The following is a 71,224-nucleotide window of genomic DNA, read 5'->3' as shown; positions in this document are numbered from 1 at the left end:
TCCAGCCTGAACCTCCCCTGGCACAACTTGAGGCCACTCAGCCCCAGCAGCAGGATGGACCCCACAACCACAGACCCCACAGCTACACACCATGCAAGACCACCTTCCCCAGCTCCAGCAGGCTCCGAAGCAAATATGCAACAATTATTATCCCATTTAATCCTGGTTTTATGCCATATTTTTGCATCCCAGCATCAGACCTACACAGTTTATGAGTGATGCACCTGCGCTTAGTTTTCATGTGTCCCAAAGGGGAGTGAACTGTATAGTCTCAATAGTGCAGAATTTCAGGGAAAGCGTGGTTTTGCTTTTCCTACTTTGCTGTTTAATATAATTTCCACCTCCTAACAGGACCACATGACCAACGCATTCAGTACCATGCCCGAAAGACCAAATTACCAGCTATGCAAAAAGAGCAGCAGGCTACTAACCAGTAGGCGTAAAATTATTCATTAAAAGTAGCTGGCAGTTGCTTTCAAATAACAAATGAGCACAGACAAATTATCAAACCTATGAGGCAGCTATTTCCAAATAACCATGTAGAAGTTTGCTAATCAGAGAGGACCCTGGGAAACCATTGCAATAAGTCATTCAAAGACATACAAATACATAAAAAGTTGCTCACCGGGCTATTAAACGTGTATATTATGGTAGCATATGCAGTCAGTAACCAGAGGTGGAGTCAGAATCAACCAGGTTGGAAGAGCCCTCTGGGATCATTGAGTCCAACCATTGCCCTGACACCACCATGTCAACTAGACCATGGCACTAAGTGCCATGTCCGGGCCTTTTTTAAACACCTCCAGAGATGGTGACTCCACCACCTCCCTGGGCAGCCCCTTCCAATGGCTAATGACCCTTGCTGAGAAGAAATGCTTCCTAATGTCCAACCTGAACCTCCCCTGGCACAGCTTGAGGCTGTGTCCTCTTGTCCTATCACTAGTTGCCCGGGAGAAGAGGCCGACTCCCACTTCATTACAACCTCCCTTCAGGTAGAGTCTATGTGTACTACAATGTTCCAACATCACCGCCACACTACAGGTAATTTTAAGACTTTGCACAGTTTCAAGCTTATTGCAAAGGTTCGGAGTCCCTGCTTTTGTGCTCTTAAGCCAGACTCGTTTGGTGGTGTGTGATTTACTGAGCACAACCTGACACACAAACGCAAGATCTCAGCCCTCAGTGACAGCGCACGTTGCATCATGTTTTGTGGTCAGGAATGCAAGCATGGAGCCAAGGAGGGTTGCAAAGCTCAGGTGTCTGCATCTCATTTTGGATAGGATTCGCATTCAGCCACCTCAGTCTAAAACACTGGGTCCTCAGGTGCCAAAGACATTGTTTTAAAATTGCTTAGTATGAGCACTGCAAGGCAGAAAGAAATAAAACCCTTTTGGGGGGACTTTAAAGAATATACTGAAGATTAGTCCAACCTTTTTTTTAAGAGAGAAGGGAAGTGGATTCCCTGGACCTGAAGATTCAGCTTTGTTCCCAAGTACCCAGCCAAAGTTTTATTTAAGCAATAAAACATGGCAAGCGTTCATGCCTTTAGCACTTCATCCATCAGTCATGGGAGAGCACGAGAACCTCTTCCCTGGAAAGCCAAGCCCTGAACTTCCCCCAGAAAGCAGCATTGCGTGAGCAACATCCTCTCCTTAGAAGGTTTCATCTCCAGGCAGTGAGAATGCATCAGCCACTGAGAGTTAATGGAGGTGTTATTTAGGAAGTATAGATTACTAATGTGCCAAAAAATGGCCTTTCTGTAGGGCTTCTCTTTTGCTCTGATGTAAAACCCGAGCTGGCATTCCTGCTGCAGCCACAGTCACGCGATGGGAGCTGAAGGACATGCTGACAAGGCCAGGCAACAGCAACAGGGTGACCACAAGCCACAGGTCCACAGCAATGCACTCTGTGCTCCTACCCTGCTCCTCGGGGGACCTAAATAAAGCTTTCAGTCAAATGCAATCCTCAAGCCCAAAAACTAGCTGGAAAGATTAAAAGACAGAAATAACATGGATAAAGGTTTTAAAAAATGCAAATTACTCCAGCTTTGCCACCATGCCATGCTGGCAAAATTAACTGGTGCCCACCTGGAAGCCGTCGCTTCTGGGAGCAGCACCAAGGTGTCTGGCTGAGTCGGGGACTGGCAGCTCTTCTCTTCCAGGTCATCAGTTCTTCCATAGTTCCTCTTCTACAGCTCCCCTCGGGGCAACCCGGATGCAGAAGGCAGCTGGTTGCACACCTTCCCAGTTCACTTCTGCCATGCGTAGCTGGGGCTGCTGTGGGCAAGCACAGGAGCTGCCCCCAGAGCTGGAGTTTAAGGGGAACAAGGACCCCCAATCCTTGGTGAGGACTGATGTCCAGGACTGTGGATCATGGGGCCGTGGGTACTGGAGCTCTCCTAATCAAGGGCAGTGATGGAGTCCCAAATCTCCTTCCTCACTTTCAGCAACCTGGTCTGGTGGGCTTGGAGCAACCTGGTCTGGTGGAAGGTGTCCCTGCCTGTGGCAGGGGGGTTGGAACTGGATGATCTTTAAGGTGCCTTCCAACCCAAACCATTCTGTGATTCTATGATTCTAAATTACCCTATTTCTGCTGCGTTAGAGACCAGGACCTCTGAATTGTCCTACAGCAGAGGAACAATTAGCTAAACCAACATAGGCAGCAGGAGGCTTCTCACATCCCAAACATGACTCCAAAAGCTAATGAAATGATTGTAAAGGCAAAATTATTCCATTATTTTAAAACTACAGCTGTGTCACCCTATATTAAAAGAAGCCATGTATAAAGAGTCTGAAGCAAATCAATAACACAAGAATTTGCCTACTAAAAGAGCAAAGACAACTAATATAAAAGCATTGAAGCATACACCCCGAGACCACTCTCAGAGAGCTGCTAAAGGGGTAAAGATCTCCTCCAGCCCCATTTCTGATCTTCCTTCCCTGCCCATCAGCCAGAGGAAGGTGCGCAGCCATCCAGGAAAACGCTGTTAAAAACAAGGGCTTGTCTATCCAAGGAAGTCATCCCAAAACAGCGAGGATATGAATCTAAAGCACAAAATTATTGCAGCTGATTTTGCCAAGCAACAGGTTAACGTCTCACCGCCAGCCCCTTCGGCCGGCTCGGCACGTAGATGTGTTATGCATTGCCTGGGATTAGTCATTGCAAGCGGTGTACGAGCTCTTAGTCTGGGAAATGTGCTCGGATATAGTACGTTACCCAAGACTGATTGAAGACAATTCCCTGTCCTGAGTGTGTTGATGGCCTAATATGTCACACAAGCTCTCCTTTCGAGCAGCCTCGTGGACTTCCCCTTATCCAAGCTGACACATCCATAATGGCACTGTTCTGCTAGGAAAGTCATCCGAGGAAGGAAATTTAGGCTGGGATGTTTTACAGCCGGCAGAACGTGAAGCCATTTCTCAGTCAGGCCAGGCGCGATGAGCTATCGCCTCTCCCCGCCTCCTCTGCCCCTGCTCACGCTAGAAAGACCCAGAAAACTGAAGGGGACAAACGAGAAACAGCACATGTTTGTGAAACCCATTTGCAACCAGAAGCACTGCAGGGAAACGATGGCGTAGCCATGTTTATCCACTGCCTCCTGCAACGTAATCAGGATTTGTGCATCATTAACGGCTTCCTGTAATCAGGGCATGGGGAATCAGATCTGTATTTAATTTACTAAAAATTGTAGTTGTTGTAATGTACTATGATACTGTCCCACTGTACTGGCTCGTCCACTCCCCCAGCAGCCTGCTATTGCAATTGCCTTTAGGTCCATGTTGCTGCTTCATAACCAAGAAGTCCAAAAAATGAAGTTTTTCCTTAGACATAAGTAGCACTGAAGGACTGCAAGACTGCTGTTAGGAATGTGGGATCTCCATCACTGAAAGTTTTCCTGAACCAGTCAGACATCAGTGAGGGTCAGTCCATGATCTTTTCTGGGACAGGGTGATGGGTCAGAGACCTCTCTTCTTTCTGCCAGGGGCACAATGGGTTTCACTGTGTTCTGCACCATATACTGTATTTTATGTGCTTCACAGAATCAATGAGGTTGGAAGAGACCTCTGGGATCATCGAGTCCTACCATTGCCCTGACACCATCATGTCAACTAGACCACGGCACTTCTACAACACTGTCTTATCAATCCAGCTCAGGAGGTTCCTTCCTCTACAGTTAATGGCAATTTAGCTGTTGTGGCTGTGTTTTTACTCCAAATCTGTAAGTTTGGCAGTTTAAAAGAAGTACTTTTTATGAGTTTTTTATTATTATTGACTAACAGCAAAGCTCTGGTTAGTACACGGCCACGAAAAGGTTGAATAGTCCCAGGGGAAGAAGTAGGAACTTCTAGCTGGGAGGCTGAAGGGGTCCAGCTCCCCCAGTGCATGCACTCACTAATAGCACACACCAACAGATGGACTGGTTTCCAGTATGTATCCCAGCAAGTCAGCTAGGATAAAGCTTAAGGGAGAAGCTGAGACTGAGGGCAAACAGGAAGCTCGAAGAGATGAGGAGATTATTTGATTCATCCGTAAATCCTCACCCATCTCCAGAGAGAAAATGCCGTGTTGCCAAATAATAGCAGCTCCTTTGTGCAAAGGTATTTTTTTTTTCACTGTTTTGGGATATAGTTGTTAAGCTGACAAAATATCCTCTTAAATATGATACTGGGATACATTTCCAGAAATATTCCTCAGCAAAGAGAGCAGCAGGGGAGAGCAGGACCTGCAGGCAGCCATCCCTGATGCCCAGCCCCTGTATTTCCCTTTTTCCATCCCTGCACCCTCCAGTTTGGGCAGTGGAGAAAGGAATAAGGATCAGCAGTTTGCTCCTTGGTGCTATTTTTCTCACTCAGTCTGTGCTTCCTCTGTGAGACATCTAACCATTCCTTAAAACGCTCCCACTATGGAGATTCCTCTCCTGCCTTGGGCAATCTGTCCTGGTATTGAACCTCGCTAAAGTAACTCCAGGTAAGTCTAGAGTAACTCAAAACTGCACCCCTCTTTAAGCCTACTACTTCTTGTCCCATCTACAGTGGACATGGAAGATGCACCATTCCTTTCCCCTCTGCTGCTGCCTCACATGTTGAGTGCATTGATGTCCCTTCGGTCTTTGCTTCTTTAGGTTAAGCCATCCCAGGTCTTTCAGGACCTCTGTTTTCTCTATGTTGATCATATTAGTCATCCCTTTCTGCTCTTCATCCCTTTGGTCCATGACTCTTCTGAACCCAGCGCCCAAAACTGGGTAAAAGACTTCATCCAAAACCCCAGAGCTGAGCAGCATGGGAGGACTTGACTGCACACCTTGCAGGGGAGACCCTTGCTTACTCATCCCAGGACATGGTTTGCCTTTTTCATGGCACTGTGGCATTACTAATTTGTGTCACTCCCTCGCACCGAGTCTTTTCTCCAAAACTGTGACTTTGCTGGCTGGCCCAGCCCTTTTGCAGGACCTGGCATTTCTCCTTATGGAATTGCCCTTTTTTCAAACCATTTCTCTGGTTTGTCCTATCCGTATGGTCTATCCCTATTCAGCCTCCGGCAGCATAGTCTCAACTCCAAATATTATAGTCCTTTCTACTCCATTATCCAGCTTGTTCTTCAAAATCTCTGAATGCTACAGAAACCAAGAGTAACTTCCATTTACTATGTTCATCCTGTTTGACAGTGAAACATCACTAATGAATCCAAGGACATTCTTTGAGTCAGTCTCCACCCATCTCATAACTAGTTTCACCCCATTGTCTACACCACCTCTGTATGAAAATGTCAGTCAAGACCTGATGTAAACTCCAACCATGATAAGTGTCCTCATTCATGTAACATCTCAGTGCTTAAAGGACAAGTTTAAGATGTTGCTGGGCTTCTCAAATGACCACTGGGAAATAAGTGGAGATCCAGCTCAGCTTTAATGACCGCCCAGAAGCACTAATGCAGCAGCAGAAAGTTGGGTGAGGGAAAATTCACCCTACAGAAAGGCATGCCACAGAGGTGACACTGAGCAACAGAGCCCAGTGGTCCCAGGGCTGAGCACAGCTCCCATCCAGCCTCAAGCAGTTCAAGGTGTTTTACATCTCCTCTACAAGCAACCCTTGACCCAGGGTTGTGGGAGGCTGCTTCAATCTTCCTGAATATCACATCGTCTTTGTCTAATATCTCCAGAATAAGACATAGAAGGAAAAAGCTGCTCTGCTGCCCTCGACAGTCTAGTTTTCTTTCAGCATAAAAATGATCTGTTGTTATTTAAAATTACTTTGACCTAAAATGTTTATTTTCTCTCAGTGTGCTGCAGCCAAAAGCCTTAAAAACACAATTTCCACTTTTATTACATTACCTCCTTTCATGATTCCCATAGAGATGGAAAATACTCTGGATTAGCAGTTTTCCGATGTGAAACCTCCTTGGCAGCAGGATGAGGAGGTCACATTTGAGTGCACTTGAACTGGAGACCACAAAAGGAGGAAAATCACAGAACTGAAGGATTGTTCTTGGGAATTGACTCCATCCATCCCTCAAGTACTGCAGTCCTGTGCAGGTGTCCTGGCTGATACCAGCTGCAGAGATAAGAAATCAAAAAAAAGATGCTCAGGTGCTTCTGAAGATGAAATAAACAACAGCTCTAAGTTTTCCCAAGAGTCAATCAAAACCACCATGTCCTGCTGAGCAGAGGCCACTTCTCTCCTGGGAGCTTAGGATATTCACTGTGCTCCCCCATCCCAAACAGTCCCGGCCACATCCTGAGCCAGGTGAGCTGGAGGGGAAATGCAAAAGAAGAGGAGGAGCCCAAGACAGATGATGATTTGTCCTTTCCTCACTTTCTCCTCCACTCTTCTTCATGTTGATTTTACCCATCTGCTCTCTTTTGTCTGTGACATGGTCTCACAGCACAGAGAACAAATTTAGTGCCACAACAGAAAATGTTTTTTATTAATTTCCACCAGGCACAACATCTGTGCTGCTTTCTTGTTGAGTTACTTATTTTTAGTACACTTCTGTTACTCTTACAGGACAGGTAGATAATTGTTATCTATCTCTATATAATTGCAGCAAATGCTCATTAATCAATACAGCACTGGACAGAAATTTCCTGATGAAATCCTGTTTTAGTTGACACTTGGGCTTCTGAATGACTACGAAACAAACCTAATTACTTCCTTGGCTAACAGAAACCACACAGTGAAAATTAAAATCTCCTTTTTAGATGAGACCATTTTAACGATGGAAGCTGCCAAGCTGATGAAAGATCCAGACACAACACTTTAGACCACATCTTGATGCCTTTGTAGGAAGCAAAGCATGGCTTAACCATTTAACATTTTTAAGCCAAAGAATTGCCCAGCACTGCTAGAAAATACCAGATGGGGAAGGTTTGTATTCGAGATGTTTGATGATATTGATAATACGCAGGAGAGTCTTTTATATTTCTTTTAGAGGCATGGGGTGCCTGGAAGAACTGTGTGGGCGTGTGTCACACGTTAAGCTGGAGATTTGGGGGCCGCTGCAGTGAAAGGGCAGAATCACAGAATCAATGAGGTTGGAAGAGACCTCTGGGATCATCGAGTCCAACCATTGCCCTGACACCACCGTGGCAACACGACCACGGCACTAAGTGCCATGTCCAGTCTTTTCCTAAACACCTCCAGAGATGGGGACTCCACCATCTCCCTGGGTAGCCCCTTCCAATGGCTAATGACCCTTGCTCAGAAGAAATGCTGAAGTCCCTCCAGCAGTCACAAGTGTGCTTTTTCTCCTTCTCCCCCTTTGTTCCTACGTTGGTGCTGGCTCTTGCTGCTTGTCCTCCCGGCACACAGGCTGGTCCCTGGTTCACATCCTGGACCTTGACTGATGCTCCTGCCCAGGGCTCGGTCTGATGCATGCACCTGCCAGGCTCCTACTTCTAAAGTATCCCGGAGATATCCCAGGGCACTTAGTGCCATGATCTAGTTGACATGGTGGTGTCAGGGCAATGGTTGGACTCGATGATCCCAGAGGGCTCTTCCAACCTGATTGAACATACTAAGTCCAATTGGGTTTATGGCCAGAGAGTCATAGCCAAAGCCATTGGTGTAGGCAGTGTTTTCACCCCAGCCCATATTGTAGAACAAGACAAGAGAGCAAGAAAGCTTTTCTGCATCCGTTTTGCAGACCAAAGGCAGGTACCTCTGCCCACCTGTGCAAGCTCACACAAGAAGTCTGTGACAACCGGGAACCATACTTAGCCCTGAGAGCTAGCTCCTGCTTTTACCATGAGATGGCCCACCCTCTCCAGGGGAAAGCTTGCAATAAACACAGGTTTCTTTCAGAACTGAAGACCTTTTGCCTCAGTCATTTAACAAACTGGCAGCTAAATGCAGTCACACACACTGGGATGTAAGTGGTTTGCTGCTGTTCCAGCTTATTTTCAGCAAACAAATAAAGTGCACTTCATTATAGCCAAAAATCACAATGAAGCTGGGTTAGAAAAGCAACCAAATGTTTGCTTGATTTTCTTTAAAGAACAGTCATCGTGGCCCAGCAGTAATTTCTTAGCAGCTAATGATTCCTTTTTTTGGCTGCGAGTTTGCCTGTCTCATTTCTGATAGAGACAGGATTTAATTCGCAGTACAGCGAAGTCCAATTGCCACTTTTAAAATTGCTATTAATAAGGGATATATATTCCAGCACGGTGTCAGCCAGTTAGTTAAATTGTGCTGCATTTTGTATGAGCAGAAGACAGTTTCATAATGCTTCTTATTCAGAAGTATTACAGGCAGAGTTCAGATATTTGGGCTGTACAGAGACTCAAATCACATCTATAGAAGGGGTAAATCACTTGCAAATAAGGCAGAAAAGCTGTAAGTTTTAGGGAAAATATTTAGGAATCGGTAACAGAAGCCAACAGGCTCATAGATTTGAGGAATTTTTTGAGAATTTGATCATTTTACAATAATAAGGGGTAGGGTGGGACGTAGGGAAGAAAGGGAAGAGTCATGGGGAGAAAATGTCTGTGAGGGAAGAAAGTGCCAGCGCAGGACCCTGAGGCATCTCCCCCCGGGGCAGAGATGAAACTTTCAGAAACCTTGTCCCCAGCTGGACACTTACAGAGCTGCTGGTTTGTGATGGTGAAGGCATGAGCACAGGTTTGGAGGACAGAGAGCAACAGTGCTGCAAAGCAGAGATGAGCCTGTGAATTCACCCATGTGACATAACCAAGTCCGAGTTCAAGGCAGACGCATCAGTTCCCAGCAGGAGCAGTAGGAACTGGAGTTTTATGCAGTTTGCTCTTTCGACACAATCATACGATGATTCATTTAGTGACATTACCTAATGCAGATTGCTGCAAAGCCTTGATTCATTGATCTAGACAAAGAAATGAAAGACCTGAGCCATAGGAAGAGATATGCAGTTATTTGTCCTCTGCAGAGCAACAACATGTGAGGACCTGTTAGATATGGATATAGGAAATAGGAGTGCTGGAAGGAAGAGGGTGAGGAGAGACGGCCAAAAAACATATTAATTAGAAACCCTAGCAAAATATAGGTCATCGTTAGCGCACATAAACTATCAGTCTGTAGAAGCAGGTATAAATCAATATTGTGCCATTGATTTCAACAGTGGACAGCTGATTGATAGCTGAGTGAGGAGAGTATGGAGAGCCTGCACCTTCCAGAGGTCATCTTCAGCTGACGAAATGGGAAAAGCAGAGAAGAAATGAAAGCGCTTTGCCCACTTCTCAAACTCAGCTCCAAGCTCGAATCCCAGCAACAGCAAATCTTCACTGAGGGAAGTCTTCAAGACCGGAGCAACAGAAGACTGGGTGATCCAGAGGAGCAGGGGAGAGTAGTCAGTGCCTAAGGCTGGACCTCTAAAATGCCCCCATCCAGACCTCACAAAAGAAAAGCAGTGGAGGTAGGAAAGACACCAGAAAGAGCATGCTGTTCCTCATTCTGCAGGATAAGGGCTCTCCCTGCCTCAGCTCTGCAGAAGGTGTGGTTTGGGGGCAGGATGCAGACCCCGTCTTCATGCTCTCTTGTATTTCTAAAAACATATTCTCCTGATGCAGCCTTTACAATTATAGGCACAGTGGAAATTTCATATAGACCATCCCAAGGGCTGCATAAACCTTAAGGCTTTAACAAAGGTAGGAAAGGACAATATCTGGTGCTGAGACCACCTAGACTCCCCCGTCAAAGGGCCTGGCAGTTTTCTCGTGCTTTCCTTCAAGATACATGTAGCTGTCAGCACCATGACCTTCTCAAGAGACTGGCGATTCCTAATGACTGTGGTGCGAGCAGCAAAGCTGAAGGTGTGATGGATAAGCCATGTCACAGATTTTAAAGCATCCTCCACTTTTATTGGAGGACAGGGGTCAGATCAATACGCCTCTGTAGTACGCTCTTCTACTGATTTCAAAGGGTTTCAAATGAAACTTAGAACAGACAACTGTAAAAGGACAGGCTAAATGCACTTGGAGACCCGGGTTACTTACCCATACACCCATGGAAGCCAAGTCCCAAAATAAGGTGTCACAGTGATGGAGTGTGTGCAAGACAGAGCTGCCATTCGCCATGAAGAACGTCCTTCAGAAAATCACTAATACTCCTATGGTCACTGAAGTTAAGCACTTCTGTTCATCTTGGCCTTCTTTCTGTGTTAGGAAATAACTATGAAAAACAACCTGAGCAAGCCAGCTAATAATTATACCATCACAGTGCATCGATTCTTCACATCCATAGGAAAAACCGCAGTAGGCTGCAGTAGCTCTCGGAATTAGGTACTGCTTAGGTCTTAGGACCTGGGGCTTCCACGTCCTTTTCCATGCTCTCAGCAAATTATGCAGCAGAAGCTAGTGAAACACTAGGTAATAACAGGGTCTTCTCCCCACCCCAGAACTGTCTCATTACACTCAATAAAGAGAAAAAAGCAGAAAAGACAAGGACAAAACAGCAGCTGTCAGGTGTTCCTGAGGCACTGTAATTATGAAAATACTATTTCATGTTTTGCAATAGTATTTTCCACGAGACAGACACTTGCTCAGAGCTTTAAAATCTCATCTTATTACAAGAATTTGTGATCGTGATGCACTCCAGGAGGCAGATGAATAAATAAGACCCTCCATAACTTAACATCTTAAATATCTTTCTCACTCCTCTCTCATGTAGCTATGGAACATTAGAAGGGGAGCATCATTACACACAGAAAAGCACCTACACAACGTAGCCATTTGTGCTCTGCCTCTTCCTTATCATTTCTCTTTTGTGACATCTAGAGATGTCTATTAGGCACAGAAAACAGTATTCTCCATTACCCAACAAATGAAAACACCCATGACTTTTAAATTACAATCAGATCATAGTAAAGAGTCAGAAAGAGCTTATTTAGGCTAGCTGACAGCCCATTTGTCCTTTTCCAAGCCTGACACATTGTCTGCGTGGAGCACAAGAAAGCTGATAGCAGTCTAATGACACCTAATGTGCACACTTAACTGTTGCACACAATGGATTTGATGCTCCAAGGAAGAGATCTAAAATACTGTGTGTATCAGCATCCTCTGCCTCCACCCAACCCAATGGCCAGGCAACATGGTCTGCACACCAATACCAAACCATAGCATCCGAGCACCGCAGGTGTGCAACAGGGAAGCCCCCTCCATATAGGACCTGAATAAACAAACCTTGGTCCAACTAGAGCAAGAGAGGGATTTACAGGCTCTGGTGCTCAGCAGGAAAAACAGCCCCAAAGAGGCCAGTTCAGGTTGGGAAGACAACTGCAGGACTGAGGTCACGGCTACTTGTGTGCTGGCCGCAAATCCTCCCAGCTAGACCAGTATCTTGACTCGGGGTCCAGCAAAGCTCCAACTTCCACCAAACCCACCTAAGCCAGCAGAAGATCCCAGATAGGAAGCGAAGACTCTCAACTTACCTCCAAAGCAGGCAAGGCCAGAAAGGGAGACTGATGGAAGAAGAAATTGAGATACTTGGACAAGGACCATCTACATAGTCAGGGACTGATAGTCCACAAGCAGGTGGGATGCAAACAAAAATATTTCTAAAGACCAGTCCCAGATCCTGCTGAGGTTAACATGCCTGGGGAAGAGCTGGGAGGTCAGCTTGGGCTCAGACACATTGTACAAGGGCTGCACCCCAGCAGAGAAGTGCCACGCACAAGGTAGCATTACAGGTGCTTCCCAGCCCATCGACAACTCCTCCAACAGCAGATCCAAAACTGATATTCCACAAGAAACTGTCCAGCGACATTTTAGCATACACATCATATCATAGACTTTGTTTTCTGCTGCCTGTGAGAGGCTCCCCAAATGATTATATTGCAAATTCAAGCGTGGATGGAGGAGATGAAAAAGGTTCAAGCAAAAAGGACAACTGTAGTCTGCAAATACCTCCCAGAAAGAAATATCCTGGTCATCACACACCATGCTCTCCCTATTTCTTGACAGGGTCACCTGACCATAAGGTCAGCCTAGGTAGACAAGAGCACAAGCAAGCAGCCTAGGTGGGACCCCTCCATATGGTCATCAAGGGAAAAGGTGCACCCTGGGGCCAGCTGCCTGTCTTGATTGTGGCTGCACCCACAGATGGAGCCCAGGTGGAAGGTCTTCTCATCAGCCATATGAGGCCTGGCTGTGGCAAGAGGCAAAAAGGCAAGATAATGAGTGACACAATTAGACATAATTAGCCAAGTGGGCAATCCGTTCCCAGCCAATTAATGGTAAGAGGCAAGGACTGAGCGATAACAAGTTGAGACCATGTTCTCAGTGCATCCTGCTTCCAGTAACAAGGCAAAGGAACAAGTTGTTTTTTCATTAAAAATAATTGGATAATAAGTATCCTACCAGTCGTGGGAACCTGAGAGGGGAACTGGACTCACATTCCTCTGGACAGCACAAAAAGCGCCTTGAAATGTACTTTCCACGGTACAGGGAAGAGGTGTTTGGAGCAGGGGGCTGCCTTCAGCTGCCTGCAACTACCCCTGCCTACAGCTACTTGCAGAGGAAGGGCACAGATCCCACCACAGCCCAAGTCAGGAATAAGATTTTGACTCTCCTGACTTGTATTATAAAGCTGTAAAAAGATGGCCAGCCTGGTGGCAAACCACTCACATCAGTCACATCCCCAGTAACGTTTGGTGAAAGATACCTGAAACACAGACATTCCTTCAGGCCTTTTTATGGGAGTTACATCCAACCGTTCAGAGCCTAGCACAGCCTCACGAGTCTTCGGGTGTCTGATTGCCACAAACAGACCTCTGGGATCATCAGCTAAAGCAAGAAGTGCTGCCTCAGAATTGCTTGACATTGGTACCTTCATGGCGTTCATCATCACAACTGAAGGAATAAATGTTTTGGTCAAAATACCCAAGTATCTTGCCGTATAGTTCACACAAGGAAAAAGAGACTAAATTCATCAAATAAATTGTCTCCAGGGGACAGTTTCTCCTGAGCATGGGTAGAAAAAGCTGCTGGAAACAGAGAACAAAAGTGTCAGCATCTCACTTTGAGATGTGAAACTGTAGCTGACAACACTGTGATTTATGGAGAACCAAGGCCTGATTGGGGAGAGAGCAGTTTACAGGAGTTGTGCCAGCAGAGGTGAAAACACAGGACTCAGCTCTGCTCATCATCCAGCTGCAAGAGCTAATATTTTATAAGTGTAAGAGATAGGCTATGACCTTCCCCTTCAGAGTCTGAAATTGTTTCTGGGTTGAGCCTTTTAAAAACAAAAAGGTATATATTTGTCTGAGTACAATATGTCTAAGATGTTACCTACAACCTAACAATTCACTGGGAGAAGACTTGGGGGAAAAGATTTAAAAGCACTGCTCACCTTGTATGAGCCTACACTTACAAATACTCATTTAGGAGCTCAGGGTTCACCTTGACCTAGAATATACAACCAGAATAACAAGACATTAAATACTAGGCTGCTCCAGTGCTACACAGCTTCCCCCTCGGATGAGCGTGTTGAATAAAGATATGTCAAATCATCTCACTTGCATGACATATTCCTGAAAATTATAGCCAGTTTCCAAATTCACTAACATCTCCAAGCTACAACTGTGCCATCAACATGCCTCTCGTGGTCCGACTAGAGGGACCAGACTTTTCTGGGGTAGCCCTGGAGATAAGACTCCCCATGAAGATGCTAGCATTGCAATTGCATCGTATTTTTTGTCCCAACCTGTTGTATTAACCAGCTGATTCATCTTGGCTGAAGTGGTTTGGGACATGAGGAACATTTAGATGCCATGGACTTCACCGGAGGAAACTTATGATTCTGAGCACCTACATAGATGGACTTCATCTGCGCAGGATGCTGGACTAGCACAAAAATGCTGTTCTGGCTGGCTAAAGCATGCTACTGCAGCAGATACAGGCATCTCTGGGCCAGCTGGTGTCCTTGTAGGAAGGAAGGAAAGGGGTGTTTAAGCAGCTTCTGGCTCGTCGAAGGTGGGAGTTAAAATCCCATCGCTGGCTCTTTACGCTTGGCTGCTGTTGGAAAACTCACAGATAATGATTTTAAAACCTCAGGTTATCCCCATGATTAGCTTCCTGTAGTGGCAATTTCAGTCCCAGCCTCCAGTTCTTCCTGTCCTGTTCGCTGCAGCTTTGGTTCTTGGGCAAAGCAAGCTGCCTACGAAACATTATGGTAGCAAAGGTGCAAATCTTGTCCTGGCTCTGCAGAGGGGATTTCTGTTTGACTGAGCTGGGATATATCAAGTGTTATGTCAGGGTGGACAGCAAGATCTCACTGCCAGGGGACTTTGTGGCAGAAGAAAGATGGAAGAGTTCACACATCATGATGAGTAAGTGCAGGGTGGTTCAAAATTAGTTGGGGGAAACCCAGATATTCACAGACCATGGAAAGTATATAGAAACCAAGGGATATCACGTTGCTCTTGGTAAGATGGTGAGGATGGGCAACAATCTCAAACTGTGGGGGGCTCAAAATGGCTTTGGCCATAGCACGTTGTGCCACCAGGTAGGTAGGGTGCTGTGTGGCCCCGCTGGCTGGTGGCAGGCTCCCACGGTGACCTGTCCATGGGGCATTAATGGGACATGCTCCAGCAAGGTGGCAGAGGGTTGTCTTTGTCCTGTCCAGATCCCAGCACTCCTTCTTTTGACCTCACTGTGAGAGGAGGATGGAAGATCTGGCACTTAGATATTTACAAACCAGCTAGGAAACAGTATCACTGTTTCTGGTTCCTTAATCACTTAAGCAGTGACAAGAGTTAATGGTCCCTGAAGCTTTCCTAGCAAATGTTCCTTGACACGCCATCGTCTGCACATCTTAATGATAGATAGGGAGTGAGAAGTCACTTTATGACAAGCCTTCTCAATTATTTAATAAGGCAGATTCTAATAACTTGGGGAAGTCCCCTAGAGAAATGGAAGGATAAATACAGTTTCCCTTTTATTCTGTGAATAGATGAAGAGGAAAATGGATTGTCCCCTCTCCCACTGCCTGTCAAGTTTGCTTCTGGGACAGTGATTTTCTGTATTTCTGTCTCCATAGTTCTGGCTTTTTGAATTGCAAGTAAAAACAGTAAATTAAAATGAGGGTTTATTTTTTCTATAAACATGGTCAAGAAAAGTTGCTGTTGTATCAAGAGCAGGAAGAGGACTGGGAATAAGGCAAAACATTGGACCATGAGGGAGGTGGGCTTAGCAAGTCTGATGGACTTTCCTTCCTTTTGGAGTCTCTCTTTTCAGATTATAGCTTATTTTTGGATGAGGGTCACTGCTGAGGGTCTGTAAGGCTCTGAGCACAACGGGACTTGCCAGGTGGAAGCTCTTCTGTCCCTTGTAGAACTGCATTAGCACTACAACACTCAATAGTCTTCTCATGTAAAACCACCAAGTCAAAGGACTACAAAAGGGACCTGGAGATTTGACTTCATGCCACAGCCTTGCAACAGCAGTGCAGCCTGCTCTCTCTCTCTCATCACTATGCTGTACCAAAAAACTATGGATGGATATGGCCGAGGAAGCACCCAGGCACCTCTGTAAGACACGCAGTTCTTTATGCAGCTACATAACAAGAGATCTGCTCATTTGTGCTGGGAGCAGGGGTCAGACTTGGGCCAGAGCAATTCTACTGCTACAAATGCATGTTTTGTTATCCTTTATTTCTCTTCTCCTTCACTTTGGAGTAGGATCCAATTTACAGCAGTAGCACACGTACAGCGGAATCACCACTTCTTGCTTTGCAACCCTACATGCACAGCAGAGAAAATAGACTGTGATATATGCTGGTCTCCATCCAATATATCTGTAACATCCCTCTATATCTCTCGAAAGTAACACCAAGCTGGGTATGCCAAAAGCAGAGAACATAAATCTGAGTGTAACAGAAAGGCACTTGCATTAAACCAAGGACACCTTCAAGCCTGTTCCCGATGCCAGGCCAAAAGCTAGTTGCTGCCCAGCCTTCCCCTGCCTATTTAGAAAATAGGAGCAGGAACCAGGAGCGTTAAATGGTTAATCCAGACTGTTTGTTGAAGATATGTCTCCACAAATGTTATACCATCTGGTGCTCTGCGAAAGCTGGAGCAGTGTCTGCTGTATTTTCATAACAATACGCCCTTCTACTCTCATTGATTAATAACATGAAGCTATTTTGTCTTTGTTCTTTTGTATTTTAAAATATTTGTATGAAGGCTTTTCAATGTGAAATCCAGTAATTATCTTAAGAGCTGAGTCAATAGGCTCTCTGGGCAGAGAAATTACACATTAAATTGAACAGTAAAAAGCTCAATGAAAGCATCTCTGCACCAGGCCCAAGATCACTAAAGTCCTTTTTTTTGCCCCAATACAATTATCCCCATGAGCCTTTTACCAGATGCCATTTGGAAGCAAGGAAGCAAGAGGACGTGCTACAGAAAACTGGATGTACAGTCAGCTCATGTCCACCCTAATCATGGGAAGTTGGTTTACACGGTCCCAATGCCCACACTGAGGCCATGGCCACATCAAACCAAGGTGGGTATGTTGCCCTCAGCCAACACCTTTAACCTGCTCTAGGAGGGACAAAAGAGACCTGCTGCTCTGCACCCCTCCACCTCCTGCCCAAACACCCCCTTTCCCACTCCACTGTGAAGCCTGGGGCCATGGGGCATGAAGGGAGCTGAAAACATCTACCTTTAAGCCTCCTCCTTGGGCTGGTGGCTGCAGAGTTGCCCTTCTATGAAAGAGATGTTTCGGAAACGCCAGGGAAGGAAAAGCTGCAGAGGGAACAACCCACACATCCTCGAAGCAGGAGATGTCGGTGCTCCACCTGCTTCCAGTGGTCCCCAGCCAACAAGGGAATGAAAACTCCTGAATTCAGTTATAATGCAAAAAAAAAAAGCAGAGGAAAAAAAGGTCATTCCTGATATTAACTGAACTGCGAGTCAATCTACGTCATGCCACGTGCCTGCAGGTGTGTTAACACCAGCCCCCTTTAGCTATCAATAAACATACGTGAGTGAGAGATTTAAACCTTAACCACAGATGCTTCGGTGTCAAAGGCAAAAATTCCTCTTTAATTTAACATCTAGAAGATCCAGCTCGTCGGGGCAGAGTCTTTTTAGTTCCAGCAGATGAACAGCTCATGAACAGGGAGCACAGCTAAAAACGTGCAACTGAAAAATGATTTAAATAGTGCAGTTTATAGTGGATACAATTAATACGCAATTTCTCATAAAGTTCCCTAGAAAATGTATTTTTTTTCCCTGCAGGAAGCTTTATTTCACCAAGTGCTTCCAGTTTTCTGCTGGAAAACCAAATGAAATGCTTTCACTCTTCCAGATTTTTTTCAGCAGCTGTAAAAGGCAGAAGTTTAGTTTCAATGAAAGCAGAGTTTACCCCACAATTGCTCCATGCACCAGCAGAGCCTGGGAAGAGAAACATCAAATACTGGGAAACACGTGACAAAATTAAGAGCCACCCCCCCCCATCAGTGTAAGTCAAAATATGTTTTCACCCCTTCACACAGAGCCCCCTTCGGATTTAAAGCAGAGGGAGGAAGGAGTTCATGGTGGAGCAGCACATCCAGCATCAAATTTCACAGAATCACAGAATCAATCAGGTTGGAAGAGCCCTCTGGGATCATCGAGTCCAACCGTTGCCCTGACACCACCATGGCAACTAGACCAGGGCACTAAGTGCCATGTCCAGGCTTTTCTTAAACCCCTCCAGAGATGGGGACTCCACCACCTCCCTGGGCAGCCCCTTCCAATGGCTAATGACCCTTGCTGAGAAGAAATGCTTCCTAATATCCAACCTGAACCTTCCCTGGCGAAGCTTGAGGCTGTGTCCTCTTGTCCTAGCGCTGGTTGCCTGGGAGAAGAGGTCGACTCCCACTCCACCACAACCTCCCTTCAGGTAGTTGTAAGACTGCACTAAGGTCACCTCGGAGCCTCCTCTTCTCCAGGCTAAACACTCCCAGCTCCCTCAGCCATTCCTTGGAGGTCAGACCCTCCAGACCCTTCACCACCTTGGTCGCCCTCCTCCGGACTCGCTCCAACACCTCAACATCTCTCTTGAAGTGCAGGGCCCAGAACTGGACACAGGATTCAAGGTGCAGCCTCACCAGTGCCGAGTACAGAGGGGATTTGATCAATCCCTTGGTTTCCCATAAAACATACCTCCAACTGTCCCTCCAGCAGCCTCTTACCATTTTCAGTTTGGCAGATTTTCCCCTTTTCTTCAGAGTTTCATCTCCCTCTTCTACCTGTTGTGTGTCATGACAAAGTTTCCAAGTACAAACGAAGTGACCCTCATCAAGCAATAGAGAAACAAATCCTCCAGCAGCTATTTCCTATCTGACAGTTGGTATGCGAATGCTTCACTGGCTTTACTGCTTAGCCATGAAACCTTCATCATAAGTGTCATTTGGCTTTAACTTTGCAATAAGGTAATTATAGCACCGTGCTTATTAAAAACAGACTCCATCACAGCCGACGTTGACTGATGTTGGTTAGAGTTGGAACTTGACAGCCAAGTAGGATGAGCAAGTGCATCAGGGTGCTAACGACATTATATTGCAAATGATGTTTATTTTCTGTCAGTTCTAAACTATGCAGTAAATAACACATTATAGAAAAAAAGAGATCCAGAAATAACATTAGGTTAAAATGGAACCATCAATTATCCTCCCTTCTTCAGCTTTTGGAAGATTTCGCTTTTTAATTTTTCTTTTTTTATCTTCAAGCATTTGTGCAGGTTCTTTTTTCTTTCTTCATTAATTGCTTTCTTCTGACTCCTCTGTTCTGCTTCAGTGCCCATAAATCAATGTAAAAATGATAAAATGCTACTATTACGAAATGAGTGTAAAACTATATTTAAATAAATTTCCTTTTGCACACATTTCCTCCCAACTCTGCTCCGAAAACATCTGCTCCCACTGAGATCGAGACCAGTTTTCCTACCCCAAAGTGGACTTGGCCTGTCCCATTTCCAAACCCTCCCAGAGCAGCGTGCTGGAGGGCAAGCCACAGTCCTGTAAATCATTTTCTCCTAGCAGCCACGAAGGAGGCTCCAGCACCAACTTTCTCCAACATGAAACATTTGATGGATGGTGATGACCACAGCATGGCCACTTGCACCTGCAGCCAGAGACAACCCTAAACATTCCTTACCAAAAAAGGAATCTTTTCCAAAAATCTTTTTTTCCCAGAAGAGGTTGTAGTGAAGTGGGAGTCGGCCTCTTCTCCCAGGCAACTAGTGATAGACAAGAGGACGTAGCCTCAAGCTTCGCCAGGGGAGGTTCAGGACAGAAGTTTCTTTCAGTGAAGCTGAGTCAGAAGGTTTGCATTTTGCAGGACCAGGTGCTGGAAGCATGAGACTGCTAGGAGGAAGAGATGTAAGCACAAGTACAACAGATTTCCCAGCTTTGAGAGACGCCTGTGTTTTCTGGAGGAAGAAAAAGGGCATTTTCACAGGACTGTGGCTCTCCAGGGCAGGAGCCATCAACTACACAGTACCTGATGGTGCAGACACAGCCTCCAGCTGAGTGTACAGACAGAGACTTGTTTTGGTTAGGAAAAGCTCCACCTAACAGCTTGCAATCCCAAAATCAGACCTGGGAAAAGAGAGCTGTGGATGTCAGGACATCAGGATGTAAATTGAATTAACGCTTTTGCATAATTTGTGAAAAGGCCAGAAGGATAGAAGTTGCTTTTGCATGGACACCTGCAGTTTGGGAGAACTTTTGGAGATCAACATCCACATCACAGATGGGGAAATCAAATATTGTGGACCATCTTAACACGGAATCACAGAGTCAATAAGGTTGGAAGAGCCCTCTGGGATCAGCGAGTCCAACCATTGCCCTGACACCACCATGGCAACTAGACCATGGTACTAAGTGCCATGTCCAGGCTTTTCTTAAACACCTCCAGAGATGGGGACTCCACCACCTCCCTGGGCAGCCCCTTCCAATGGCTAATGACCCTTGCTGAGAAGAAATGCTTCCTAATGTCCAGCCTGAACCTCCCCTGGCCAAGCTTGAGGCTGTGTCCTCTTGTCCTATCACTAGTTGCCTGGGAGAAGAGGCCAACTCCCACTTCACTACAACCTCCCTTCAGGTAGTTGTAGACTGCACTAAGGTCACCTCTGAGCCTCCTCTTCTCCAGGCTAAACAACCCCAGCTCCCTCAGCCATTTCTCGTAAGTCAACACAAACTGGAGCCCTTTATATGCTCCTCTCAACTGCAATTAAAGGCTTGAGACACTCACAAAAACAAATCAGGAAAAATGCACTTGTCACTTGAATTAGCTCTGCCTGGAAATTTTTCAAAGTGCTTGTGTTGAACAGTGAGCATTGTCATCCAAGTCCAAATGTTTTCAAACCTCACTAATGTCAGTAATATTTTATTAAGGCAAAAGCACTTCAATAACATTGACGTGCCCTATTCCACCATTTCCAAAACGATTTGATTTCTCCTACAAACAATTTTTTTAAAAATTAAATGCATTTCCTAAGAAAAAAAAAAAAAATCCAATTTGAAATAAAGCTGTTTGGTCCTTCTAAAGCAAATAGGTTCCTGGAATTTGTATCAGAAAATGTCACTTCTACTCCCTTTTGTTTCAGAATGCAAATATTTGAAGCAGGAAAATTTGTTGGAAATTAGTTTTCTAATTGCCATCCAAGTGTAAATTAAATGCCAGTTGATCATGCTGCCATTAATACCCCTGATCTCTGCCCCATGAAGATCTCCTGTTCATAGTTCAAATAAGGATTCCCTTCCCGGGTGCAGGAGAGGTCAGGAAGGGAAGCGCTCATGCTCTCGGAGATGAATAAAATTGGAGCTTTGATAACTGAAAGGTGAACACGTTCTTCCCCTGCTAAGTGACCTCCCAGGAATTTACCATTTTGGTAGCAAAGTGCCCTAAGGAGGTTTGCAGGGACTTTGTGGGGGTTGGCCCAGCCCTAGCAGCTTCACCATCCAGTTGTACCTGTCCAGGGCAAGTCTGTCCTCCTGAAGGGAGCAAAAAAAAAAAATGGTGTATAAAAATATACCTCCCTTGCTGTATAGGTGTCAGGAAGCATCATCTTTAGCGCATCTGTTCATGGTGAGAAGACGCCGATCCCGGCAGGCTGCCCCCGAGACGCTCCTCTCTGCAGAGACCCGCAGGGCACAGCTCCCCACTGCTCGCTTCTCTGCTCTAATGATCAAGATCAAAAGGTCGAGGATGCTAAATATTCATCACGAATCGGGTTTGTTTGCACAGAAAATATAGCCCAATATGTTTTCAACATTACCTGACAGCTTTCTTCAGAATAAAATGATCAGGGAGAGACCTCTCTGCTGTTAACAATACGGGGCAGAAAGGTCAAAAAGAAATGCAGCCACAAATTACCCAAGTGACCACAAAATAGACCTTCTTCGAGTCCCTGTTCCTACGACCGGCTCATCATCCTCCTCCTCCATCTCTGTTATTTAAGATGAATCCAGGAGGAGTTGAGGTCAAGCTTTCTGACCTTTTGGGGCAGAAGACGGGGAACAGTTAGGCTGGTGTTTGACAAGCAGTCAGCACTAATCAGAATAAATTACTTCTCATCTGAAGCATCTTTTCCGCAGCTTCTAAGGGTCAGTTACTATTTTAACTTGGCTTATTCTGCCATGAACAGAATCTGGGATGAGCTACGTGCCAGTTCATCTCAAAACTCATGGGTTTCACAAGCCCAGCAGCGCTGCAACAAGCACGAGGCTTGGTCCCAAGAAATGCAAAATAGTTTTTCTTGAAAAATCTCTTTTAGGAAAACTGTTGTTGTTTCTTGTGAAATTGTCAACTTTCAAGCATAATTCTTATGAAAGGGTTTTTGAAGCTACATTTTTCTTCATTTTAGAAACATTTCCAAGTGTTAACTGATGAAGGAAATTATTTTGAAATTAATTTTTATCCCATAGAAATAAATTAAGACTCTGCAACCAAACACAGCTGCGCCTAAACTGTCTCTGTATTGATTCCAACATGAAATACTTCAGCACAAAATATGGAGATATTCTAGAAGATATGCTGTTTCAATGCATCTCAGATAGCAGCCAGGATGCCTGGGCTGAGTTTTCTTCATTCTTGATCATCATCCCTCTTTTTCTTCTTTTCTTTTTCTCCTCCCCATCCCTCTCCCCCCAGTCTCTGACAGGCAAAACCTTAGGTGGGTCTGGAAGCCACCAGCCCAGCACCCAAAGATGGGATCCATCACATCAACTCTTCTTTATGTAAAGTTGCTTAGACATTTTGCTCATTTTTTCACAGAGAAATGACAAAATCCCAACCGATGAAAGCAGCACGTGCAATTGTGCAATCTGTGTCTCTGAAGATGAGAAATTTAAGTTCTCTGAATTCTTAACCAAGAGCTAACCCTTCATTCACCAAATTCAGCAGTCATTTCAGTTGATGCAAGATATCTTACACAAATATATTTCCTTATTTTCTGTGGTTGTATTATTTTTAATAAAAAAAAAAAATCTTTGAGGTGCCTACTGATGCCTTTCTTTTAAGTAAGAAAATCCCAACACTTCTAAGAAAAATCTCTTTCATTAATTTCACAACATTGTGAACTGTTTCTGGAGTTGCACTGATAAAGCAGACACATTCTGTCCAGTCAAGAGTCAGAGATTCACACAGATGATAACAGAGAGCTGTACTCAAAGTCACACACGTGCCTACATCCTACCTGCTTGGATTTCACCTCTTAAGTGTCTCCAGCCACCTGAGACACTCCTTTCCACAATTCTGTTACACACCCTTTCAAAACTGTTATGATAATTTCCCAGCTTGGGACAAAAATCTGTGCGAGTTCTTTTGCAAACAGTTTGTATCTATCTCCTACAGACCATTAGTTTCTGTATATTTAACTTGAAAAACATCCCTATCACTTGGATCTCGTTCAGTTCATTAAAATCTCATTTCACCTTCAAAACTGCCAAAATTTCTTGCAGTGTAGACCTGGGAGTCTCCTCCTGCATCCTTCCCATCATCGAACAGAACTGCAGAAGTACGGCAAAACCTTGTTCTATTAGAGCTGTGAAGTAGTAATTCAGTATTTTTGCCCGACTTACATTTAAAAATATGGAGGCAATTGAGAATACTTTCAAATATTTAAAGCAGGAGTTTGAAAACAATATTCATAGATCATCACTCTGTTCTGCCACGCAACTACATTAGCACTGTCTGGGGAATATTCTTGGTCTATCATATTTTTGATCATGAGCTTTTCTATATAACTATGGCTGTTTGCATTTATTCATCAAAAGAATAGATAAAGAGTTTAGGAAGTGTTTATCTTTTCTCCTTGTTGACTCTAGCCTTAAAGAACGCATCTGAAATTCCTTTTTCTGCAGGCAATAATGCCACATGTCTTCCACTGTCCCTATCACCTGTCTGCTCTGTAAGGTGATTAACTCCATGATCACTATAAAAATGTTTTATTTAGTGGATAATTGTAAGTACCAGTATCTACCATTTCCAAATCTCTTGCTTTATTAGCCTTGTTCAAGAAGGTCTTAATATTTAAGTGATTTACTGATCACTTAAAATGCCAGCCTAGCCATTAGGAGGTACATTTCACTACGCATTGCCTAATTTTATAGTACATTATTTCTTTATAAACAGACACATCACTCCGAAGCATTAATTAAACCTCTTTGCCCATTATGAACTCCATTTGGAAGACAACAACATAACCAACTGCTTGCCCTGATGGATGGGTCTGCGACTCCAGAATTTGGCTCACACCAAAGAGCATCCCAAAGAGCGGTGCTACCGGGAGCAGGGAACATTATGCCATGGAGTGCAGTGATTTGTGGAAAGAAAGCACCTAATGAATAATACATGGCATTTGCACTTCAGCAACCCAGTTTGCTAAGCTATTTTGCATCAATAACCTGGTACTAAAAAGCTCTGTTTATTATTGCAAGCCTCTAAGGCTTTTTGAAATAGAATTACATCAGCCACATTTATAACACTTAACGTTTGGAGCAAACTGCAGCTTGTTACATCACTGGAGAGAGTCCTCTCCTAGAAACTTCTCTTGAACACATGCCTGGAGTGACTTTGGGGCTTTTCACATTTCCACCATAAAGACATGACATTTAGAGCAAACACAGAACAGTCCATCCACCACCCTCTTACTTTTTGCCAGTGCTCCTGGACTGGAAGCCCTCAGGGCACAAGCACTCAAGATCCAGGCAGACTACCCCAAAAAGCCCTCAGGAAGCAGAGGTTGTCCTCTCATCAGGCTTTCTCCACAAGAGAGATTAATTCAGCCTTCCCATCCCCTCCTAGCACCATCACCTCCATCACTACCAACACTCTTGAAGGCTCCTTGTTCTTTGCAACGTGGGAACCTGTCCCACAGTCTCTGCACCAGCATCACCCCACAATTTCCAACCTTTATGGACTTCTAAGGCTGGAGGCAACCCCAGCTTCTGCCTGACCACTCCCTCCCAAGCGATACGATGCCAGGTTGCTCTGGAGCATACCCCCACTTCCGATTTTTCACTCCAAGATAGTCAGGTTTACAAGACAGCCTGCAAAGAAATGAAACTCCAATTCTCATTGCTGACTCTACCGAGTATTTTGGTCTTTACATATTTTGTTCTCAGGTGTGCACAGCCTGAGTTATTGTCTCAGCCATCTCCCTCCTGCATCGCTTCAGGAGCCATGACAGCCACTCCACAATTCAAGCTTTCAGGGCAGCATCGTGCCCTGCTGTGTCTGAACATCCCCACCAAGAAGTCAACATTTACCAACAGTAACCCTGCAGATGTATGCACAGATGTTCCTGATATTTAGGATAGGAAATAACCGTGGTTTCTCAGGTATCACTGTGTGGAGCTGACTGGGAAATGATTTAATGGTGCCCATTATAACTGAAAAAGCCAAAAAGCTATTAAAGGTTATAGGAGAAGTGCTGTCACAGTGGGAGGACTCTTGGCTGAGCTGCACCAAAGGCCACTTCATGGGGATTTGATTTATGATGAGCACAGACAACGCCAGGAACAGCAGCACACATGCCAGCCAACAGAGATCGGTGCTACGCATCAGAGGCAAAGCAAATCTTGACACCCACTCGTTGGAAACTCCACAGCCACACAGGGCACCCTCGTCCCATGCCTGCAGAAAGCAGCCCAGATGGTTCCCCGTTACCGGAGCTGTGCCACGTCTCAGCAACACCGAGCTCCACGCAGACCTGGAAGAAACTCAAAATGCATTAAAACACAAAGGCAATGCAAGAGGGCTGGCAGATGATGTTGCTTCCCAGCTATCTGCAGGCACCAGAAGAAACAAGCTGACAGAGAAGGATGCGCTGGCAGGGCTTGATGCAGACCTTAAAGGAGGAGGCTGAACTTTTTCCTCTCACAGCACACAGACAGCAGGCACTGAAAAGTGTGCATGGAGCACACAAAAGACATCCCACCACCTTCCTCGCCATCCTCATTTCCTTGGGTCCAGGTGCAAGATCACTGTGGAAAGTGATAGTTCAGGAGGAATTTGGAAACTTGGAATAGAGATACACTGTGGGGACATTCATCTTCCAGCAACAGGAGGAAAACCCAAGGGGGGAGAGCCAGACCACCGCAGAGGCAGGTGGAGCTGCTCCGCTGCTCCCAGTCCCTCCTGCACCCACCCCAACTGTTCAGACCCACACCAACTGATGATCCCACCAGCATCCCAAATCTTCCCCCAACCACCCTAGTACGTGCGAGGTACCACATCAAAACAACCTAAGTGGAATAAAAGTACACTCCCTGTTTTGGGGGTTTTTTTTGAGCTCTATGCTTATGATGCAAAAACTCTTCAAATCATAAATTGCAGTTCTGTTTCATCCGTTACATAATTACTCTGCTACCACTAATTGGCAACTGACTGTAAGCATCACTTTTATCCCAGAAGACATCCCCTGTTCGGAGCAGGGCTGAAAATGCAAGCCAGGCACCGCACTGGCGCTCAGTCCGGCGTGCTTAATAACCCTCAGGACTGCTCTTCCCATCTTCAGAGCTGTGTTATAGTGGCAAAAACCCAGAGCAACGTTCAATTTGAAATTAGGAAGAAAAGCAAATGCTTAGGGAAAATATGCTCAGCTGGACAAAAAATAGCTTACCTGGGCCAGACAGTGACAAATTGCTCCCATTGCTCTCAGACTTGGAGAGACCTTTTTAGCAGAGGTAGAGGAACACGCAGTGAAGAAATGCCATGTAATACTCAGCAGAAAGATCTGAGATTGATGCAATTAAATCCCTAAAGGTCTAAGGGTAAATGCAGCCACAGTAATGAAAGCAAAGAGGGTGATCTGACTCCAGATAATTAAACATCCATTTTGATGCCAACGGGTTCAGAGTCCAAAAGTGGGAACCTGGGTCCTGCCTGCAGCCAGAAAAGGGAAGGACAGTGGGGAATGCAGCAAGGCAACAGAAGAGATGGGGCCATCCTTCCCCAAAAACGGCCTCACCCCCAAAGTGTCCCCACACTGCATACAGGACAGGGGCCGGGTGGGAGGAGGTCTGCAGAGATGTCACACCATGGAGAAGGAGCAGTGTTTGAGTGGCTTCTTCATTGTGCAAAAAAGACAGTCTATGAGTAGAGCAACTATAATTTCATTCCAAGGAAAGAATAAGTTAATCAGCAGTGCTGGATACAGCACAAGTTTCCAGGAGAGTGGTTTTTTTGTCACTGCATGAAGGGGCTCGGCCAGCCCTGGCCCACAGCACCTCAGCCCAGAGCACGTCCTGGTACCCTTGGTAGCATCTCACTCCTGGATGCAAAGGTCAACCAGTTTTCAAGAACTGCAGTAATCTGAACACTTCTCCCAGAGAGTCCTTATCCTGGGCTTGCACCCCAAAGTTGATTTCTAGGCTAAATTTCAGGAAGATTTAAAGTAACACCAGTAAAAATTAAGATACTAATAAGAGAGGATTGTTGCCACTGCAAAAGGGAATTTTCATTGAACTAATGAAAACCAGAGGGAAAATCCTTTCTCTACCTGGCTGAAAACTTTGGCTCAAACTGCAAACGGACTATAAGGAAAGTCACTGAGGATCAGTCATTAGTGACCACTTCAAGGAAAGCAAGTCATACAAATCAGCCCCTTCTCCCCCAAATAACGCAGTCCCGGGCAAACGGGGTCTTCCCTCCTCTCCTGATGGAAACATGAGGTCAAGGAGCTGAATGCAGCAGTGTTTCAGACGGGGAGATCTGAAACGCCCGGGGAGACCCACACCAGCCCCAGCCCAGACCTGCCCCTCATCAGGCTCCTCTGCAGGGGCTGAGCCTGGATCTGCAAATTATCACGCAGTTTCCTCCCAAAACACCCTCCGGCATCCCAGAGCGCGGGGAGTGGATCCTGCATTACAATTCTCCACTGTTCCCTGAGCAGGGCTCCCGAAGCTGCAGCCGTGGGATGGGGGTTTGAATGCCAAAGGCGCTCAGGAGACCGGCCGAGCGCAGACCGGAGAGGACGGACGCCTCCAGACAGAGCACATGATTAATGAAACAACTTCGCCGCCTGCCACAGCCTCCTCTCAGAAGGTACATGATCACAAGATGGAGCTTTCCAAGTCAGCTCTGTGGTCAAAAACGACACATCCTGAAAGTAAAAAGCAGTTTTCTCTCCCCTTCAAGCACTCAACACCTAGAAATATGCACAGCAAAGGGTTGCCCACAGCAAGGCTCCCAGTCTACGCTTAGACTAATTATTTGCATCTTAACTACTTTGCAAACCTACAGAGAGAATCAACTTAACTATTTCCCCATCTGAGGTTTTATTTTATTAATGAAAGCACTACCAGAAGAATGACGTGTTTATTTTACTGATTCCCTTCCCCTAATTTCTCCAGCGCAGTCACTTAGGCACTGTGTAGATCTGCAGATCAGCAAATGAACCTTGTTAGTGTGTATATGCAACACATACGTACAGGCAAAAACACTAAGTAGCTTGATTTGCTGATCAGCAGATTTATAAGTTATTTAAATGACTGTACAACTCGAATTCATTAAGACAAATTTAATGATTTTTCCCATCAGCATTTTCATACAATCCCTCACTCCCCTACAGAAACAACGGCTGTAGGGAGCTGTAACTCAATAGCATTAAACCTCTGCCAACAGGGAGCCGTGGGATAAAGATTTCACATTGCAGGGAAGAAGTAATCCCTGAACCACCTGTACCCAGCCAGAAGCACCGACAGGCAAACACGGACCCCACACACAGCTCAGCTCCACCACTATCTGCCAACTTCTGCGGGAAAGCCAAGTACCTGCTTTCAGAGATGCATCTCCCAGCTTACACACTGCTTTACACTCTTCCCTATTCCTTCCATGCCCTGCTCAAGCCTCTTTGCACAGAATCACAGAATCAATCAGGTTGGAAGAGACCTCTGGGATCATCCAGTCCAACCATTGCCCTGACACCACCATGGCAACTAGACCATGGCACTAAGTGCCATGTCCAGGCTTTTCTTAAACACCTCCAGAGATGGTGACTCCACCACCTCCCTGGGCAGCCCCTTCCAATGCCTAATGACCCTTGCTGAGAAGAAATGCTTCCTAATGTCCAACCTGAACCTCCCCTGGCAAAGCTTGAGGCTGTGTCCTCTTGTCCTATCGCTAGTTGCCTGGGAGAAGAGGCCGACTCCCACTGCGCTACAACCTCCCTTCAGGTAGTTGTAGACTGCAATAGGTCACCTCAAGCTTATTCTCCTCCACCAAACCTTGGGAGGAGGGTTTCCACGTGCAGAGCATCACCAGGCTTTAGCCAAACCACCAGTGCTTCTTTTGCACTTGTTTTAAAACAAGCCTTCGCATGAGCAGAAGCAATATAGCTCGTTGCGCGTCGCTGTTGTGAAACGCGTTAAGCCATTTGATTTAATAAATGATGCAATTACAATTATACATATTAAACATGACTGCCCAGTGTACGGCAAACTACCGAACAGCGTGTTTCAGAAAAGCTGCTCTGTCAGCTTACAGCGGGCTAGATGAATTAACCAGACACACCGAGCGTTTCTAAGGGGAGTCACAGATGTAGCACATTCAAGAGTCCATCTCTATTAATTCAGCCTGTGCTTTGATCTCCACCTTCATGCCAGAAAATGGGATTCCTGCGAGGGAAGGCACAGAGCACATGGGCAGACACGAACCTCCCGGCACATCCACCTCCCTCATACAAGACACGCTGCTAATGATGAGCGTGGAAAGTCTCACAGCACTCCCCCACCATCACTTCACTCCGTCTGTTTTAGGTATCAACATGCAAGAGAGATATCACTTGGATATGGAAAAATGAAAAAAATTAACCAGATTCCTGCAGAATAAAAACAGAAAAAATCTTGTACTATACTTTTATACTACACTCCTGCTGCGTGTTTGCTGTTGAGCAAGGGAATGTTGTCCCCACAGTCAGAATGGACTAAACCACTTACAAACTTTTGGGATGCTAGTCTCAGCCCCAAAACAGTCTGCCCCACAGTGATAAAACACACATGCAACTGCTGCATGACACTTTGCAGACGAGTGTTCCCTGAATTAGTCAGGAGCCACGCTCGGAGCATGTCCCTTCCTCCTTGCGAGGATGGGGACAGGCATGGCCGCAAGTGCAAAGATCCTCTTAAATTTGCTTTGAAAAGCGTTTGCAGGTTTCATAGTCAGCTAAATCAATCAATCTGATTTTAGCAGGGAAACAGTGACGAGGACCAGCTGATTCAGGCTTTTTCCTCCTCAGGAGTCCTTGGTGAGAACAGTTTTTCTTATCAGTTTTGTTTGCTGCAGCCTCACCCACAGCCCCTTCCTCCGTCAGAAGGTGACAGTCCCAGTCAGGGGTGTCACAGGACCTGGGACCACAGAGTTTCTTCAAATTCCCCCTTCAACATAAAAATACATTTCCCAAATAACACAGCAGTCTCCAAACAAGCCCCTGACACCAGAAGCACAGAGAAAGTGAGGGCCTCAGCAGGGCCCATTAATCAGGGGCTCCAGCACTGCAAGGGCGGTAATCAGAGAAAAATAACACCATAGGAGAGTTTCTCATTGCTTTTGACAGTCAATGGATGGAAAATGCTCAAAAACCCAAACAGACCTGCTCAGCTTTAGCTGCTTTAATGAATTTTTTGTTCTTTTCTTCCACCAGAGATTTCTTCCTCCAGTGGGACTGTTCCCGTTGCTTGATTCAATAATTACAATGCTTCTGAGACAGAAGTCTAATAAATAAGGACACTTCAGAGTTTGCCTCTTCCTATAACTCTGAAGTTATGGCACATACAGAGACCTCTCCCAAAAACCAAGGCAAATAAACCCTTCATGAGATCTTTTGTAAAGTGCAAATTCAATGGGGCAGCTGCTTTTCACCATTTCTGCCATGAAAAGGCCACACAGCGTTTGCTTCAACCAGGAGGTTGGGGCAGAGCCAGCGCGAAGCACCAGGCATCCCACAAAACGTCTGCCCTCCTGTTTCTGCAACACATGGGTCTAAAAGGGGAAAACTCTCCAGAAATCACAGAATCACAGAATGACAGAATCAATCAGGTTGGAAGAGCCCTCTGGGATCATCGAGTCCAACCATTGCCCTGACACCACCATGGCAACTAGACCATGGCACTAAGTGCCATGTCCAGGCTTTTCTTAAACCCCTCCAGAGATGGTGACTCCACCACCTCCCTGGGCAGCCCCTTCCAATGGCTAATGACCCTTGCTGAGAAGAAATGCTTCCTAATGTCTAACCTGAACCTCCCCTGGCGAAGCTTGAGGCTGTGTCCTCTTGTCCTGTCGCTAAATCCCTCCTCATACACCATGATCCCACGCACATTTGCACGAATCCTGGGTAAAACCAACCGGGTCATTTTGCGAGTCACCATAAGCCACGGCTGAGCTGCCTTAGAAATAAATAGCAGCAAAATCCCAGCAGCTTTTGTTGTCCTGTTTGCTTAGGGTTTTATTCTGCCTCATGCTCCATCTGTGTCACTTTCCTATTGTGCCGCTCCCAAGTGGCAGCATGTCAGTGTGTTATATTTGGGGGGAGGCGGGTGAAAGAATGAGCAGCCTCTCTGGAATTCTTTCATTTGCCATTTTGTTATCATCAAGAGCACCTACTTCCAGATGGAAATGCAGATTGGCACAAACTGCGAGCCTTCGTCGCTGCCTTCTGTTCACTCCCGCTTTGCCAGGAAAGATTATATCCCCGGACAAGCTGGAACTTCACGCCAGTAGCAGATAGTCCCATTGAATTAGTCCTTCCCAGGTTCATTTTAGCAATTTGCATTAAGTTTTGCCATTTGTTTACACAGCCCATAGTCTGTCAGATCTCTATATACCATCCTGCGTTAGGATGTTGTAAGATTTTTTTATTTTTTTAGTGGAGAAATTTGATATTAAGATTCATTTTGGCAGTGTTTAAGGCCAGGTTGGACGAGGCTTTGAGCAACCTGGTCTGGTGGAAGGTGGCCCTGCCTGTGGCAGGGGGGTTGGAACTAGATGATCTTTAAGGTCCCTTCCAACCCAAACCAGTCTGTGATTCTACGATTTTAAACAAGTGCCTTGACAAAAATATCAGCACATTTCTTTGCTGCAAGGGACTTAGTGTGTCATCCCCTCGTGGCAGCACCGGAACGAGCGCGCTTTGCAAAGCAAAGTTTAGTTGAACTCAGCTAAGCCGGCTCTGATTTCAGCCTGGTATTCCAAATCCCGGTAATTACCATCACGTATTTCACCGTCCTCCAGTGCATTGCACAAATTGAAGAATATATTTCCATCTCCCAGCTCAAAGTATCCTCACTAATAGCCAACAGTGAAAATAATCATCATAGCGCAGCGGCAAAGCCAAGGCGCAGGCAGCGCTTCAACATCGTGTGCGAACGGGTGGAGAATCCAACTCAATCCTAAAGCGACTGGACTGAGAAACTCAGATCTAACAACAGGTAAAATAGAGAAGTATAGCCAGTTGCCATGGCGATGGCAAGATTTGAAAGCAAGAACTGATGGAACCTTTACAGTTATTTAAATGCTTATTATAACAATTATGCAAAACGGCTGAGTAAAGAAAGCGGAGAGGTTAACATAAGAAAAACAGTCATTGCAAGATGAGCAAGGTAACAATTTATGAGTCAGAAATAAGGCCTTGTTTAAATTGAGCCATTTGAAATACTGATATAATCATGCCCTCTTAAATTAACGATGGAAATTTGTTTTGAAGAGCGGAGGAAGGAGGGAACTCTCATTAGGCCACGGCATTCGGCACAAAACCACTTCTCACCGACAGCTGCACAAGTCCTCCTCCAGCATCTCACCTTCATACCCCTCAGCCCCAGCCACCCCCATGCTCCAGGGAAATGGCTCATGGGTGAGACCTGAGCCATATCAGAGTCTGACCGTGCTCCTTTGGCTTTGGGGCATCTCCCATTTGGATCCCCTGCTTTTCCTTCCATAGAATCACAGAATTGTTTTGGTTGGAAAGGATCTTCAAGTCCAACCGTTAGTCCAGTAGCTGCTCTGCTCTGGGCAGTGGGATGAGACAAGATGACCACAGTCATATATAAGGACAAAGCAGAGATTTGGAGCCAGGACTTTCCCTGAAACTCAGGTTTGGTGCAGAAACAAGATACTGTCACCCATGGATGAAAGCAAATCGAGGCACGTCAGAGAGCAAGTTCAGCATCCGCAAAGACCTACCATGTCCCCCTGTCACAAAATGTTCACCCATCCCCTGCACAAGCTACATGGTGCTCTGCCTACACCTCTCTCGTGGGGCCAGAAGGATGTATTATCCTTCTTTCCATGAAAAAATGAAAAAAATTGAGACTTACCTCTTCTTGCCCTGTAATTCACCCCAGCAGAGCTGCCTGGTGTGGACTTTTCTGCAGAGAGGCTGATGGGAGTGGAGCAGAGTAAATCCCATTACAGTCAAGCTCAGGCCTTTGGGCTCGGCTCCTTCCTATAGTCATTTGTCAAGTGCTTTTCATCTGAAACATGATTCTGGGATTCAATTACTTCACAAAGTCAATATTTTAGGTCACAGCTTATGCATCAACAAAGACATCTCCAGGGATTAGAGTTTAGAATGGTGGAGCTCCAAATAATGTTCCCTGCCCTGCTCCAGCTAAAAAAGTCAATAAGGTAGGTTTGTTTCCCCCACGTTTCGCTCTCAGAGGCTGCAAAATTATTGTTCACTTTTGTAAATCTAAACCATCAAGAAGGAGCAAATGTTCCCGGCTTCATTACTTCCAGAGAGATAAAACAGGATTGCTCCACTGCCTCCTCTCCACGTTCTTGGCAATACTTCCCTCTCACTGAGCTAATAAACAGGCACAGGTCAGGCAGTTGGCTCAGGGGGGGCTTTGCCCACGCAAAGGGCCAACACAAGGTGTAGAGCATCACTTAACCCCCTGTGCAGAGCTGGGTTTCTGGTATCAGAGATGGATTTTCAGTTTTGGAGAGTCCTCCAGTCTGTCTCAATCTTCTGAACCTCCCAACAAGGTTGTGCTTGAGCCATACTGTTAGTACCAGCAGTGTATTTCTAAATCCAGTGAGAATGAGTCCTAAACCCAGTGTCTAAACCCTCTGCAGTAATCTGCATGTGCACCTAATGAAAGAGAAGACAGTGAATTTTGGGTAAATTCTGCAGTCAGCTGAGGTGTTCTAGGTACCTGCTAGAGGGACCAAAGGTAACCCAAGGTCAGAGACTATGACAACCTGAAGCATTTGTGCACAGGAGGGAGAAAGGAGTCATGCTGAAGACCAAACCTTACACAAGAAACCACAGCAAGAGCATTACAGAATCACAGAGTCAATCAGGTTGGAAGAGCCCTCTAGGATCACCGAGTCCAACCATTGCCCTGACACCACCATGGCAACTAGACCATGGCACTAAGTGCCATGTCCAGGCTTTTCTTAAACACCTCTAGAGATGGTGACTCCATCACCTTCCTTCCAATGGCTAATGACCCTTGCTGAGAAGAAATGCTTCCTAATGTCCAACCTGAACCTCCCCTGGCCAAGCTTGAGGCTGTGTCCTCTTGTCCTATCGCTAGTTGCCTGGGAGAAGAGGCCGACTCCCACTGCGCTACAACCTCCCTTCAGGTAGTTGTAGACTGCAATAAGGTCACCTCGGAGCCTCCTCTTCTCCAGGCTAAACACCCCTAGCTCCCTCAGCCGTTCCTCGTAGGTCAGACCCTCCAGACCCTTCACCAGCTTGGTCGCCCTCCTCTGGACTCGCTCCAACACCTCATTAGGCAGCCCGGGCAAAAGGTAAAGACTTTCAGGAGCTGGGAGAGAGATTTCCAACAGCCCTGGTGGAACAGGGCATCATACAAAGCAGTGGTAAGAGCTGAGCTGGGATGCTGTGCAGTCCAGACCATGCAGCCAAAAAGAGATGCACTTGACCTGGAGCACGAGGGAGGGTTAGGAGGAAGGCTGGGACCCAGAGTTTGGTTCCTCTACCCTTGCAGAGGGCAGCCAGCAAAGGAAGAGGGCAACAAACCAACTATTTAGGCTGAAAGATGATGTTATCAAGGGGAAAATACCAGGCTGAGTTGATCACAAACACAATCAGGCTGGAAGGTGAGAAAGTTTCTCATGATCAAAAGGAGAAAGTCTAGAAGAGCTTTGTAGGGAGGGGTAAGAGAGAAGGAGGACGTCTGCCTGGTTTTTGGGTGGCTCTCAGTGGGTTAAGGAAAGGCGGTGGATGCAGCCATGTTGCCATAGCAGAGAACAGGAGCTGGGTCCTCCCACCCTCTGCTCCAATATTTCAGGCTTTTTTACTAAGCGATACAAATATAATTCTTCAGGGTTTTAATTAAAGGCTTCAGGCAATCTAAAGGAAAAAGAAGTTTCACATTTTATTTGATTATGGGGGCTTTCTCTCTCCTTATTATGAAAAACTTGGCTCAATACTAAATTAAATATTTTAAATTCTTTTTTCCCCTGAAATCATCCAAACAGTAAATTTTGAGTCTTTGTTTAACAGGCTATCTATTGATCTTTGCCAAGGCCACAGCGCTTCATAAATCTCCACTGAAGCCAGAAAAGCATCCAAAAAAAAAAAAAAAGGATTAAAAGTTAATACAACTCAGATCCCTTTACAAGAAAAACATCCAAGCCCACAAGTGTGTTTTCAGCCAACAGACCCTGCAGAAGCCAGCCCATTGCACTCACCAAGGCACAGCAGGACCACGGTGCTCAAGATGGTCCAGGAGCAGTTATCTTGGTGCATAAAGGCACTCATCACAAATCTAACTGCAATGCCAGGACTCTCCCACAGCGTTATCGGGGCATTGCAAGCACTGCAACGCCTTCCACACCAAAGCCAGCAGCTCAAACCTCTACAGCACCCACCGTGAATGACCTCTACAAGCAAACAGAGCCTCATAGAATCACAGAATCAACCAGGTTGGAAGAGACCTCTAGGATCATCGAGTCCAACCATTGCCCTGACACCACCATGGCAACTAGACCACGGCACTAAGTGCCATGTCCAGGCTTTTCTTAAACACCTCCAGAGATGGTGACTCCACCACCTCCCTGGGCAGCCTGTTCCAAATCCTAATGATATCATGCAAAGAGTAAGGCTGTTCCACGAAGCAAAAATACAAAGGCAAAACAACTTCAATAGCATGTTATTATTAGATACTGAACAGTTAGAGAAGAGGAAAAGCTTATTGAAGAAAGGTGGAAGCTGTATTTTATGTGCTTTCCAGTATCACCACTGCTGCATGAGGAGGAATAATAAAAAAAACCAGCCTGTGAAAGCCAAGGGCACAGGAGGAGCATTGGGTCTCCCCAGGGTGCTGGAGGGGAGCCCTTCGATGGGGATGCTCTGGCGAGCGAGGCACGGCACCTCCAGCCCCTCTGCTACCGACACCAAGCCCAGGCACTCCTCACCCATCCCCACGCCATCCAGCTGCAGCCCCAAACAGTTTGTCCAACTTTTTTTGTCCAGTTTTCCCAAAAAGTTTGTCCAACTCTGAAAAATAGGCTCCAGCCCTGCTTGGGATCGCGTTAGTTATGCAACATTATTCAGCTGGGAGCAAAAATCCCTTCAGTAGGAGTTATTTCTTAACTGCCATTACGGACTCTAAGAGGGAAGCGTTCAGGAGGAATTAGGAAAAAAAGCAGATAAATGAGCAGGGAATTTAGGACTGGGCCCCTGGGGCTGGAAGTGAAAAAGCCCTGCAGCATTCACCATAAAACCTGCCTTTCAGGCTGACGGCGACAGCTATCAGCTGTCATCAGCTGAAGGATGGCCACCCAGCACTGCTCCAGCTCCTACCGACGATGCTGAGCACCACCAAGCAAAGAAAACTCCCACGAACATCACCATTCACCATGCTGTGTCCTGTTCACAGCATCGCTGAATCTCATATAAAAAGCGGAAGCGAAATATTTCGCCTACTAAATCTCAACAAAAGCTCCGTGTGGATGAACCTGCATCCACGTGTGTGAGATCTCCCAAACGGGACGGCCGCAGGAATTGTTTTACCAATGGACCAGAACAGGCATCGGAGTCGCAGCACCCAGGGCTGTTCCCTGGGTCTGGCAACTCCGCTCTTCTAAAAACTTCCTCTCCACCTTGTTTTTGGCTTTTTTTCTTTTTTACCTCCACACATGTTGCTACAGCAACCCCAGTATTTTATCGTCGCTCAGGGGAATATTCAGCTCCAGTTCAGCTGCTCCATGGAAACACATCTCAGCAGCCCCTCTCTCCATCCCTGCTGAGAGTGGGAGAAGCTGATCCCACCACTCCATGCCCACTGGAGCACGGGGTCCACATCACCTGGGCAAAGACAGCGGGGTGGGAGGTATGTTGGAGGGACCCTCTCAGCTTGGAGGAGCACCCAAAAAAACCCCTTGTGATGACCAGCCCAGCACTCACAGCCTCAGCAACGCAGCTCTGGTGCCCACTGGGCAAAAACACCAAGTGCGCAGGAGTGGGGGGCCCGCACTGGCACCCCTTGCCCATAGTAGGAGGGATGTCATTAGCCATTGGAAGGGGCTGCCCAGGGAGGTGGTGGAGTCACCATCTCTGGAGGGGTTTAAGAAAAGCCTGGACATGGCACTTAGTGCCATGGTCTAGTTGCCATGGTGGTGTCAGGGCAATGGTTGGACTCGATGATCCCAGAGGGCTCTTCCAACCTGATTGATTCTGTGATTCTGTGGGAGATGATAGAAGGTTAAAATATCCCAAGTGGCAAGGGAAGGGTGAGGAGGGGTGACTGTTCCTGCCACCTCCAACAGAAGAGCAATTGGGGCAGTAAATAGAGACTGAAGGTGGAGATGCGAAACAGGCAGCACAGGTCACACCAGGGCTCCCCACAGGACTCCCCACTGCAGGAGGTCCCGGGTGCTCGGACGCTGGGGTGTCCCAGCTCCCCGCTGCCAGCTTTGCTGGAGCTGGTTTGCCCAAGCAGGGGCACAAAGCGGCTCGGGGACGCTCGGAGGGATGCGCGGCTCCCTCTGAGGAGGGGCCCGAGCGAGATGGCGTGTGTGCGGAGGGTCGGGAGGTGCTGGGGCTCGAGGGAAGGAGCCCCCCGAGACAAAAAGCCCTGGGCAAAGTCCTCAGCAGCCCCAGTCCCCAGCCCAGCCGGGCTGCAAAGCACCTCCCTGGGTGCCGCGGCTGGAAGAGCCTGGGAGGAGAAGCCGGGGAGCACAAAGGCATTTCTGCTCCTGCCCCTGGGGGAAAGGTCCCGCTCCAGGGCAGGGTGCTGCACCCCACGGGGAGGAGGACACTCGTGGGGGCTTGTCACAGCGTCCTTGGGTGGCAGTGGGGGACTGGGGGTGAGCAGGAGGGGCTCAGTGGGATCCAGCCTCTGCCAGCGGCTGCTGCGGTGGAGGGTGGGGGCTCTGCTTCTTTGCCCACCGTCCTGTTGTAAAGGGGCTGCTGGGAAGGTGGCGAGGGGTTTTGGGGCAGCGGTGGGGGGGTACCAAAACCCAAAACCGCTCGCCTGGGTCCCCGGTTCCGCGCTGAGACACAGCAGAGGCGCCTGCGCGACCCTTGCGAGCGGCGGCGGGGCGGGCGGGGGCTGTCCCCTTCCCAAAGCCCCGAGCAAACCCCATCGCCTCCCGAAACAGGGACCCTGGCCGGGCCCCAGCCCCTCCTCCGCGGAGTGGGGGGTGATTTGCAGCCTGCAGCCCTGCATCCTTCCAGCCCTGCAGCCCTGCCCCACCGAGGGGGGGGTGGTTTGTAGCCTGCAGCCCTGCATCCCTGAAGGGGTCTCCAGCACTTTGGCTGGAAAAAAGAATCTCAAAATTATCCAAACAAGCCTCTAAACTGGGAAAGCTCCTTTGCCCGAAGGTGCCTTTGCCCTTTCTGGCTGCAAAGCAGGCGCGAGACCCGGTCCCCCCACCACCAGCCCATCACCCCGTGAGCCCTCTGCCTCTGACCCACCACAGGGCAACCTGCCTGCAGACTTAGCTAACCCATATAACATCATATCAGGTTATAACATCAGATATATAACTACTTTATATAAAATTATTACGTGAATTATACTTCTTCAGACTCTAAAGGCAACTTCACAGCATCACGCAAAGGTCTCTCCGTGGCAGTGCTACCCCTTGCTGCCAGCACGGCACCGGCAGGCTCAGGGTCACCCTCAGGCTCTGTGGTTTCCATGGCATTTTTTGCATATTTAAATTCAAGACACTCTTAAGGTTTCCTTGGCCAGGGCCAAAGTTTATTACTATTCCAAGAAGAATACTCAGGCACTAAAAAATAAGCAGAAATAAAGTGCTGTGCTGGCCTGTAGGTAATAATATATCTGTTCATGCAAAAAGTAAAAGCAAAATTCTTCCTCTTGATTTTGCTTAATCTTTTTTTTTCTTTTGTATTATCTAAGGTTCCTCTCTCCCAGTTTCCCAACTTTCTGCTTTTTCAAAGAAGAAATTAGTCTCTCCACAATGAAGGCAGGAGGAGAGGAAAGGTACCTCCTTCCAGCCCTACCAGAATGGGGTTTCCTCTCTTGTTTCCCAACTGCCTTATTCATATCTCAACATGTTCTTCTCTGTCTTACTAATAAGTGGATTTTCAGCCTGTTGGGATTTAAGATAAAATTAATACATTGGCACATATCCACAGTGGCCTCTCAGGTGTTCATATTGAAAATTATTATTTTCAACAGTTTATGGCTTATTTCTTTAAAATTAAAATTAGTGTTGTGGCAGCCGGGGATAATTTCCCAGGTGCCTGCACAGAGGAGAGCACAGACCGGGGAGATGTGAGGAATGAGGCTCTGCTGTGATCGGACGTGTCCAACCTTCACACAGAATCACACAGAATCAATCAGGTTGGAAGAGCCCTCTGGGATCATCAAGTCCAACCATTGCCCTGACACCACCATGGCAACTAGACCAGGGCACTAAGTGCCATGTCCAGGCTTTTCTTAAACCCCTCCAGAGATGGTGACTCCACCACCTCCCTGGGCAGCCCCTTCCTATGTCTAATGACCCTTTCTGAGAAGAAATTCTTCCTAATGTCCAACCTGAACCTCCACGCAGCACTGAAGCATCCTTCTGCACTGTGAATGGATGGGAAACATTAATAAACAGCTCCATCTACTGACATCCTCACCTCCAAACCCAGACCCCACAGCAGCTGGGACGCAGCATCCAGAGGCGCCCGTGGAGCCGACCGCATCCTGCCCGGGCCACGCAGGCACCGGCTTCCATCCCAGGCACAGCCCAGGTACACCCCATCCCAGCCCCGTGGGTCCCTTCCAGGGGAGCAAATCTCCCCGAGCAGCTCAGTGCCTCCTCCTGACCCAGCTCTGGTAGAATTCCCTTTGAATTTCAATTAGTTTACATTAATTAAATCTATTTTCATCTCACTGAGCAAAATGTAGTATCTCTTTAATATTGTATTTCAGCCAAGGAGATGAATATAAATGTGATTAAAAAAAGCTAACAAGCACGGGAGTTGAGTTCTCAGCAGCACCTGAGAACGAGCAGCCTCGTTACACTTGTGTAGCACTGGGGCATAAAAAGACGTGGCCAAGCCTTCCACCCTTCAACACCAAGCACTGTGGTCCCCATGCAGCCCCCGTTGAAGGACCAGAAATGGCACAGCAAACCTCCCTCTCACACAGCATCTCCCTCCAGGGGCTTTCATGCCTCTGAAAAATGAGGCCAAAAAATCACAAAGCCGCAGCTGGGGGCACCCAGAGACACCTCTCCCACCCCAAAGCTCATTCAGTAACAGCACAGAGGCAGCTCTCCCTCACCTCCGAAGCAGCTGGCCCTTCACCCTCGTTATTCCCTATGCCTTAAGGTTAAAAAAAATAATAAATAAACCCCGTAAAGCAATGCAGAGAAAGAGGACAGACAGATTTGGGTTCAGAGCATTGGAGTGAATTGCCACAGGGCATTCAGACTGTGGATTAAGGTTCTTGGGTTACCTTAAAAGCACCCCTGAACCACCAAGCCCCTTCCCCACCCCTGGGTGACATAGGAGGAGGGACACTTGGCTTTCTGCACTCTTCCCTTCTATCTTTGAGGGACAAATCCTGCTCTCTCCAATAGCGCAGCGCAGGGTTTAGCTGTGTCCGACGCCCTGGAGCATCACAGCAGTCGGTCCACACAGGGATACAGTGATTCCACGTCCGCTTTGCCACCATGTCCATCCTCCATGGCTTTTTGTTTTCCATTGATCAAGCCCAACTCATCTCTCAGATCGATCAATCAATCAATCAGGTTGGAAGAGCCCTCTGGGATCATCGAGTCCAACCATTGCCCTGACACCACCATGGCAACTAGACCAGGGCACTAAGTGCCATGTCCAGGCTTTTCTTAAACCCCTCCAGAGATGGTGACTCCACCACCTCCCTGGGCAGCCCCTTCCAATGCCTAATGACCCTTGCTGACAAGAAATGCTTCCTAATGTCCAACCTGAACCTCCCCTGGCAAAGCTTGAGGCTGTGTCCTCTTGTCCTATCACTAGTTCCCTGGGAGAAGAGGCCGACTCCCACTGCGCTACAACCTCCCTCCACGTAGTTGTAGACTGCAATAAGGTCACCTCTGAGCCTCCTCTTCTCCAGGCTAAACACCCCCAGCTCCCTCAGCTGTTCCTCGTAGGTCAGACCCTCCAGACCCTTCACCAGCTTGGTCGCCCTCCTCTGGACTCGCTCCAACGATTCTCTCCTCAACTCGCCCCTTCCCATCCTCCATCCCCCTTTTCTGCCAAAGCACAACGAGTTTCACTGAAAAAGTTTAGCTTTGACCTAGGCCAAAAGCAGAGGCGATATCAGGAGCTATTGCTTTCTGGATCCAAAGCAGCTTTTCAGGGCACTACTCCTCCTCGTTGGCGACAGGGTGCTTGGCGTGCCGGTCCGGGCTGCGAAAGGCTCATCGGGATTCACCGCACGGGGCCGGGGCGTTTCAGCAGGGAGAGTTTAGGCAGCGAGGGAAAGAGCAAGGCAATAAACATCTCTCTAATGGGCACGTCCGCGACGGCAGCGGAGAAACACACCGGAGGCATTTTCGTTTCCCCGAGACGGCAGCCAGAGTTTACCCTGTACGACGAGCCCCTGCAGCCATTAACGACAGAAAGAGCCACTTCCTATAATTAGATTTTCATAGGTGAAATGAATTTAGGCGGGCCGCGGTGAGTGATTACGAGACTTAATGATGGTCTCTTTCCGTGCCCGCGAGGATGCTCGGGGAAAGCTGCATCCTGGTTATCTTCACCAGAGGCCAGCACAGCATAATTCGATATATTTTACGCAGTGAGAATGGACTCCTGGTAGGTTTAACATACCTACAGCCCCTTACAGGCACAAGCGGTGAGAGATGGCTGCGGCGGGGGAGTAAGATACAACACAGGGAAATCCCTGGCATCCTGGTGCATACACACACATCCCCCTCTGCCACCACCCACTAACATCATTTACCCTCATTAACATCAGCTTGCTTATCCCTTGTCCACGTGGGATGCAGGATGCTGTTTCCTTAGCCCCCATCGATGATCCTGCTCTTAGAAATACCCTTTATCGGAGCAGATTTGGTGCCTTTTCACAGAATCACAGAATCAACCAGGTTGGAAGAGCCCTCTGGCATCATCGAGTCCAACCATTGCCCTGACACCACCATGGCAACTAGACCATGGCACTAAGTGCCATGGCCAGGCTTTTCTTAAACCCCTCCAGAGATGGTGACTCCACCACCTCCCTGGGCAGCCCCTTCCAATGGTTAATGACCCTTGCTGAGAAGAAATGCTTCCTAATGTCCAACCTGAACCTCCCCTGGCCAAGCCTGAGGCTGTGTCCTCTTGGCCTATCGCTAGTTACCCGGGAGAAGAGGCCGACTCCCACTTCACTACAACCTCCCTTCAGGTAGTTGTAGACTGCAAAATTTTCTGCACATCCCATTTCCCACGGGGCTGTAGGACCTCCCTGGGAAGCCACACCAGGACCCGTCTGTGTTTTCTCCCCCAAAAAGTGCAGGCTGGGTTGGGGCAGTTTTCATCTGTCCGTGGGAAGATGGAGTTGATGGAGCATCATTTTTGTCAGTCTCCCCCTATGAGCAGATCTCGGGAAGATATAAAGCAGAATCGCTCCTGCTCTGACGCCTTCCGCAGCTGCAAACCCTGTGTTTTATGGATGTCACAGCTTTAATATTCCTTTCAAAACAGGCTGTGGACATAAAAGGCCGGTTTGTCAACCCGTCGATCGCCCGGGGCTAAGCCGCTAATTCTGCAGCGTTGTGGTTTGCATTGAACAAGCTGCTTTCCAAGATCAAAAAATATTCTACATCAGCACGAGGTTGCTGCTGCAGCTGTCCCTGATGCCGGCACTCTCCTCCTTCCCTGGGAGTGCGACAAGAGGGTGACAAACTCAAGGATATAACAGTCTTAAATACCCTCAATTTCCTTATTTCTTCTGGAGCTTGTAGTCCCCTTTGCTGGCACCACGTCACACGGCGTATCGCTACGATAATGCTATCAGATGTGCAAAACCCCTTCTGCCAAAATCACAGAATCAATCAGGTTGGAAGAGACCTCTGGGATCATCGAGTCCAACCATGTCTAGGGGAGAAGGGGGCTTTAAAAGAAAGAGAGAAATAAATAAATAAACTCTCTTTCTGCAGTGGTAGTTGAATTAGACCCCTTCAAACCAAGGCTTTTTGGGGATGAACACCTCCAGCAAGGCCCCGGTGCTCTCCTACGCTCATGCCTGCAGGGATCATCCCTGGGTTTAGTGGGAACCTGGTTGTTGTGCCATGGTCTAGTTGACACGGTGGTGTCAGGGCAATGGTTGGACTCGGTGATCCCAGAGGGCTCTTCCAACCTGATTGATTCTGTGATTCTGAGTGCAGGAGGTAGAAGATTTCAGCCTCGTGAATGGCGTTATGCTATAAATGTTGAAAAAAACTAGAGAGATCTATAGGGCTGAAGGTGATCAAGAAGTTACTGAGCTCATCCACATCCCCAGCCACAATCAACTTCATTGTGTCATTCCCACGAGATCCTTGTCTGGCCTGTCTTAAAAACCTTCCATGACGAAGAGGTCATGGTCTCCCTGGCCAGCAACCCCACACGCTTCTTTCTTTCTCTCTTCCGTTAGGACAAATGCATAAATAAAACCATCACTGCTGAACAGACTTAAAGACTTCATTCCTGTTTCTACACCTGGTACAGCATGTGGGTCTTCCACAGGAGCCTGTCGCAGGTGACCCACACCCATTGGGGGACTCACCCCCAGCCCTCTTCCCCAGCTCTGCCCCTGGTCCTTCCCCACCCCGCATTTCTGCTGCTGATTGTTCCTGCTGGATGGGAAACCCAGGTGCTTCCCTCACTGATGCCATTCTGGTTTTCTCAGACCATTTTTTTCCAACAGTTTAGTTCCACACTAGTTTTCTAGTCTGGTTTCCCTGCACCTCCCAGGCTAATGCCAGCATGGTGGGGCCATCCTCAACCCATGTTACTTCCAGTGCACCTGGTGACCACTTCCCCTGGTGTCCCTTGTTTTGTGTTTCAGCTTTTTAAATTTTGTCACCATTTCTTTTCATCATTCTTTTTCGTCTCATTTTTAGTAATCAAGCTTATTGTCCACTTCATATACGCCTCTTTTTTGACTAAGACCAACCAAGATTTCCTTGAGGAGTTGCCCATACTCCTCAGCACCTTCCCCAGAAGCATCTACCATTCCCCACAGACACTGTGTTTTGTCTCCTGGAAATACATCATTTTTACTTTAGGCTCTTCTTTCTTTCATTCCACAGTGTCTTTCAGCCAATTGGCTTTTCATCTTCATTAAGCCAACTCACCCTCCCCTTTCAGCTAGGCCAAATCTAGAAGCTCCACTTTTCCAATCACTTATTCCATCTTCTATTATACCTACGAAAATAAAAAATTCCAGCTTCTAATCACTTGCAGTTCTTGTATTTCTCAGCTGACATCCTGCCAGATGGGGCTTTGCTCTCACTGGGTATGAGATAGATAGTCTGTTAGTTGTGTTTTCCCAACACACTAAAATACAGCAGCTCCTGAACCACCACATGTTCATCAGCTGTATGGATTATGCATAACATGGTAAGAAGAGAACCGAAGCTACTGCATGTTCAGAAAGAAAGAAAAACCTTAATGGCACGTGATTTGTCACAGGTGATCAGCAACACAAGCTCATGGCCACCACTCTAGCACGGTGCTTATCACCTTGGTCAAAAGATCACAGCACTGGGGCCACCTCAGTCTGGTTTAGGAGGCACCACTGTCTGCTCAAAGCATCTGAGCAGTAAACCCTCTCAGACACATTTGTCCCGGGAGCAGCTCAAAGCAGAGGTACGCCGGAGGACAGGTAGATCCTGGAGCCTGTCATTCATAACCAAGAACTGCTTTCACAGAATCACAGAATCAACCAGGTTGGAAGAGCCCTCTGGGATCATTGAGTCCAGCCATTGCCCTGACACCACCATGGCAACTAGACCAGGGCACTAAGTGCCATGTCCAGGCTTTTCTTAAACACCTCCAGAGATGGTGACTCCACCACCTCCCTGGGCAGCCCCTTCCAATGGCTAATGACCCTTGCTGAGAAGAAATGCTTCCTAATGTCCAACCTGCAGTAGCCCAAGCATACAGACACACACCAGTATCACACCTGAGCAAGCTTTGCCATCTCCCTGGAAGGGACAGTGCATCCTACTGACACGAGCTCTCGTTTTGGCATTCACAGGAGCCCAGTGTCCATCTCAGGTCTGTGCTCCTCACAAAAGGAGACATGAAGACTTAACACCTCTCTTCTGAGAGCCTGCCACCTCAGAGCATGGGAAAAGGAGAAAGCAGTCAGCTCAAGGTCCAACAAAACAACCAGCTAGAGAGACAACTAAGTGGACAACTTTAAGACGTACAAATTATCATCGCTTGCCCCAGTGTAGTTCAAAAAAAAAAAAAAAAATCAATCTTTATGGTTGGAAAATGACAGCAGCTTATTTAATTTATGACAAAAGCAAAGACAAGAGGAGAACAGCATCGAAGATTACACTCGCCGAGTGCGAGGCTCTCCTGTAATGTAATGAAATGAGTTAAGAGCAAAGTGAATTAGTGCTACAGGCTGACCTCATCCCACTAATCCCGGCGAGCAATGAGAAATGGAAGGTTGCATTCGCTAGCTCGGTTTTCAAGGTCAGGGAGGACCAAAGTGGCCAGTCTCCCCTCCCTGTGATTTTAGCATTAACTGAGCGGCTGGCTGTGATCCTCATAACTTATTCTAACAAGGAGAATTACTCCAGTGCCTTTGGCAGGTGGGTAACTCCCTCAGGAGCAAGCAGAGCATAAGAATGAGGGGCTGCAGGTATCAAACCAGCTCCCACGCTCAGGTACACGGTCATCCCTTGGTATTTGGCACTTTGCACCAAGAAGATGGATAGGACTGCAGAAAGCGGTGGCTCATCCCAGCACTTCCTCACTGCATCACTCTTGGACTGATCCTGAGGTGGTCACCATCCATTCTACTCTTGGCTCCTAAACGATTCCTATCTCCCTCTTGGGAGACAGAGGACGGGGGTCTGGCAGGAAGGTTTGTTCAGGGGAAGGTCCTGCTGGAGCATACCTGGTCTTCTGCATTATCCAACAGATAGAGAAGAAAGAGGTGTGAGGATGGACACTGCGGCTCATTTGGGGACTAATAAATTTACTGGATCAGACTGCCATCAGATTTGATGGAGACGGTGTCAGAGCAGCTTTCTTGCAGAGAAAGGCTGAAGTACATGGCATTATGTCTTTGGGAAGATGGACACCTGGGCTGGAAGCTGAGCTGCAGGAAATAGAGCAAATGCAGCTTTTCTCTCTGTGGTGCACCCAGAGGATCCATCCTTCTCTCATTTTCATGACCGTAACTATTGATCTCGTTGAGTTATGCCTGAACTGTGATTGAAGAGGAAAGGAAAAGGGGGGAGATCATTTCAAAGTCAGTGAGAACACTGCTTTTGAGAGGCAAAACTACCAGAGGCGCCAAACAGAGCCATGTCTCTGTATGCAATAGGGTGTGGTCCAAAATAGGAAAAGGCAAGCTAGATCACCAGTAGATATTGTCCCGTTTACAGCTGGGAGAGATCAGGCACAGATGACTCTGCACGGTGCTGTACGACAAATAAAACCATTGCAAACAGCCAGGGAAGCTGCAAATGTGCCTGCAGGAGCTCAGCGCCTGCAAAGCAGCAAGTCACATCAAGCTGGTGGTTAAGCACCCAGGTTTCCACTTGTACTCAGGGTTCCTCAGCTTGCATGTGCAAAGGCAGTGATGGCCTCCCTCAAGGAGCATCCATATCGCCTTGCACATTGTCAGAAATGGCAGAAAGTGAGCATTTCCAGCTGTCCTTCAACCCCTGTTTCTGAGCACTCTCCATTCATCCCATAGATGAAGTGAAAAGCAAGGTTTGGAAACCACCCAGGTAGCATGAGCCGGGTGGGAGGCAGCCCCAACACCACTCCACACAGCCCTTTTAGGGCATTTTAAATCAGAACGACAATTAACGCAGGGGTAAGGTGAGGAAGCTGCCTGGTGGGACAGCACCACTGCCAACATGGCTTTTAACATGCTCAGCCCCGGCTGGGTGGCCCCGAAGGCACACGGCCAGGCTTCTGCCCTTAACTATCTGTCCAGGTGGCTCTGACCTTTGGCAGCGTGTGATTTCAGGCTGCAGCTCTAGAAATGTCACTGCTGCTTCTCGTTCACGTGTTTCTATTAAGCATTTTCTCCCTTCACACGCGGCCTAATCAACGGGGACAAGCGCGCAGCCCCTCTAACCGATTCCTATTACTCCTCATTACGCCCTTTGTTCCAACCCTCTGCTTCCACTAAACCCTGAGACCTCCCACCCAAGCTGTCCTTTGGCTGTCTCTGCAGGGACAACTGTGCTTTAGTTGTGTAATCCATTAGCCAGGAAGCAGACCACTGGCTCAGATACCTTCTTAGAGCAGCCTTAATTTTGATTAACATCTCTTCACGACTTTAAAACCATATAGGCATGATTCCCTACCCAGCCATGCTTGTTAAAATCATAAATCAATCTATTCCGTTCCCTCCAGACGCACCAAAACCTTTCTCCAGTTGCAGCCACCCAGCTAGACCGTCTCTGGAGATATTCAAACCCGCCTGAACATGACCCTGTGCAACGTGCTCTGGGTGACCCTGCTTTGGCAGGGGGTTGGACTGGATGATCTCCGGAGGTCCCTTCCAACCCCAACCAGTCTGTGATGCTGTGATGTATTTCAGCTCCCCTTTCTGCCCTCCTCAAAGCCTTTTTTTATTATTTTTTTTCCCAAAAAAAATCACAGACCTGGTTGCAACTCCTCTGCAAACACACCTGCAAATACAACGTTCTTCCTCGGGGAATAAATGCATTTTCCAAACTCTCACGCTTCTGGACTCATCCTAATTATGAGTCTCCTGCACTCCGCTATCAACAACGAGGCAGCGACCTGGAGTTTACTCAGCACAACATTATTTGAGACTTAACACTGAGCAATAAACTGCTATTCTAACTGATCTGATCTCGTAAAAACAAGATATTTGAGAACAGCAGCAGCTCTGTTGCAAGTCTAGTCAGTGCTCTGAGCACCTGCGCCCTTAGAGGGTATAAACATAGAGGCTATTTGGGCTGAAATTATAATAAAATATTATACATTGCTCAGCAAGCTGATGCCTAGAACACAGCGGAAATCCTGCTAACGGGGAAGACATCAATTTGATTTTTAAGTTTGTTTAAAGCAGTTTTAACACTAAACAAGTAAACATTTATAACTGAATAAATAGTTTTCAGTTTAGTCAAGGAGCATTCAGCGGATGTTGGCATAAATATTCAGTTATGGAAATTATTTGATTGAAATAGATTTTTACACGCCATAAATAAACATTGTCGGCGATGAACACATACTCCCAACAAGTGGTGTGAATTAGAGAGCCACTGGAGCCTCACGCCAGCCTTTGAAACCGCTTTATTTAGAAGCACTTCTGCTCACCGCACCGCCAGCCAGATCCCATCTGCCTGGGGCTTTCTAGATGTTCAGCTCGCCGCGTTATTAAACGTGTTGGAGCGAGTCCAGAGGAGGGCGACCAAGCTGGTGAAGGGTCTGGAGGGTCTGACCTCCGAGGAACGGCTGAGGGAGCTGGGGGTGTTTAGCCTGGAGAAGAGGAGGCTCAGAGGTGACCTTAGTGCAGTCTACAACTACCTGAAGGGACTCTGTCCCGCTGACCACCACTCTTTGGCTTCTTTCCTTCAGCCAGTTCACAATCCACCTCACCACCCGATCATCCAGACCACACTTCCTCAGTTTAGCTGCGAGGATGCTGTGGGATCTGTGTCAAACGCTTTACTGAAATCGAGATAGACACATCCACAGCTTTACCATCATCTATCCACTGGGTTGTGTCCTCATAAAAGGCTATCAAGTCACACCAGGGCTCCCCACAGGACTCCCCACTGCAGGAGGCACCGGGTGCTCGGACACTGGGATGTCCCAGCTCCGCTGGTTTGCCCAAGCAGGGGCACAAAGCGGCTCGGGGACGCTCGGGGGGATGCGCGGCTCCCTCTGAGGAGGGGCCCGAGCGAGATGGGGTGTGCGCGGAGGGTCGGGAGGTGCTGGGGCTCGAGGGAAGGAGCCCCACGAGACAAAAAGCCCTGGGCAAAGTCCTCAGCAGCCCCAGTCCCCAGCCCAGCCGGGCTGCAAAGCACCTCCCTGGAAGAGCCCGTGAGGAGAAGCCGGGGAGCACAAAGGCATTTCTCCTCCTTCCCCTGCGGGAAAGGTCCTGCTCCATGGCAGGGTGCTGCACCCCACGGGGAGGAGGACACTCGTGGGGGCTTGTCACAGCGTCCTTGGGTGGCAGTGGGGGACTGGGGGTGAGCAGGAGGGGGCTCAGTGGGATCCAGCCTCTGCCAGCGGGTGCTGCGGTGGAGGGGGGGGGGCTCTGCTTCTTTGCCCACCGTCCTGTTGTAAAGGGACTGCTGGGAAGGTGGCGAGGGGTTTTGGGAAGTCAGGGATGACCTGACCAGGGATAAACAGCACTTTCCTGTTTTGGGTATGTTTTTAAGCTTTCTCTCCAAAATGACAGCACGTGCAGGACCAGAGCACGAGGCTGGCAGTGAATCACACAGAATCAATCAGGCTGGAAGAGACCTCTGGGATCGTCGAGTCCAACCATTGTCCTAACACCACCATGTCGACTGGACCATGGCACTAAGCTGAGCCCAAAGCTGAAAAAAAAAAAAGAAAAAAAGAAAAAAAAATACCAGAACTAGAAGGAAAGGCAAGAAGTAAAATTCCTGTTCTGATGTCACCCCTGTGACACCACCACGGTCCCACAGGAGCGAGGAGCATAGCAGAGCTGTGGGCTGAGCCCCAGCCCTGCCGTTCGGCGCAGTAGCAAGGACCCAAAACACCAAGATTTCTCAGCAGAAAGCAAGTGCAGGGCACCTGCAGGACACATTCCCTGCTTAGGAAGAAAAGCCATGTATTTCTAGCCACAGCCACCCAGCACACCCTGCTGCAGGACTGCGTCCCCCCAAGCCCTCACCACGATGGTGGAACCACGGGTGGACTGTGCCATCTAGCTTCCACGCTCATACCCGGGCTGCTACGCCGGCTTTGCTCGCACACATCGCTCAGCCCTGCGCGCTGGAGCCACGTGTGGCCGGGGACAGCAGAAACCCCTTCACCCTTGGAGCTGGGAATCCGTCCTCGGCTGCAAGGCTCTGACCACGACGTGGGTGGATGGAGAGTCGGGGTAAAACCCTGCCCAGAGGCACTGCTGGAGAAATGCTGCCCGCATTGCACCAAGTGCCACCACCTGTGACCCGCAGAGCTGGCACAGAGGGACACATCCACAGCACCTTGGCACGGGCAGGAACCGGGCCTCACCCCGCGCCTTCACCAGGCACCCCCCTGCACCTCTGGGGAGTAACTAACGGGGGCGACTTATTGAAACTAATAATTGGAGGCACAATGATTGAGAGTAAAGTTATCATAGAATCACAGAGCGATTGGGTTGGAAGGGACCTTAAAGACCATCCAGTTCCAACCCCCTGCCACAGGCACGGACACCTTCCACCAGACCAGGTTGCTCCAAGCCCCATCCAACCTGCCCTTGAACACTGCCAGGGAGGGGGCAGCCACAGCTGCTCTGGGCAACCTGGGCCAGGGTCTCACCACCCTCACAGCAAAGAATTTCTTCCTAATATCTCATCTCAATCTCCCCTCTTTCAGTTTAAAACCATTCCCCCTCGTCCTGTCACTCCATGCCCTTGTAAAAAGCCCCTCTCCCACTTTCCTGTAGCCCCTTCAGGTACTGGAAGGTGCTAGAAGGTCTCCCTGGAGCCTTCTCTTCTCCAGGCTGAACAGCCCCAGCTCTCTCAGCCTGTCTCCAGAGCAGAGGGGCTCCAGCCCTCTGAGCATCTCCGTGGCCTCCTCTGGACTCACTCCAACAGCTCCGTGTCCTTCTGATGTTGGGGCCCCCAGAGCTGGACGCAGCACTGCAGGGGGGGTCTCACGAGAGCGGAGCAGAGGGACAGAATCTCCTCCCTCGCCCTGCTGGCCACGCTGCTGGGGATGCAGCCCAGGACACGGTTATAGCCACATCCTACAGAACTAAGAAAGTGTCTAGAGTGGGACATGGTCAGCGTGTGTAACAGTTCCCCAGGCAACCTGCCCTGCATTCTTAGATGTTCGCACACCAAGGGAGCTCAGCGTGCTCTGAGACAATGGAGGGTGGAACGGTGTGGAGATAACCATGGCCAGGCTCTGTGCTAACGAGGCAGGTAGGGGAACTCCATGGTACCTTGTAACATAAATCACATCGCTATTGTCAAACAAGAAATTATACCCTGCTCCACCCAGAACGCTCGTGGCTGAGCCAGCGATTGTGGCAAAATCACGTCCTGTGGATGAACTTTAAGTCGAAGCAAGGGAATTTTACACCAATCAATAATAAAGGTATGTGTGACTAGAGTCACTCAAGCTCCACCTGAACACAGAAAATAGGATAAAATGCCTTTAAGAAAGAGGCAAGGGGGGGAGATACCACCACTGAGAAGTCATGGAGACATCACTGCGGGCTTCTGGGATCAGCCAACAGGCTGAACCTCTCTTCCCCACCCACAGCAATGCCTTTGGGTAAGACTCCTACACCCAGTATAACCTTTCCCTCAGCTCGGAGCTGGAGTAATGAACTCAGTAAGGTCAATAACGAATAGGTCAGTAATGAATTCAGTAAGGTCAGTGTCGGGAACATTCACACCCCTGGAGAAGCTGCTGTCCCAGTGCAGAGAGCATTATCCCAGTTTCACAGCTGGGGAAACTGAACCCCATGGCAGAGCGTCAGCGTGGGGAAGGGCGAGGAGCCAGCTCCTGATCCAGGCGACAGGGACCTGGCGCTCACCCCGAGATGCTGCACGTGGGAACACGGCCTGAAGGTCACCCCCAGCCGGGTCCCACAACCACCCGCTGCAACAAACCAGCCCCCAGCGAGCCAGGGACCACCTCTGCACACCACGGGGTCACCACGAGGCGCCGGCTCTCGCAGCACCCCTCTGCCACAGATTATCTCCAGGAATCACGCTTTTTTCCTACCTAAGCACATCAGACAGCTTCATTTTTCCAGCCTAAGGGTGAGTTTAAAAGCCAGTGTTTTACCCAAAGCCTGGCAAATTCCTCCCGGAGCCTCTGACAACAGTAGATTTTATCTGGTGCATAATCCAATGCAATTCAGTGTTTTTTCGACAGTTCAAACCCCTATAAACTCCATTTCAGCAATTAGAGGTTCATCTCGTCGAAAGCTAAGGCATCACTATCTTTTACTTGGCTCCAAACAGGCAACGTTATTTCCCTACAGGAAAACATGTATTAGTTGTTCCCATTAATGCAAAGTCCTTGAAGGGTATTTTGATTTTACCTGTTCTTTAGGGGAATAAGCAGCTCTTTACAAATCATTTTGCTTCCAAATAAGTTTGAGCTTCACATCTGCGCCCCTTCAGAGTCAGTAACCATCAGCTTTAGGAAGAAGCAAAACGCAATTTTCACACTGAGCTCGGGAAATTCAAGGTTTGGCATCTAGTCTTTGATGCATATTGGGCCATAAATACCTAGTTAAGGCAGCAATAAGGGAAAAAGGCATTACAGTTTGTACTGCACCACCTTCCCGCTAGACTTAAAAGATGGGAGCAATAGAATAGGAAAAAGGCAAGAATATTTAAAGCATTTATGAAATTACAAGGTGACAATTCAGGTATTTTTATGTGTACAAAGTAATTCAAAAACGTATTTTAGCTTTGTTTTCAAATAGGAAGCTGCTTTTCAATTGCTGTCCCTACTGAGACACAGTAACCCCTTGCTACAGAGGGGTTTTTATTGCTGTTTTCCATCACTTAGATGGCAGAGATGCTCTGGCACTTCGCTCTCAGGACCTCAGCTGCTTCAGAGCAGCACAATTCACTGCCCTGCAACAGCGAAAGAAGGTGCCCCAAAGCCGTTCTACCATCAGAAAGGAGCTTTGCTGAGGAAAGAGGGACAGATACCCCCAACTCTCTACTGACCTGAAGGTCCAGTTCTGGGCCCTGCACTTCAAGAAAGATGTTGAGGTGTTGGAGCAAGTCCAGAGGAGGGCGACCAAGCTGGTGAAGGGTCTGGAGGGTCTGAGCTACAAGGAACAGCTGAGGGAGCTGGGGGTGTTTAGCCTGGAGAAGAGGAGGCTCAGAGGTGACCTTAGTGCAGTCTACAACTACCTGAAGGGAGGTTGTAGCGCAGTGGGAGTCGGCCTCTTCTCCCAGGCAACTAGTGATAGGACAAGAGGACACAGCCTCAAGCTTCGCCAGGGGAGGTTCAGGTTGGACATTAGGAAGCATTTCTTCTCAGCAAGGGTCATTAGCCATTGGAAGGGGCTGCCCAGGGAGGTGGTGGAGTCACCATCTCTGGAGGGGTTTAAGAAAAGCCTGGACATGGCACTTAGTGCCCTGGTCTAGTTGCCATGGCGGTGTCAGGGCAATGGTTGGACTCGATGATCCCAGAGGGCTCTTCCAACCTCATTGATTCTGTGATTCTGTCTCTTTGCAGCCCTGAGCGTCCAAATAATCCTGCTACTGCTGCCACCTGCAAAGGGCTCAGGCTGGTACCCAGCACGGGGCATCCCACTGTCACCGCCGAGCTGACGGGGACAGCAGCAAAGCTGGCCGGTTCCCTTGAAAAAGAACAAATCTTTTCGATTGTAGCATGGGTTAAAATAATGCTTGAGAACAAAAGACTTACTCCTCCCCAGTGAGTGTCCCCCTAACAGAAAAAATTCACTTATTGCTTAGAAAGACAATTAGTGTTTGCTGATTTTTCAGAATCACACTGAAGCCAAACACACCCCACAGGATTCACCTCCCTGTGTGCACCAACAGAAACTGGGGGAAAAAAAAAAACAAAACCAATCAGCAGAGGAACTAAATCTTGTTATTATTTATTTAGTGCAGAAGCTCACCTGTACACTGAAGAGTTTCCAGATAGGAACGAGGGATTTAATCATTTCTCACTCACAGAGCAAGACAGGACCAGCAGCGTCCTCCAGCTGCAGCGAGGTTCACCCTTCCCCAGTCCAGCACCAAACCTGGACCAGCACCAGCCAGAGCTCCCCCAGTGACCCCAAATACACATCCCTGTGTCAGCCCTGCATTTCCAGAACTGCTGCGCTGTCAGAACCTACAAACCCTGGCAGATATCTGTTCAGTCCAATGTCGTTGCCTCAAAGCAAAGGGAAGATGGAAAGCCTCCGAGCAAGACAGCCCCATACAATTATCTTTTAATTTTTGTATCAGGCTTTAACTATTAATTTATCTTATGTCTTGTCACGGGATCAGCTGTTCTTTCCCTGTAGCCACACATTTAGTTCCCTTGCAATGAAGCCCTGGCAGCATCTCTCAGGATAACACCACATTTTCCCCCTGATGTAGGTATTAACCCAGCAAGCTGCTTTAACTCACATTTTCACATTCGGCTTGTGTTACTTAGCAAGTATTTTCCCAAGTTTCATTAAATTATTTTCATATCATTCCTGAACCAGTCACCAACTGACCCAGCTCAGTGCGAGTTTATCTGGCCAGCTGGGGCAAAAGCAGCTCGCTGAGCTCCACACTGTGTATTATCCCCACAGCCCTTCAGCTTCTGCTGCAAGCACACCTCAAACCCCTGCTCAGCTGCTGCCCGTCCCCAGAGGTTCCTCGGGGGAAGTTTGACATTAAAGCTCACTGAAGGCCAAGCACCATGACATCAGGTGTGCCTGCCTGCCCACGAGCCTGTGGGACATGTTACAGCTCTGCTTCCATCACCACAGAGACCAGGACAGGGAGGTACAGACCAGTGTCTGGCTTTGTTTCTGCTCCCTCCTCACCGTCCCACCTTGTTCAGTTAAATAACCAGTGGGACAAAAAAACAGGCTATTGGGGATTCCCAAACCCGAGGCAGAATGCTCAGCTGGGAAGGGATGAGCCCATTTGCCATTCCAGAACATTCATGCAGGCAGTAACCTCACCACAGAGCAGCGTGGCTTCAGCAGAGCTGCTCCAAAACCAGCCCGACCAGCACTGAAACCCTTCCAATCCCCTCAGAGGAAACTGGAGAGCCCAACTCCAGGCCTTTGGCACACTCCAGCATTTCTTCACCCCTCTCTTCAGTCCTGTCACACTACAACCTTTAAGTGGCTGAAAGCCTCAGAAAACACCAGATGAAGTGGGACCTTTACAAAAGGCAAATGAGCACACGGCAGTGGGGCTGGGAGACTATTTATTAAGTAGAGCTGTGCCAAGATGCTGCATATGTGCTGGTGAGGTGCAGGGAAGCCCCAGAAGCTTCTGGCGACAGCCTCATCCTCCCGGCGCTCAGTCCAGCTGCAAGAGAGCGAGAAAGGTGAAAGGTGGGTGATCATGAAGTTTAACAAGGGAAAGTGCCAGATTTTGCACCTGGGATGTGGCAACCCTGGATGTACGTACAGACTGGGGAACGAGAGGCTGGAGAGCAGCCCTGCAGGAAGGGATCTGGGGGTTCTGGTCGACAGCAAGTTGAACATGAGCCAACAGTGTGCCCTGGCATCCAAGAGGGCCAACCGTGTCCTGGGGTGCATCAGGCATTGTATTGCTAGCTGGTCAAGGGAGGTGATTGTCCCACTCTACTCTGCCCTACTACGGCCTCACCTTGAGTACTGTGTGCAGTTTTGGGTGTCACAGTATAAAAAGGATATGAAGATACTAGAAAGTGTCCAGAGGAGAGCCACAAAGATGGTGAAGGGTTTAGAGGGGAAGCTGTATGAGGAGGGGCTGAAGTCACTGGGTCTGCTCAGCTTGGAGAGGACTGAGGGAAGACCTCACTGCAGTCTACAACTTCCTCATGAGGGGAAGTGGAGGAGTAAGCATTGAACTCGAGGGAATGGCAGGAAGATGTGCCAGGGGAGGCTTAGGTTGGATATTAGGAAAAGGTTCTTCACCCAGAGGGTGGTGGAGCACTGGAACAGGCTCCCCAGGGAAGCAGCCATGGCACCAAGCCTGACAGCATTCAAGAAGCATTTGGACAACGCCCACAGACACATGGTGTGAATTCTGGGGCTGTCCTATGCTGGGACAGGAGTTGGACTCGATGATCCTTGTGGGTCGCTTCCAACTCAGGACATTATGATTTTAGGCGTCAGCCAGAAACGCCACACCCGCCCCTCCCGCACAGCCCCGGCGCCCACCTTGATAAAGCCGATGTCCTTGGCGTACTGGCGGAAGCACTGCCGGCACATGTTCAGGCCGTACTTGCGAATGAGGCCGTGGCGGTTGGAGCACACGCGGCTGTGAGGGGAGAAGAGAGCAAGGCCGGTCAGGGCGGTAATGCCGGCGGGGGGGGGAAAGGAGAGAGAAGGGGGGAGGGAGGGAAGGAGGAAGGCGGCTGTGGCGGCCCAGAGGGCCCAGCAGCCCCCCGGGCCCGCACTGACCAGGAGCGGGAGCCCTGCCCGAACTTCCTGGGGTGGCTCCAGTAGAGCTGCTGGTGCCCCATGCTGCCGCCGCGCCCGCAGAGGAAGATGGCGGCCCGCGCGTGCGCTAATCAACACCGCCCGCATCCCGGCATGCACCGCGCCCGCGCACAGCCGCTCCGCCCCCCCCCCGCCTCCGCGGCGTGACGTCAGCGGCGCGAGGGCAGGAGAGGCGGCGGCGCGGGCCCCGTCAGCGCCGGGCGCGGTGGCGCGCGCCTGTAGTCCCAGCTACTCGGGAGGCCGAGCCCGCCGGATCGCTTGAGCCCAGGAGTTCTGGGCTGCAGTGCGCTATGCCGAGCGGGCGTCCGCGCTAAGGCCGCCATCAATATGGTGAGCCCCGGGGAGCCGGGGGACACCAGGTTGACTAAGGAGGGGTGAACCGGCCCAGGTCGGAGACGGAGCAGGTCAAAGCTCCCGTGACGGTCAGTAGCGGGATCGCGCCTGTGAATAGCCACTGCAGCGTAGCCTGGGCAACACAGAGAGACGCGGGCTCCTTTTGCTCGCACCGGGCACCCAACGGCCGCGGGGGGTGCCGCTGCCGCCCCCCGCACCGCCTTTTGCTCCCCGCACGCTACCGCCTCCTGCCGGCCCGCGGCGGCAAGGCCCTGCGCGCCCTGCACCGCCCCCTGCTGGCGGCCGCCGGCGCCTGTGCCGTGTGCGCATGCTCCGATGTCAGAAAAGAACATTTATTTTAAACAATTACAGAGCTTTAAAGCCTAAATTGGGTCGGGACTAGATGATCGTTAAGGTCCCTTCCAACCCAAACCGTTCTGTGATTCTATGATCCTTAAAAATAAATCAACGTGCAAATCCAACACCGAAAGGATTCACTGATTTTTATTTTATTTTTCTTTTCTCCTAATTGTGGTTGATTATTTTTTTGCATTTTTCTCTTTATTGAATTTCTCCCTGTTATTTTGGTAATGAGTTAGATTTATTGTAACCCTTGTATTGCTCTGTCACATACCACAGTTGTATAAATCACCCAAAAGATTCGCCTGTGGTGCTGGACCTGCGGCACGGAGCCACTCGCCCCGGTGAGCAGCCACGTCCCGCCACCGTGGGGGGACAACCCGCCTGCCCTGCTCCGTGCTCCTCACGCCCTGGCCCGGGCTCCTCGCTGCTGCCAGCATGGGCGGTGTGCTGCACCTCGTGTCACCCTGCTCACCCAGCCCAGGGGCCACCAGGGACCGGCGTGCCCACGGCGGTGCTCCCCTGTGTCCCCTCAGCTCCTCTGTGTCCCCTCACACCCTCCATCCCCTCAGTTCCCTCCATGTCCCCCTTACACCCACCGTTCCCTCAGCTCCCCTGTGTCCCCTCACACCCATTGTCCCCTCAGCTCCTCCATGTCCCCTCACACACACTGTCCCCTCAGTTCCCCCGTGTCCCCTCACACCCGCCGTCCCTTCACGCCCGCTATTCCCTGTTCCCTCCGTGTCCCCTCACACCCACCATTCCCTCAGCTCCCATGTCCCCTCACACCCACCATCCCCTCAGCTCCTCCATGTCCCCCTTACACCCACCGTCCCCTCAGCTCCTCCATGTCCCCTCATACCCTCCATCCCCTCAGTTCCCTCTGTGTCCCCCTCACACCCACCATTCCCTCAGCTCCCATGTCCCCTCACAGCCAGTGTCCCCTCAGTTCCTCCATGTCCCCTCACACCTCCCATCCCCTCAGTTCTCTCCATGTCCCCTCACAGCCAGTGTCCCCTCAGCTCCTCCATGTCCCCTCACACCCGCTGTCCCCCCTCAGTTCCCTCTGTGTGCCCCTTACACCCGCCATTCCCTCAGTTCCCGTGTCCCCTCACAGCCAGTGTCCCCTCAGCTCCCCTGTGTCCCCTCACACCCCCCGTCCCCTCAGCTCCTCCATGTCCCCTCACACCCACCATCCCCTCAGTTCCATGTCCCCCTTACACCCACCGTTCCCTCAGCTCCCATCTCCCCTCACACACTGTCCCCTCAGTTGCCTCCATGTCCCCTCACGCCCACCATTCCCTCAGTTCCCTCCGTGTCCCCTCATACCCGCCATCCCCTCAGCTCCCCCGTGCCCCCTCACACCCGCCACCGCCCTCGATCCTTCGAGCCGAGCCGAGCCGGCCGCCTCCTCCAGGGGGCGCCAGCGCAGCGCCCCGCGCTGAGGGCTCCTCTCCGGGGCTGCCCGCGATTGCCGGTGCTGCCGGTACCGCCCGCGGCTGCCGGTGCTGCCGGTACCGCCGCCCTCCCTTCCCGTCCTGCGAGCCCTCCCGCCGGGCGGCTCCACGCCCCCTGCCCGGCAGCGGCGGCGGCGGCGGGCGGCCGGGCCCACGGGAGCCAGGCACCGCGGCGGGCGCCTGTGCGCGGAGAGCGCGGGAGGCCCCCGGGCGGCGCCGCGCCGGCCGCCTGCCCGGCCGCCCCTGAGCCGTTGGCCGGTGGCGGGGCGGGCGGCGATGCGGCTGCAGTGCGACGTGGAGGTGGTGAGCCGGCTCCTGCCCACCTGCGGGCTGCGGGGCCGCGGCCGCGGCACCAGGGCGCTGCTCTCGCTGGGCCGCCCGCCCGGCCGGGCGCGGGGCGGAGGCGGCGTTTACCTCATGGTGTGCACGGCGCGGGACCGGGTCGGTGCTCGCTATAAGGTGGGGACGCTGGGGTGGGGGAAGCCGGGACCGGGGCGGGTCCCCCTCGTCCCGCCGCGGCGGCTACTGAGCGCCCGCTGTGCCCCGCAGGTGCAGGAGAACATCGAGCGGTTCTTCACGCGGTTCGTGGAGGAGGGCAAGGCCACCGTGCGCCTCCGGGAGCCCGCCGTGGACGTCTGCCTCAGCAAGGTGGGTGCGGGGGCCGTGGCCGGCGGCCCGGGGTACCGCTGAGGAACCGGTGCCGGACAGGCCCCGATGCTGTCTGCCCGGAGTCTGTCCGACCAGTGTCACACTGACTGAGTCCTGTCCTAACAGTCTCGTTTGACCTGCTACAACTTTGGCACAGGAGATGTAAGCGAGGCAGCACGAAGGAGCTTGGCTTCGTGTGTCCTCAACAGGCTACAGCAAAAAGGTTGCTCATTTTGTGCCAGGAAGGCTGAGCCCAGCTTCTTTGCTGGGCTGGGGTCTGATTCTCCCTCCTTCTGCTCCCTCTGGAGAAACAGCAGGAGCAGAAAAGTCTTTTTCACGTTGTTCATCGTCGCTTATTTAGAGAGAAACAGCTTTTTTCATCTTTCTATACAACGTCTTGCTCTTTGGCCATAAGTTCTGTGAAACAGGTCGTTGCTTGTGGTCTTTCTAATGAAAAAAATGGAGAATACTCTCGTCTTGGTGGACAAGCAGCTTTCAAAGCTGGAGACACGTGGTATGGACCAGCAGTACAGGCACCATCTCACCTTAATGCTTAGCTGATAGTGGGACTCACCAATGTGTTCATGTGCAGTTCACAGGGTATTTGGAAGCTGTTAACATGTTCTTTAGTAATGCTATATTATTAATGCTAAATTCACCAAAAAAAATCACGCATAAATGGTCAATTTTTACATTGTTATTTTTTTTTCTGTGCCTGTTCCAATAATCCTTTGTAGCCTTGTGGAAAAGGAGAGCAGGATGGCTCTTCTAAAACCTTAGCAGTAGGATGTGTAATTAAAAGCAGATAATACTGATTTTTTTTTTTGTTTGGAAAATCACTTTGATTTTCTGTTGCAACTCTGGTTCTTTGGCCTGAAGGAGATCCTTTAATAATTTCAGTGCTGTCAGGCTGAGCAGCTGTAATCATGAGTGGTGAAGCTTAGTCCTTCAGAAGCAGAATGAGTCTCGAAGGGGAAATGCACAGGGTGTGTTTAAACTGCAGCTGCAACCGGCGCTGACAACAGCCTTGCCAGAGTGGAGCGGAGCTCGGGGCAGGCTGCAGGGTCTGCTTGAGAAACAAGGTGAATGGATCTGTACTCGGGACAGTGACTTACTCAAAAGAAAAGAAATATGACCCAGCAAGAAAAAAAAAGCACTTATTTTATTGGGAACAAGACCAATATAAGCCTGAATATAGTTGTAGTAGCCCAAGACTTTGCAGAAAGTTGGGGCAGGACGATGGTGATATGGAAACACCTTGTCTGTGCAAGAGTGAAGTCGGTGGTGATAAGGAAAGCAGCCTTAATTTGATGAAGAAAGCACTGTGCCTTACAGGGTTAAATAGAAAAGCAGCAGTGTGTGTCCAAATCCAATTAAATTGAGTTTCCCTTGTCAGAAGCAAACGTGCTCTGTATCTTGCAAAAAAGAAAACTCAGGCATGTTGTGTTAGATCCAGACTAACTTCTTGTTCTACATCCTTTACCACTGAAGTGTGAGAAGTCAAGAAGTTTTATCTTGGAACAAAGGTACAAAAGCAGTTGTAAGGGGATCTGCTAGTAATATAAAATTCGAGAGGAAAGGTCTGTGTCTTAGTGCTGCAAGATCTGATTTAGGCCACTTATAGGGCCTGTGAGGAAACTGGGTGACAGACATTCTTTCAGCGTGGGTTGGAATTTACTTAAGAACTACATCTGTTGTTTTCTGTACGAGAAGACAGCCCACAGTGGTGTTAGACTGAAAAGAAAGTCTCAGCCAAATCTAATTAAACAGGAGTTAGAATAACGACCTGAGTTATACTCTGAGGAGGCAAGATTGTTGCTCACCATTTTTAACATAAGGCTGGCCCTCATGCTGTCAAGGTCCAAGAATAAATCCACTAAATTCTTATATTCCTCTTATATATATATATTATATTCTTCTTAAATGCTCCAAATCCAGAAACCAAATTTAAGATTATCGATAATTTTTCCACTAGTCTTTCATAATTTCATTCCTGAAAGGCTTCTTAACTCTCAAAGATGGACAAAAGCTTTCAGAAAAGAGATTTCCAGGTGTGACTGTACCACTTGCATCCAACTACCACGCAAAACCCCACTCTATGCCCTGCCAGGCTGTGCCATTTGCTGCATTCAGCCCCATCAGAAATTGAGAAACATCAGTCTGGAGCGTTCAACCCTGGAGCAAAAATAATCAAGTCACCGTGGGGTTTATTTTCCTTCAGCAAGCCTGTGCCTGCTGCATTGCGTGCAAAATCTGAAATCCAGGTAACCTCTGGTTGCCTTGTCATCACTCATTTAGCTCTGAAACAAGGGACTTGTAAGGCGTTAACGCAGATTAACCTCTTTTCCCAACATCTTTTCTGTGGTTGAGACTTCAGACTTGTGTAAAATTGTGTCCTGAGCGCTTCCAACTAATTCTTTGGGTTTTTTCTTAATGTGTCTTAGTATTTTTCTCAAGATATTCAAGATTTCTCAACAACAAGGTTTACAGATACTGTGTTACCTGTACGAAGGGGTTGTGGAGGAAATTTGCCTCAAGGATTCAGAATACAAAGTAACTCTTATTTCCCAGTCACGTGAGCAGCGTAAACTTACTCTTAACATCCTAGAGCTTTTGGCTACAAGAAACAGGTATCTGTTGTGTCTCATGCTTTGAGATCAAAGAAATCTTGCCTGTAACTCAGCTCTGATGTATAGTTATTTATTTTACATGGTCTTTACAGATCTGGAGGACTATTTCTCCTTACTTCCAAATTTAGTTTGCTACTTATTACCCTCAGAAACATGACAAATCTGCCTGTAGTTAGGGAGTCCAATAGCTAAATATTTTAATTAGATTGGCTGAGGTAATGAGCACTGGTAGTCTTGGATAACAAAGGTTTTTGATGTGCAGCTTGCTCTTCTCTGGAGGATACCACACCAGGAGTGAAGAGAATAGATGTTCACGGGATGATTAAGGAGACTGGTCATTAGGTTAGCAATGTGTGTGACCATTATTGTCTTTATATCACATGAGCATCCAGAAGTTTCCAAGATCATTGCTGTGTTGTGCTAGATGTAAGCTAGTTATGGACTCTCTAGAATTTGGTATAAACAAATACATTCAGGAGCAAAATTGTCTTTCAGGTGCAGAAACAGGTGTCACTAGGCTTGGGCAAACCTCAAAGTCGACAGTGCAAACCTCTCGACTCTCAGAGCCGTGCCAGAACTCCAAGTTTGTTCTTTCCTGCACTGAGAGATGACTTTTATGTGTATACACGCATCGTGCTTTTTATTTTAGAATTTACTTCATAGCTTAACATCTGTCAGCTGCACTTCAGCCTGAGACTTGCTGGAAAATTTAGAAGAGAAATATTTGGTCACCCTCGTAGTCATAAAAGTTAATTGTATCAGTACAACAAATGTATCGCAGCTTTCTTGATCTTTAATTAAAATACAGGTCATCTGATACTTCATTAATTTAACTCTCTGTCCTTACTGCCATTATATTATATCCCACCTAAAGCAAAATCAGTTGTTTGCTGAAGGACCCTCATTTGATGCTGGCACAACCAAAAAGAGCTGTGTGTGACCAGAAGCAGTTACCTAACCTGCCTTGAAGCTTTCCCCCTTCCTTTATGTTTGAATTTAACCTCAGCCTTCATCCTTTTCCTTCCTCACAACTTTCAGAAATGATTGCCTCAAGTTTTAGATCTCCCATTTACCCGTGTGTGTGTTTTTATAAACTGTCCCTTTAGCACGTTGCAGGTTGGGGAGATCACAGTGCATCAGGCTGTTTTTCTGTACCTTATTTTCAGCTGTGAATTCAGTGCTTTGTTCCTTTTCTGAGTAATGCAACGCAGTTTGTTTGATCTAGATTATTCAGAGAGGTCGTAACTTCTCTTTCAAATTGCATGCCATTTGTTCTTAAATACTGTAAACAGCACGTCAACCCAGTAAGCCCCACTTGTTTCCCATTTCATTGCCCTGCTGAGTTGCAGCTGATACACGTACAAAATAGTTCAGAATGTGTTAGCACAAGAATAATGAACTTTTAATTCCACATTTGTGTTTTCCTATAGGCAAATGCCAGCAATTTAAAGAATTTCCTTTCAGCTGTGAGACTGGCTCACCAAGGGACCGACATAGGAGCTCTCCCCCTCTCAGCTTTGGTACCAGCAAAGACCTCAGAAGTTGAAAAACCTAAGACAAAAATGATCATAACTTCCAGAAGGGACTATCCTCTCACCAAAAACTTCCCTTACTCCCTCGAACATCTCCAGGCCTCGTACTGCAAGCTTGCTCGGATCGACACGCGTGTGCTTTGCTTGAAGAAACTCCGAAAACTAGACCTAAGTCATAACCACATCAAGCAGCTGCCAGCTACTATTGGTGACCTGATCTGTCTGCAGGAGCTGAATCTGCACGACAATCACCTGGAGTCCTTCAGTGTGGCTCTGTGCAGCTCCACCCTTCAGAAATCTCTTCAGTGCTTGGACCTCAGCCAAAACAAAATGAAAGCACTTCCCATTCAGTTTTGCCAGCTGCGAGAACTCGTTAATTTAAAGCTTGACGACAATGAGTTGATTAGGCTGCCATTCAAGATTGGCCAGTTAGATCATCTACGCTTTCTGTCAGCAGCTCGAAACAAACTGCCTTTCTTGCCCAGTGATTTTAGGAAACTCTGTCTTGAGAACTTGGATCTCTTTGGAAATCCTTTTGAGCAGCCTAAACCGCTTGTTCCCAACATACAACTGAAAATCCCCTTGACTTTGTTAGAGTGTGCTGCAAGAGCAACCATAAATCACAGGTAAGAGCAGCAGGATGGGTACATACACACCTACTCTGTTTCAAACCTGTCAAGTCTAAACTTTCCCCACTTCTTTTTCCTGTCAGTGGCTATTGCTCTTCACCTGTTAAAAGTCATAAGGTTAAAGTTGCTTTGAATTCCACTTGCAGAATCACCCCTTTGTTATACAGGTAACGCAGTAAATTGGTGACTTGGAAGCATTCAGAGAAAGCTATAGATGAAAATGTTTTTATCCACAAAATGGGGACACCGTAACAGAATATTCCTGTCTAGCCAGGGGAAAAGAGAATCAGTTCTACAGCCCTGCACCACTTCTGGCGCTGTGTATTGAGGAGCTTACGTTACAGTGGATTTTGTGGCACAGATCATATTTTGTGTTGGGCTCTAGCTTGGAAGTTGCTTTCAAATCTGTTTGCCCTTCATCCTGTGCTCACATTAAAGTAGGCTAAAGCTGCTTGTAACACCCATCAGCTTGTCGCTGTCCCTTCCCACGTGAGAATAGTGTGTTGGCAGCAGGTTACCTTCTGCCACACAGCTCCTAGTTACAGACAGGGATTGGTCTGCCCCTGCTTTAGGTGAGACCTTACACAAGCTGTGTCATGTTAGGAAACACCACGAGGTGGCTTCGCAGAGGGCGAGTGTCACGCTGGAGTTGGCCTTACCCACTGCAGGCTTCTCCCAGCTGTAGGTTTCCCTTGAGCTGTTGATTTCCTTTGGTGCTGGAGTGAGGGTGTTCTGGCCTAGGTGGAGAAGCCCCGTTCTGAGGTAAATTTAAAATTATCTTTTCACCAAGTAAACATCATCCCAGGCTGCTGGTGATTATCAGTTTTCTCCCCTTCCCCCACACCGCTTCGGTAGCTCTGCCTGCATGCTGCTGCCTGCCATCCTTCTGGCACCAGCTGCTGCTACTCCCACCCTGTTCTGGGTGGAAAGGGAGTAAGAAGATGGAACAGAGGGTACAGAAGTGGGGTGAGAGACAGATGTGAAGTGTTCCTGACCTACCTTCTGTGCCCATTCCTGCCTTGGGGGTGGGGAGGGCCCCATCCACCTGGGTTAATTGCTCAGAAGTCTGTGCTAAAGGTGTCCACAGGCATGCAGGGCATGCCCTGGAAACAAGCAACCAAAGGTTCTGGCTCAGATCTTACCCACTTCTGACCTTGCTGATTTTATTACAGCAATTAAACTCCACGTGTCTCCTTTCCCAGCTTTATAGAAATCGTAGTGGGTTTGATATAAATATTATTAAAGCATGTTTTTTTCCTAGCAAATATAATCCTTCACCACTGGTCAGATTTCGTTACCAGAGTACCTGAGGATACCTAGTCATTGCCCCAGCCCCTGCCCCCGTGCAGCAGGCTTTATGAAAATGGCACCACAGAGAACAAAAAAAGGCTTTTACCTGAGGAGTCTCAGTGAGACAAGGGGCAGTGGAAACAGTCCCCGTGCCCACAGGTCTGTGATGATGAAGAGAGAGCGTTGGTCAGAGCGGTCCTGATTATCTTAAGACTTTTTTTTTATCCTTTTCCATTTAAGTGGGCAACAGACATTCTGTCTGACATTCACTGGAGGTGAGAATTAACAAAGAATGAGAAACAGGAGTGATGATGGGCTGTAAAAACCTTGAGAGAGGAAGAAAACAGGAGGAGGAAAGATGTGAAAGCAAATGTTTGTAAATCAATCTTCTGGGCAAGCACCAGGGCTGTGATTATGCTTTTCCTGGCCGGAAAAAAGGATGTCCTGAAATTGAGGTGGTGAAAAAAAACCCCACATGAGTCTTAGCTATGAGTGATGGTGTGTAGAAAGAATTGGGAGTATGTAGGTGGAGTCGGGCTGTGAGTCAGTGAGACCTATTTGGTGAGTCTGGAGTGACAGCTGGGCACTGGCAATAGCCACACTCTGAAGTTAATTCGACAAAGTACTTCAGGGAAATGATTTATTTTGTACCCCAAACACAACGCCACTCTGCTGCAGATTTGAAAAGCAGCAATTCTTGTTGCTGTCTCTGGATGTCGTTATTGGCATGACGGACCAAAAGAGCCGTATGTCAAGAGAACCTTAATTTATTGCCTGCAACGTAGCGCTGCTGTGATAAGGCTCATTCTATCTCCTGTTTCCTCTGGATACGGTGTTTTTATGCTGCTACCACTTCTTCGTGTCAGAGAGTGAGGAGTAAATTGTGGATGCTTTGTCAGGCCAGGATGAAATACAGTGATCTTCCTGGCTAATGTGAGGGAACAGCAGATATGTGCCCAGTTGTCTCATTATTTTTAATCTTTATAATTCTCCAATTCTCTGTCGCTGTGATACAGGCTGTTACGAGGGTCTGGAGGGTTTGACCTACGAGGAACGGCAGAGGGAGCTGGGGGTGTTTAGTCTGGAGAAGAGGAGGCTCAGAGGTGACCTTATTGCAGTCTACAACTGCCTGAAGGGAGGTTGTAGCGCAGTGGGAGTCGGCCTCCTCTCCCAGGCAACTAGCGATAGGACAAGAGGACACAGCCTCAAGCTTGGCCAGGGGAGGTTCAGGTTGGACATGAGGAAGCATTTCTTCTCAGCAAGGGTCATTAGCCCTTGGAAGGGGCTGCCCAGGGAGGTGGTGGAGTCCCCATCTCTGGAGGGGTTTAAGGAAAGCCTGGACATGGCACTTAGTGCCCTGGTCTAGTTGCCATGGTGGTGTGAGGGCAATGGTTGGACTCGATCCCAGAGGTCTCTTCCAACCTGATTAATTCTGTGATTCTGTGTGAACTCCCTGGTTCTTGTTCCAGTGTCTTCTGGAGTTCAGGCCCTTGGGACTTAGGGGTCAGTAACACTGTTGCATGTTTTTAGCAAAAATTATCTCAAAAAGGCGTTTCTTCCAACTGCTGTGTGTGGCGTGTCGCTGCCTTGGAGTGACTTTGCTTAATTTTGCAGTGAATTCACACTTACTCCTCTTGTTCCACAGAATCCCTTATGGTTGTCATCTCCTTCCTTCTCACCTTTGTGAAGATCTGGAAGTGGCTAAAACATGCCAGTGCGGAAGCGCCTGTCTGAGCAGCTTCATTCAGATCACGGTGACCATGAATCTCCATCACGTAGCTCACACCGTGGTCCTCGTGGATAACATGGGAGGTACGGAAGCGCCCATCACCTCCTACTTCTGTTCTCTAGACTGCTATTCCCAGTTCCTCGATAGGTACCTGCAGAGTAATGGGTGACCATTATGGGGTGCAAAAGCTCTGCCTGAGGTTCTGTCCAGGGACAGAGGAGCCTGAAATTGTTTTCTGCTTGTTACCCCCACGTGCTGTCGTAGGGCACTTGCTGCAGGTCGCAATGTCAGTCTTGCAGTGAGGGGGCACCATCAGCCTGGTCTGGTGGCCTTGACTGTTCCTCCACCACTAGAATCTCTCTTGGTTGGAATAAAAAGCAATGCTTAGCTTGGATGAATCTTCCTTAGAATGTATTTTGCTTTCTTTTTCCTGTTACTGTGACTTTGTTCGGAGTGTCATGACAATTTTGTTTCAAGGTGTAAGTGGTTTCTTCTTGCTAGGAGAAGGTGAGCGTATATCAGACTTCTTTGCTTGCTTACACTTGAGGCTCTGAACTCTGCCTCCAGAAGACGAGTGCATTGACTTTACCACTGGACTGGACTCTTCCTGACTTGTTTACTGTAGAGCAACTTGTAGGCTGCTGTGAGAAGAAATCACAGCGTGAGCAGTTCAAAACCGGTCGTGTAATTCCAGGTGCTTCTTTTTAAAAAGTTCTGTTACAGCATTCTCACCTCAAGCAGGGACCAGCACTGCTGGGTTTTTTTTACCAGAGCAAATGTTTTCGGTTTTATCTCTTTGTTATACAAGAAATGTCTTTTTCTAAATATGTGACCTAAACTTTGTTTCTTAACTCTCACATTTTAAAGATTCTTGAATTGTTCACTGTGTCAACGTATTAAATTTTGAAACCCTTCTATGTACATGTGAGTTGTGTTTTCTCTAATGAGTTTTTTATCCAGTGTATTCCAGGGATTAGCTCCTGGCCTTTTTCCTGGTGAAGACACCAAAATACTGGAGAGTATCCACACACTCTTATTTCATGTCTTGTCAGCTGGTCCATGCCTGGGGTATTGAAACAGCATGGGAGAAGAGTCCCTTGAGAAGGTATTTAGGCATCCCATGCCAGGTTGCCCAGAGAAGCTGTGGCTGCCCCCTCCCTGGCAGTGTTCAAGGCCAGGCTGGATGGGGCTTGGAGCAACCTGGTCTGGTGGAAGGTGTCCCTGCCCGTGGCAGGGGGTTGGAACTGGGTGATCTTTAAGGTCCCTTCCAACCCAAACCATCCTGTGATTCTATGTGATGGCTTGGAGGGCGCATGTTACAGTTATTTTTGAAGTGATACTGACTGCCCAGGAGTGATAATAACTGCACATTCTGCATCTTTTTGGGTCACAGAAAACCATACCACTGTGGCAATTCTATGTAGTTTCAATGGGAAGACAAGACATCTGTAGTTACTGACTGCAGAACTGATCTAGACTGGGCTTCCCATGACAGCTAAATGCAATATACACCGTGAGGAGCAGCCTGGAAGGTGGCAGCAGGCTTTGGAAGAAGGTACTGGCTTGCAGGTATCCCTTAACATCTCCTACGTGAGCACAACCTTCACCTGCATTTTAAAAATCATCCATTTCAAACTCTTTACTAATCTGAGACATTCACAGCAGAAATAACTATTGAAGCATGCCTAGTGAAGGGCTTTGCTCTGACAAGGCCAAGAGACACGTTTTCCTGAGGAAGAGGAACTTTTTTTCTAGAAATATTGTCATTAGAACCTTTTGTGAATGTCAGAATAATGTGTGTTCCCTTCACACAGTGTTTGTAAACCAGTAACTTTTAAGCAACTATAGGAAGATTCGAATTAATCATTCCTTGTATGTTGCTCTTCAGCTACAGAGAACTGGTGAAGGAGGAAGCCAGGCGTGCCCGTTTCCGTCAACGCTGAGCTTTGGAAAGCAGTGCAGAGCTAACCCTGGGAGGGTTTAAATAATCATCTGCTCATGCTGTTGTAAAGGGAGAGAGATCTCATCCTGATTGCAGCAGCCTGAAGATTACTCATTTGGGAAAATACCTTTTAGGTGGAGTGCATGAGTAAGAGGAGGGAAGTGGAGTAGACACAGAAATTTGGCCTCCCTGGGGGACTTCTCGGGAATTTGAGATGCAGATGTGTGGGTGCAGTGGCCAAGAGGCTCCCAGGGGAGCCAGCTGTGCTGGGCAGAGGAGGAACCGCACCTGCTTGGGCCAGGAGGGGAGGAGTAGGCTGTGAAGTCCTGTCCAAGCCCCGCTGTGCTGGGAGAAGGGATCTGCTGGGGGGCAGAAGGCCAACGTGAAGAGGAGTGCAACCTCTCTCAGCATGAACAAAAGAGGAAGAAAAGGGAAGTCTTGTGCAGCCAAGCAGAGGAGTCAGAGGGGGTCTACAATATCCCCAAGTTCCCTTGGGAGTCAGTTCCAGCCAACTTCATTTCCTCGCTGTCTCGCCCTCCCCGCAATCAAGCTCGTTCCATGCTGCAAAGCATTTGGCTCAACAGGGTGAAGTTCTCTGATGGCAGCTTTGTCCCAAGGATGGACAGCAAGGTGCTTCACGAGTGAGCTGGGGTTTGAGTCTTGCTGGCCTCTCCTATGAAGACAGGCTGAGAGAGCTGGGGCTGTTCAGCCTGGGGAAGAGAAGGCTCCGGGGAGACCTTCTAGCACCTTCCAGTACCTGAAGGGGCTACAGGAAAGCGGGAGAGGGGCTTTTTACAAGGGCATGGAGTGACAGGACGAGGGGGAACGGTTTTAAACTGAAAGAGGGGAGATTGAGATGAGATCTGAGGAAGAAATTCTTTGCTGTGAGGGTGGTGAGACCCTGGCCCACGTTGCCCAGAGAAGCTGTGGCTGCCCCCTCCCTGGCAGTGTTCAAGGGCAGGTTGGATGGGGCTTGGAGCAACCTGGTCTGGTGGAAGGTGTCCCTGCCCGTGGCAGGGGGGTTGGAACTGGATGGTCTTTAAGGTCCCTTCCAACCCAAACCATCCTGTGATTGTATGATTCTACCTCCTTTATCGTACTTGTGGGGAACTCTGTAGGGCCATTTACGTGGTGTTTCCTATTTGCAGCAAGACGATCCCATTGAATCAAACCGACTTTGTCGCAGAGCCCAGGCTCGCTCTTTTAAGGAGTGCTCTTTTTTAATGCTTTGTGCCCGGGTGATTAAAAGAAACTTGCTGAGTTATGCAAAGCTCAGCTGTGGTCAGGAAAGGTCAAGCTGTGAAACTGTCATTAAAAACATGTCCTAAATATAGAAGCATCGCTGGTCCTTTCTGTTAATGTTGTGCCCCATAAGTTTGGCGTTTGCCTCGGACATTTAAAAGCCGTGTAGATGTGGTGCTGAGGGACATGGGTTAGTGGTGGCCTTGGCAGTGCTGGGTTAACGGTTGGACTCGATGATCTTAAAGGTCCTTTCCTAGCAAAACCATTCTGTGATTCTATGACATTGCAGAGTACTGCAGGGCTTACTCTCATCAGATGAAAGCATGTGATGGCTCTCACTGGGAATTTGAGGACACTGTCTAACGTGAGGTGCTTTTAAATGCAATTGAAACCTGAACTTACCCATCTCGTCTGGGGTAAAAAGCCTTGAGCTGGGCTAGCGGCAGGCTGGATCATCCTTTAATTGGCCTGATGTTGCTGTGCTGATGCCACTTTGCATTATCCCAGT

The 71,224-nt window shown here is 48.3% G+C and overlaps 2 protein-coding genes across 2 annotated transcripts; one reads left to right on the top strand and one right to left on the bottom strand.

Annotated features, from left to right (window-relative positions):
* Positions 1-55,682: 55,682 nt before the first annotated feature.
* On the bottom strand, positions 55,683-56,997 carry RPS29 (ribosomal protein S29). Its single transcript, XM_068416694.1, has 3 exons — positions 56,886-56,997; positions 56,643-56,742; positions 55,683-55,803 (listed from the first exon to the last, which is right to left on the bottom strand). Exons 1-3 carry the CDS (start codon positions 56,945-56,947, stop codon positions 55,795-55,797), a joined length of 171 nt encoding a protein of 56 aa, XP_068272795.1. The 5' UTR covers positions 56,948-56,997; the 3' UTR covers positions 55,683-55,794.
* A 2,353-nt stretch (positions 56,998-59,350) lies between these two features.
* On the top strand, positions 59,351-68,439 carry LRR1 (leucine rich repeat protein 1). The gene is made up of 4 exons (XM_068416661.1): positions 59,351-59,533; positions 59,624-59,722; positions 63,783-64,510; positions 67,449-68,439. The coding sequence occupies exons 1-4, from the start codon at positions 59,351-59,353 to the stop codon at positions 67,699-67,701; spliced, it is 1,263 nt and encodes a 420-aa protein (XP_068272762.1). The 3' UTR covers positions 67,702-68,439.
* Positions 68,440-71,224: the final 2,785 nt, after the last annotated feature.

This window comes from Nyctibius grandis, chromosome 20, assembly GCF_013368605.1.
Source record: "Nyctibius grandis isolate bNycGra1 chromosome 20, bNycGra1.pri, whole genome shotgun sequence".
Classification (NCBI taxonomy): domain Eukaryota; kingdom Metazoa; phylum Chordata; class Aves; order Nyctibiiformes; family Nyctibiidae; genus Nyctibius; species Nyctibius grandis.
The sequence above is the reverse complement of the archived record's forward strand: the minus strand, read 5'-3'. Positions and strand labels throughout refer to the sequence as shown.

Coding starts and splice junctions, on each gene's coding strand:
- RPS29 (XM_068416694.1), bottom strand. CDS start 56,947: ATGGGGCACCAGCAGCTCTACTGGAGCCACCCCAGGAAGTTCGGGCAG. Junction 56,743..56,885: donor GGGCAGGGCTCCCGCTCCTG/GTCAGTGCGGGC, acceptor CTCCCCTCACAG/CCGCGTGTGCTCCAACCGCC.
- LRR1 (XM_068416661.1), top strand. CDS start 59,351: ATGCGGCTGCAGTGCGACGTGGAGGTGGTGAGCCGGCTCCTGCCCACC. Junction 59,534..59,623: donor GGGTCGGTGCTCGCTATAAG/GTGGGGACGCTG, acceptor TGTGCCCCGCAG/GTGCAGGAGAACATCGAGCG. Junction 64,511..67,448: donor AGAGCAACCATAAATCACAG/GTAAGAGCAGCA, acceptor CTTGTTCCACAG/AATCCCTTATGGTTGTCATC.